This window comes from Leucoraja erinacea, chromosome 2 (assembly GCF_028641065.1).
Source record: "Leucoraja erinacea ecotype New England chromosome 2, Leri_hhj_1, whole genome shotgun sequence".
NCBI lineage: Eukaryota > Metazoa > Chordata > Chondrichthyes > Rajiformes > Rajidae > Leucoraja > Leucoraja erinaceus.
This window is the reverse complement of record NC_073378.1, coordinates 104,850,016-104,913,869: the sequence shown is the minus strand read 5'-3', so window position 1 is coordinate 104,913,869 and position 63,854 is coordinate 104,850,016. Positions and strand designations below refer to the sequence as shown.

General features: G+C 41.4%; 1 protein-coding gene across 3 annotated transcripts; it reads left to right on the top strand.

The window, feature by feature from the left end:
* Positions 1 to 10,012: 10,012 nt before the first annotated feature.
* On the top strand, positions 10,013 to 32,930 carry asb4 (ankyrin repeat and SOCS box containing 4). 3 transcript variants are annotated; one of them, XM_055662491.1, is made up of 6 exons: positions 10,014 to 10,572; positions 18,725 to 19,024; positions 20,435 to 20,925; positions 23,242 to 23,355; positions 24,697 to 24,912; positions 32,736 to 32,930. In XM_055662491.1, exons 1-5 carry the CDS (start codon positions 10,395 to 10,397, stop codon positions 24,883 to 24,885), a joined length of 1,272 nt encoding a protein of 423 aa, XP_055518466.1. In that variant the 5' UTR covers positions 10,014 to 10,394; the 3' UTR covers positions 24,886 to 24,912; positions 32,736 to 32,930. The 3 variants fall into 3 exon arrangements, with proteins under 3 accessions (XP_055518474.1, XP_055518466.1, XP_055518475.1); XM_055662500.1 differs by having other exon boundaries at positions 10,021 to 10,175; positions 32,736 to 32,927; XM_055662499.1 differs by lacking the exon at positions 32,736 to 32,930 and having other exon boundaries at positions 10,013 to 10,572; positions 24,697 to 26,115.
* The last annotated feature ends 30,924 nt before the right edge of the window (positions 32,931 to 63,854 follow it).

Sequence of the window (63,854 nt, the reverse complement as noted above, 5' to 3'; positions counted from 1 at the left end):
ACATTAAATTTTGTCACAAATCATTAATACCCACGCAATAATATTCCTGAAAACAATCCCATAATAATTATTGTGTCTCTTACACCATGAAATAATGTGTAAACCTAGTCTCAGAATCCATTTTCAAGGTGGTAAGTTGTAACTCAGGTTGTCACTGAAATATTTTTCACTAGAATCATTTAAAATGCATTGTTTCCCTCATCTGGTGCTTGAAAGCTGGAAGTGGTTTGTTCACAGGACAACATTGGGTTATAATAATTTGAGTATTTATGACAGTTTATTATTATTATTGTCTCATGTACTGAAGTACAATGAAAAGCTTTTTGTTGCATGCTATCCAGTCGGTAAAAAGACTATACATGATTACAATCGTGCCGTCCACAGTTCACACGATAAAGGATATAACATTTAGTGCATGATGAAGTCCAGTAAAGTCAGATTAAAGATCAGAATCAGAATCAGAATCAGAATCAGAATCACACTTTATTCGCAAGTATGTTTTGCAACATACGAGGAATTTCATTGGCCAGGTCAGTCATACAATTAAAAGCACCAGATCAGTCAAAAACACATTTTAACAAGAACATCCACCACAGTGACTCCTATACATTCATCACTGTGATGGAAGGCAAAATAAAGTTCAAGTCCTTCCCTTAGTTCTCCCTCGGTCGTGGGCCTCGAGCCCCCGTTGACGGGACGATCTTGACTCCCTTAGCCGGCGGCGTTTGAGCCCTCCGCAACGGTGGGGGATGTCAGCTCCCCTGCGCCGGGCGATTGAACCTCGTGTCTGGGCTGGTCGAACCTTCCGCGACGTTGGAGCTTCCCGACTAGCCTCTCCCGAGACTGTGACCTCTTGATGGTAAGTCCGCGGTGGCTGCGGTGGGAGCGATCCCAGGCAAGGGGTCAGCTCCGATGTTAAGTCCACGCCCTGTGATAGGGCTCAAAGTCAGTCCGAGGTGGCTTCCAGCTCCATCGATGGAAGGCCGCAGAACGCCCGGAGAATGTGATCTGAAAATTAATCACATCTCCGGCAAGGTAAGAACTTGAAAAAAAGTTTCCCCCGATCCCCTCCCCCACATAAGACAAATCGGAGAATGTTAAAACAAAACTTTTAACAAACTAAAAAATAACAAAAAGAGTGATAAGACGAACAGGCTGCCGGCAGGGCAGCCATCACCCCTGGTGGTCTGATAGTTCGAAAGTCTCCAATGAGGTAGATGGGATGTCAGGATCGCTCTCTGGTTGGTGAGAGAACAGTTCAGTTGCCTGATAACAGCTGGGAAGAAACTGAATCTGGAGGTTTGATTGACAGTATCTTTGTATCGCAGTCTATTTAAGTGTCCCTGAATTTTTCTCATTTTAGTAGAAAATTCCTGATGTCACAGAATGAAATGAGAGTTAGTGAACATATGTTAACAATGCCAAAGAGACACAAAATGCTGGAGTAATTCAGCGGGACAGGAAGTATCTCTGAAAAGAAGGAATGGGCGACGTTTCGGGTCAAAACCCTTTTCTGACGAAGAGTCAGTGGAGAGGGAGTCGAGAAATATGGAAGTGTAAAGTGTGAAGATGACAGATCAAAGCAGATAATGAAAGGAAATGTATAATTGTTCATTGTTAGCTGAAGGGAATATGACAACAAGACATACAATCAGTCATATTTAATGAGAAGGACAGTAGAACTAGTTGGAGAACTAGGATGGGGATGGTCAGAGAAAGAGGGAAAGCAAGGGTTACTGGACGTTAGAGAAATCAATATTTGTACTATTGGGTTGTAAGCCGCCTAAGTGAAATATGAGGTGTTATTCCTATGATTGTGTTGGGCCTCACTCGGACAGTGGAGGAGGCCCAGGGCAAAAAGTATTAGAATGGGAGAGGGATTTAAAGTGTTTAGCAAATGGGAACTGCTTTGAGCTGCTTTGGTCTAAGAATTGGCCCGGAAATTGTATGAAACATGTCCAACAGGTTGTACTTCTCTAAGGATTAATTTCATAGCTGAAAAACAAAATCCAACATGACATCATTTTTTCAAGTTCGTTTTGGTGAATTTATTGTCATGTGTTCCTGTATAGGACAATGAAATTCTTGCTTTGCTTAAGCACACAGAAAATAGTAGGCCTTTACTACAAAACAGATAAATGTGTCCATATACCATGATATAAATATATACACACACATGAATAAATAAACTGGTAAAGTGCAAATAACATAAAGTGGTTATTAATAATCAGAGATTATTATTTATAGATATGTTCCAGTTTTTATGCATAGACCATTTAGGTCAATTGATTTAATTTGAGCAGCAACAGCCTGCATTTTCCATCACTGTTTGAATAAATTTAGCATAGTTTGCTCCTGTTTACACAGCCATTTTTCAAATGAGTTGTTGAAGATTAATTCAGGCTAACAAAGAACTTCATATATTGCCAATCACTACCAGCAGATGAGGAAAACATACTAATGTTGATGACAAATATAGAAACTAGTAACATTTGTTCTTGCACGTGTGGGAAATAGACTGGATTTAGCTTGAAAAAATGCATCCAATTATATGTTGAGCTAAGGACTACAAGGGAGATATGATGGACAATGGTGATACCTTTAACATTTTAAAAAACCCATCAAAGAAGCAGGAGCATGAAGGGTGAAGTTATGTAATTGACTTCCCCGGTGGATCTGAAGTTAAGTGTTGTTCCAGATGAGGCCAATGACATCCACTCCCAAGACATCATGATCTCAGCTCCCCTTCAATGTCCCAAAGGTAGTGTTGCAGATAATAACATCATCCTGTGTAAGATGGAACTGCAGATGCTGGTTTAAACTGAAGATAGGCACAAAAAGCTGGAGTAAAGGGGCTGTCCCACTGCGGCGACCTAATTGGTGAGTTTAGAAAAGTTTAGGAGAGTTTGAAAAAGTGTCATGTTGAAGACATGCTTCGACTATGTAGGAGACCTCCTTCGACTATGTTGAAGACTAGCTTCGACTAGCTTCGGGAAAATTGGACACCGAATAGTGGAGAGTGAAGACGACCTCCTTCAATCTCCTTCGATCTCCCTTCGACTATGTTGAAGACTATCTACAACTACCTTCGACTACCTTTGATAACCTTTGACTACCCTCAATTACCTATGAATAACATGCCGACCTACTACGACCTACTTCGACTAAACCTACAAGTAAAAAAAATATCGATTTTTTTCCATGGCGACCTTTTTTTACTTGCAGGCATTTTTCAACAGGCATTATATGTTGAGCTAAGGACTACAAGGGAGATATGATGGACAATGGTGATACCTTTAACATTTTAAAAAACCCATCAAAGAAGCAGGAGCATGAAGGGTGGAGTTATGTAATTGACTTCCCCGGTGGATCTGAAGTTAAGTGTTGTTCCAGATGAGGCCAATGACATCCACTCCCAAGATCATGATCCCAGCTCCCCTTCAATGTCCCAAAGGTAGTGTTGCAGAGAATAACATCATCCTGTGTAAGATGGAACTGCAGATGCTGGTTTAAACTGAAGATAGGCACAAAAAACATGTTGAAAAATATGCCGCGACTTAGCTGAGGCCTTGAGTGCACGGGGGCTACTCTCGAGCATGAAGGAGAGTTATAAAGACCTCCTAGGACCTTGTGTCGACCATGCTGCGAATATGAGCCGAAGGCAAACTCTTCTAAACTTGCCAATTAGGTTGCAGCAGCGGGACAGCCCCTTAACTCAGGAGGACAGGCAGCAGCTCTGGAGAGAAGGAATGGATGACGTTTCGGGTGGAGATCCTTCTTCAAACATCATCCTGGATGCTTTCGCCTCTGAAATAATTTCAAGGGGGGAAGGGTTATTTGTACCCAGGGAAATTGTTCAGCAGTGACCACTAGGGGGCGGCACTGCATTGAAGGTGCCTCTTCCTACAGGATGTCTGTTTTTTCTATATTTTTTTACATTTTAGTTTGTCTAAATAGTTTGTTTGGGAGATTTCTTTAGATTTTTATGTGGGGGAGGGGGAAGGGGTAAGGGGGAAACCGCTTCCTAGTCGCTTCCTGGCGACTGAATTATCAAGGCCTCTTAAGGAGGTTTAACCCTGAATTAAGTATTCACATTTCTACATCCTGATTTAGACTCCATGAACTGGATATTAACAGGGACAGCTTATGTAGGCCAAGAGAGAGAGCAGAGTTTTGAATGGGAAGCACACAAATTGAAGAACTGTAAAACAAGATGCATCTACTGGTCCCATAAGTTTGCAGACTGATCACAATCCCAAGAGTATTTGTTTAGTTTCAGTTAGAGACACAGCACAGAAACAGTCCCTTCAGCCCCCTGAGTCTTGTGCCGATCAGCAATCACCACACAATAATACTATCCTACACACTTGGGACAATTTACAGAAGCCAATTAACCTACAAACCTGTACGTCTTTGGAGTGTGGGAGGAAACCGGAGCACCCAGAGAAAACCCACATGGTCACGGGGAGAACGTACAAACTCTACAGACAGCACCCGTAGTCAGGATGAAACCCGGATCTCTGCCACTTTATTGCTGCTTTAGGGTTTCGATCTAGGGAACATGGTGGAGGGAGCAGGTTACACAGAAAAGCTGGAGAAACTCAGCGGGTGCAGCAGCATCTATGGAGCGAAGGAAATAGGCAACGTTTTGGGCCGAAACCCTTCTTCAGACTGATCGGGGGTGGGGACAAGAAAGGGAAAAGGAGGAGTAGCCAGAAGGCTGGAGGGTGGGAGGAGACAGCAGGGGAGCTGAGGAAGGGGAGGAGACAGCAAGGACTAACAGAATTGGGAGAATTCGATGTTCATGCCCCCGGGGTGCAGACTCCCCAAACGGAATATGAGGTGCTGTTCCTCCAATTTCCGGTGCTGCTCGCTGTGGCCATGGAGGAGACCCAGGACAGAGAGGTCGGAGGCGGAGTGGGAGGGGGAGTTGAAGTGCTGAGCCACCGGGAGGTCAGCTTGGTTATTGCGGACCGAGCGGAGGTGTTCGGCGAAACGATCGCCCAACCTCCGCTTGGTCTCACCGATATAGATCTGCTGACATCTAGAGCAGCGGACGCAATAGATGAGGTTGGAAGAGATGCAGGTAAACCTCTGTTGCACCTGGAACGATTGCTTGGGTCCTTGAACGGAGTCGAGGGGGGAGGTAAAGGGACAAGCGTTGCATCTCTTGCGGTTGCAAGGGAAAGTGCCCGGGGAGGGGGTGGACCGAGAGGGAAGGGAAGAATTGACAAGGGAGTTATGGAGGGAGCTGTCTTTGCGGAAGGCAGATATGGGGGGAGATGGGAAGATGTGGCGAGTAGTGGGGTCACGTTGGAGGTGGCGAAACTGACGGAGGATTATTTTTTGTATGTGACGGCTGGTGGGGTGAAAGGTGAGGACTAGGGGGACTCGGCCCTTGTTGCGAGTGCGGGGATGGGGAGAGAGAGCAGTGTTGCGGGGTATGGAAGAGACCCTGGTGCGAGCCTCATTTATGGTGGAGGAGGGGAACCCCCGTTCCCTGAATAGTGAGGGCATTTCAGATGTCCTGGTGTGGAACGCCTCATCCGTGGAGCAGATGCGGCGTAGACGGAGGAATTGGGAGTAGGGGATGGAGTCCTTACAGGAAGCAGGGTGGGAAGAAGTGTAGTCCAGATAGCCATGGGAGTCAGTGGGTTTATAGTGTATGTCGGTTAGAAGTCTATCACCTGCAATGGAGATAGTGAGGTCAAGGAATGGTAGGGAAGTGTCGGAAATGGTCCAGGTGTATTTCAGTGCCGGGTGGAAATTAGTGGTGAAGTGGATGAAGTCAGTCAGTTGTGTGCGGGTGCAGGAGGTGGCACCAAAGCAGTCGTCGATGTAGCGGAGGTAGAGGTTGGGGATGGGGCCCTGGTATGTATTGAACAAGGATTGCTCGACGTAACCTACAAATAGGCAGGCATAGCTGGGGCCCATGCGTGTGCCCATAGCTACGCCTTGTATTTCGATTCTCCAGCATCTGCAGTTCCCTCTTAAACATGGTGGAGGGAGCAGGTTGGAGTACCTGTATATCCATGTTCCTTCTGCCAATTCTGTAAAGGTGCGTATCTTCTCTTTTAAGCAGTCCTCCCTTCTCTCTGCTCCATATTTCTCAAGGCATCGTAACCTCGCCATGTCCCACAAATCATTGGAACATCAGTTGAGCATTTTCAATGTGTCTAATTACCAATTGGCTCCCAGAATTAGATGGCTGCCTACTATCTGTCCCAGTGAAGCCTAGAAGAGGGCTGGTTGGACTCAAATTTCCAAAAATTTACCCTCAGATATGTTCAACCTATACATTTTGGCATGCTGAAATTTCTTGAATATAGTGTAGTTGAGGATTAGTTATGAACAAATAAATGAAGTTTACCAAAAAAGGTAGATCATGGCTAAATTTAAAACTTCCATATATTCTTGCTAACCCGCAGTATCCTTTCATCCCTCGTTTATCAAGAAGCAATCTTTCATCTGATTGATTGAAGAATACTGCTTAGCCTCTTCACATCTTCCCGGAACTCCCACCCAAAAAAAACAGTGCCATTCCTTTGCTGACAAGCATAGAACTAAACCAATCTGCTTAAACTTGCATTTGTGTTCAAGATACGAGACATTTCTGTTTCTGAAAATAAACAATTTTCCATTTTGAATAATGTATTTCAATCATCAAAAAAAAGAAACACATAACCTGCCGAGATAACAATACAATACAATGTTCACAGGATCTGATAATAGGAAACAAGATTTGGTGATTAAAATGTGTAATGCATGAAATATTTTTACTACTATAACCATATAACCATATAACAATTACAGCACGGAAACAGGCCATCTCGGCCCTACAAGTCCGTGCCGAACAAATTTTTTTCCCCTTAGTCCCACCTGCCTGCACTCATACCATAACCCTCCATTCCCTTCTCATCCATATGCCTATCCAATTTATTTTTAAATGATACCAATGAACCTGCCTCCACCACTTCCACTGGAAGCTCATTCCACACCGCTACCACTCTCTGTGTAAAGAAGTTCCCCCTCATGTTACCCCTAAACTTCTGTCCCTTAATTCTGAAGTCATGTCCTCTTGTTCTTCCCTATTCTCAAAGGGAAAAGCTTGTCCACATCAACTCGGTCTATCCCTCTCATCATTTTAAAGACCTCTATCAAGTCCACCCTTAACCTTCTGCGCTCCAGAGAATAAAGACCTAACTTATTCAACCTATCTCTGTAACTTAGTTGTTGAAACCCAGGCAACATTCTAGTAAATCTCCTCTGTACTCTCTCTATTTTGTTGACATCCTTCCTATAATTGGGCGACCAAAATTGTACACCATATTCCAGATTTGGTCTCACCAATGCCTTGTACAATTTTAACATTACATCCCAGCTTCTATACTAAATGCTCTGATTTATAATACCATACCAAAAGCTTTCTTTACCACCCTATCTATATGAGATTCCACCTTCAAGGAACTATGCACGATTATACCCAGATCCCTCTGTTCAACTGTATTCTTCAATTCCCTACCATTTACCATGTACGTCCTATTTTGATTTGTCCTGCCAAGGTGTAGCACCTCACATTTATCAGCATTGAACTCCATCTGCCATCTTTCAGCCCATTTTTCCAAATGGCCTAAATCACTCTGTAGACTTTGGAAATCCTCTTCATTATCCACAACACCCCCTATCTTGGTATCACCTGCATACTTACTAATCCAATTTACCACACCTTCATCCAGATCATTGATGTACATGACAAACAACAAAGGTCCCAACACAGATCCCTGAGGCACCCCACTAGTCACCTGCCTCCAACCCGATAAACAGCCATCCACCATTACCCTCTGGCTTCTCCCATTCAGCCACTGTTGAATCCATCTTGCTATTCCTGCATTTATACCCAACAGTTGAACCTTCTTAACCAACCTTCCATGAGGAACCTTGTCAAAGGCCTTACTAAAGTCCATATAGACAACATCCACTGCTTTATCCTCGTCAATTTCCCTAGTAACCTCTTAAAAATTTCAAGAAGATTAGTCAAACATGACCTTCCAGGCACAAATCCATGTTGACTGTTCCTAATCAGACCCTGTTTATCTAGATGCTTATATATATTATCTCTAAGTATATTTTCCATTAATTTGCCCACCACTGAAGTCAAACTAACAGGTCTATAATTGCTAGGTTTACTCTTAGAACCCTTTTTAAACAATGGAACAACATGCGCAGTACGCCAATCCTCGGGGACTATTCCCGTTACTAATGACATTTGAAATATTTCTGTCATAGCCCCGGCTATTTCTACACTAACTTCCCTCAATGTCCTAGGGAATATCCTGTCAGAACCTGGAGACTTATCCACTTTTATATTTTTCAAAAGTGTCAGTACTTCTTTTACTTTGAACTTCATAGTATCCATAGCTACTCTACTAGTTTCCCTTACCTCACATAATTCAATATCCTCCTCCTTGGTGAATACCGAACAAAAAAAATTGTTCAATATCTCCCCCATCTCTTTTGGCTCTGCAGATAACTGTCCACTCTGTCTCTCCAATGGACCAATTTTATCCCTCGTTATCCTTTTGCTATTAATATAGCTGTAGAAACCCTTTGGATTTACTTTCACTTTACTTGCCAAAGCAACCTCATATCTTCTTTTAGCTTTTCTAATTTCTTTCTTAAGATTCTTTTTACATTCCTTATACTCCTCAAGCACCTCATTTACTTCATGCTGCCTATAGTTATTGTAGATCCTCTTTTTCCGAACAAGATGTATAATTTCCCTTGAAAACCAGGGCTCTTTCCAATTTTTACTGTTTCCTTTCAACCGAACAGGAACATAAAGATTCTGTACTCTTAAAATTTCCCCTTTAAATGTCCTCCATTTCTCTTCTACATCTTTCCCATAAAACAAAATGTCCCAGTTCACTCCTTTTAAATCATCTCGCATCTCATCAAAGTTAGCCTTTCTCCAATCAAAAATCTCAACCCTAGGTCCAGTTCTGACCCTCTCCATAATTATATTGAAACTAATGGTATTGTGATCACTGGACCCGAAGTGCTCCCCAACTCATACCTCCGCCACCTGTCCCGTCTCATTTCCTAACAGGAGGTCCAACACTGCCCCCCCTCTAGTAGGTACCTCTATGTATTGCTGCAAAAAACTATCCTGCACACATTTTACAAACTCCAACCCATCCAGCCCATTTACAGAATGTGTTTCCAAGTCTATGTGTGGAAAGTTGAAATCTCCCACAATCACTACCTTGTGCTTACTACTAATATCTGCTATCTCCTTACATATTTGCTCTTCCAATTCTCGTTCCCCGTTTGGCGGTCTATAATACACCCCTATAAGTGTTGCTACACCTTTCCCACTTCTCAATTCCACCCAAATAGCCTCCTTAGATGAGCCCTCCAATCTATCCTGCCAAAGCACTGCTGCAATATCTTCCCTGACTAGCAATGCAACACCTCCACCTCTTGCCCCTCCAATTCTATCACACCTGAAGCAACAAAATCCTGGACTATGTTACAAAGAATGCAAAAAAATTATCATTGGAGCTCAATTTAAAAAAATACATATCATACTGATTACCTAGAAAATTACTTGACAAGCGTAGATTATATAACCTCTTATCCCGCAGGCTATAAGACTGATAAACGGACTTAGCCCCCTGCCAATGTATCGCGCACCAACCACCAACCTGGACACACTGCAGCAGCTGTCGATCGGAACGCCTGTTGCTGTTTAGTAGAGAGTAGAGTGTTTAATTTAATTTGTTCATGATATATGTATTTTTATTTCTATTTACTTGTTGTTATTTGTACTGCACACTGAACGGACACTGGTTGAGCAACGTTTTTTTGTTTCTTCTGGGTATGTGAGTACTCAGGAAATAACAATAAAGATATACTGATACTGATACTGATCTTGTCTGTCTGTGACGTAGTTGATTGCAGCCAAGTTCACAGGATGCAGACGCAAGGGTTGAATTCTGTTGATGCTGTAAAAATGGCATGAAGGAAGTAAACACTGCAAATAGACAGCAGCTGTTTCAACCTGGTGGCCTGTCATCGAGGGTCCTAAAGTCGTCCTCAAGAGCCCCTTGTTTTAGGAGATGGAAACCCTGATGGCTACAAATTATCCTCGTTGTGTGTGTGTCTCTGTTCGCATGGTAAGACCAGATGTGGACTAGGTCAGAAAGTTTGGCAAAGCATGTGAACTGTGATAACCTTTATGAAAGTTAGAACTATAAATAGGAAGGTCCACATGATTGACTTATAAGATTACACACATGGTGCAGACATGTCAAAGTGTTTGTGTTGCCAGTTTATCGCCAGCCCATTTATACATTAGGATTACGACGCTCAGCTAGCTCCGTGGTGTTTTGAACATGGAAAACGAGAGTTCTCAGGCCAAAGCTGCCAGAACACTCAAGGAAACATTTTTCCAGGTCTTACTGAGCAATGATTACAGTGCATTGAAGGAGATCCTGAGGCAAAAGAAGATAGATGTTGATACGGTTTTTGAAGTGGAAGATGAAGACATGATCCTGGCATCTTATAAACAAGGTACATATGTCTGAAGAACGGTCTCGACCCAAAACGTTGCGCATTCCTTCTCTCCCGAGATGCTGCCTGTCCCATTGAGTTACTCCAGCACTTTGTGTCTATCTTCGGTTTAAACCAGCATCTGCAGTTTCTTCCTTTACATAAATTCAAAGTTTGACTGGAAAGGCTAATAATCTGGGTGTATGCATTCAGGTTTTAAAATCCTACAAGAGTCTAGAATTTTTTTTCATAATTTTGTTTAAAATAGATGTTTGAGCAATTGGTATTATTAGTACTTAATTTAGTAAGGTTGTTAAACTAAATATTTTAAAAGAATGATTTATTTGTCTTATTACTTCTAACGAAATTATTGCATGGATAGCTGCTTTGTTGATTCCATATAATCTTTGCAAAGTCAATTCACATTCACAATCCTGTTCCCACAATTAGTGAAACGTAAAACATCAAAGTTAGTGATGTGAACACATGACAGCCTAAACAAGTATGTAATTTACCAAAAAAGGTCAAAGAATGCTGAATGTAACTCAACTGGTCAAGCAGCCTCTCTGGAGAACATGGATAAGTGACATTTTCTTCTTCAGACTGATTGTAAGGGTGGGGGGTAGGAGGGGAGAAAGCTGAAAGAGAAGAGACGCAGGCCATAAGGGGCGGGGGGGGGGGGAGGGGGGGCGTGGGGGGCTTCATAGGCAAATGGTTGGGACAAATGAGGGAGATTAGACCAGAAGGCGGGAGACAAACAAATTAAAGAGATGAAAAATGTGGTCATGGAAAGGAATGCAGGAGGAGGGGGAGGGGCCCAACTAATGCATTTCAGCCCAACTAATGTATTTCGTTGTCTCTGTACTGTACACTGACAATGACAATTAAAATTGAATCTGAGGGGAGGAGAGAAATAGGTGCAAGTCCAGATGGGGCACAGGGGAGGGGGGGGAGAGGAGAAGGGGGTGGGGGGAGAAATTGCAAAATGGTTAAAAACCAGGAAATCTAGTAGGCATTGGCGGATCGAGCACAAGTGTTGCCGAGTCTACACTTGGTCTTGTCGATGTAACTTGTAAGATGTATTTTTCCAAGACATCTAAGGTACTAAATGCATTCTTATAAAGTGTTTCAAACAGTTTAGTACCTCCACAGCTTCATATAACAGGGCAGAGACTTACAGTATGATGGAGTGGGGTTCAACTGAGAGCAGTGGGACATGCAGATGACAATGACTGTTTTCTATTTTGCTCCAAAACTTTGCTTAAATTACAACAGTCGTTTAACATTACAATGGCTTTAAATCACATTATGATATCCTGAAGATGTGACTGGCGTAATTTCAATACAAGTCCTTTCTTTATAATGCAATATTTACATGCAGGGCTTTTATAGAAAGCTCTCGGATTGCGGATGCATATACATGACCAGGTTTAAACTGAAACCAATATCTTCTCCATAAGAAGATGGGAAGTAACTGGCTGTGCAACATCTTAAAAATATGTGAATGGAGGTGTGAAGTTGTATCCGTTTTTTCAAGTGTGCTACTCCTGAAATCAATTTCCAATTTGACAGAATGGCCACCTGTCACCTCAGTCATACAGCATGGAACATGGCCCTTCAGCCCAACTAGTCCATGCTGACCAGGATGCCCATCTATGCTAGCTCCACTGCTGACATTCGGCCCATATCTCCCTCAAACTTTCTTATCCTTGGACATTTCCAAATTGTCTTTTAAATGTTGTTACACTACCTGCCCCAACCACCTCCACTGGCAGCTCGTTCCATGGACCTACTGCTCTGTGTGTGAAAAAGTTACTCCACAGGTTCCTATTAAATCTTTTTCCTCTCATCATAAACCTATATCCTATGGTTCTTGAACCCCCTCCATTGGGCAAAAGACCCTATGCATTCACCCTATATACTCCCCTCATTATTTTATTGACCTGTATAAGATCACCCCTCAACCTCCTGCGCTGCAAGGAATAAAGCCCTGCTCAACATTTCCCTATAGTTCAGCCCCACAGGTTCTGGAAACACCCTCATAAACACCCTTCCATTTTCCAGCATCTGCAGTTCCTTCTTAAACACTCATAAATCATCTTTGCACTCTCATTCTCACCCAAACTGTTGATATACACCACAAACAGCAATGGTCCCAGAACTGACCCCTGAGGTACACCTAGTCACAGGCCTCCAGTCTGAAAAACTGCCCTCCAACATCACCCTCTGCTTTTTTCCATGAAGCCAATTCTCTATCCAGTCGGCTAACTCTCTCTGGATCCCTTGTAATCTAACCTTCCAGAACAGCCTAGCACGCAGAACCTTGTCAAATGACTTGCTGAAGTCCATATACACAATGTCTACAGATTTGTCAACGTTATTGATTACTTCTTCAAAAAATTCAGATTCATAATCCATTATCTCCCATTTATAAAACCATGCTAAATATAAGTTGTTAACATCCTTAAATAACTGTTTTAATGTAATTTATTTCAAGGTGTTAACAACATTTAGGAAGTAAACAGGATATTCAACAATATTTTTCCAGTTGAAGGTTTTAAAGAACAAAGTTTTAACGTTATCTTAGATTTTACCAATATTTTTGTCCTATGAAATCTTTGCTTAACAATCACATGCTTCAGTGGGTGTGTTAATCTGAGTGTAGGCAATGGTCCCAGAACCGATCCCTGAGGTACACCTAGTCACAGGCCTCCAGTCTGAAAAACAGTCCTCCACTATCATGGTTAGGAAGGGAATGAGCACAAGGGTCATACATACAATCCATACAATATACAGTTCATGTAACCCACCTCCTTGCGCCATTCCAGCAAGGGTTCCAGGACCTGATCACAATGTCTTCCTTTCCCAGAAAACTAATTTCATCTAAATAGCTTTACTGCAACATCATTATTGCAGTTAACCAGTTCTTATCAGATGTTTTGATTCTTTCAGTGACCATCTATTTATGAACACTATTCCATCCTTATGGAACAATAAATAAATAGGCATGTTTTGCATCATTTAATTAGCGCTTAATTCTTCTTAAAGGCATTCCCGTGAGGCTGAGGATGACTCACTTCCGCAGCATGGAAGAGGCCTGCATGTGAATCCTTTTAATGTGGGTTGATCACTGAACAGTAGCTGCAATGTGGTGATGACCACATTGTGGTGTTCATAGCAAAAGGATTTGAGTATAGGAGCAGGGAGGTTCTACTGCAGTTGTACATTGCCTTGGTGAGACCACATGTGGAGTATTGTGTACAGTTTTGGTCTCCTAATCTGAGGAAAGACATTCTTGACATAGAGGGAGTACAGAGAAGATTCACCAGACTGATTCCTGGGATGGCAGGACTTTCATATGAAGAAAGACTGGATAGACTCGACTTGTACTCGCTAGAATTTAGAAGATTGAGGGGGGATCTTATAGAAACGTACAAAATTCTTAAGGGGTTGGACAGGCTAGATGCAGGAAGATTGTTCCCGATGTTGGGGAAGTCCAGAACACGGGGTCACAGTTTAAGGATAAGGGGGAAATCTTTTAGGACCGTGATGAGAAAAACATTTTTCACACACAAAGTGGTGAATCTGTGGAATTCTCTGCCACAGAAGGTAATTGAGGCCAGTTCATTGACTAGATTTAAGAGGGAGTTTAGATGTGACACTTGTGGCTAAAGGGATCAGGGGGTATGGAGAGAAGGCAGGTACAGGATACTGAGTTGGATGATCAGCCATGATCTTATTGGATGGCGGTGCAGGCTCGAAGGGCCGAATGGCCTACTCCTGCACCTATTTTCTATGTTTCTATGTTGACAGAGCAAAATCTTGATCCAGCAGCAAAAAGATCAAATACAATTGGAAACAAACCCTGCCTCACAACCGTAACAAAGTTTCAAAGGTTCAAAGGGTTCAAAGGTCTGTTTATTGTCACGTGTACCAATTAAGGTACAGTGAAACTCAAATTACATCTAATCATACAGAATCAGTCTATGCACACAATGGCACAAATTGTTTTCCACAATTCAGTCCCTCATCAATTGTCATTATGTCCCTGATATCACCCCACCCCTTCACTGAAGCCACAGTTGTTCAGAATCCATGCCACAAACTCCTCTACCCATTACTTAGTCACCCTCCCACTCTATCACTTGGCCCTGTTCTCTCCCCACCACCCCTTTCCTTTCACCATACTTCTATCATGCACTCTCTCTCCAGGACTAAACTGGACTGAATTGCAAGCAAGCACACACCACTTTAGTCCTAGGCTTGAGGTTCATTCATGGGTACCAGGCCAGCAAAAGTTATTCTCCCATTGCCACCAAGCATAATCCTGGAGTTTATTTGGTGCAGGAAGGGAATTCGGATGCAAGTCTCTGCGTGGCCCCTTGGGCAAGAGTGACCATAATATGGTTGAGTTCTTCATTAGGATGGAGAGTGACGTAATTAATTCAGAAACAAGGGTTCTGAACTTAAAGAAAGGTAACTTTGAGGGTAAGAGACGTGAATTGGCCAAGACAGACTGGCAATTGATTCTTAAAGGCATGACGGTGGATATGCAATGGAAGGCATTTAAAGGCTGCATGGATGAACTACAACAATTGTTCACCCCAGTTTGGCAAAATAATAAATCAGGGAAGGTAGTGAATCCATGGATAACAAGGGAAATCAGGGATAGTATCAAAACAAAAGATGAAGCATACAAATTAGCCAGAAAAAGTAGCCTACTAGAGGACTGGGAGAAATTCAGTCCAGCAGAGGAGAACAAAGGGCTTAATTAGGAAAGGGAAAATAGATTATGAAAGAAAACTAGCAGGGAACATAAAAACTGAATGCAAAAGTTTTTATAGATATGTGAAGAGAAAAAGATTAGTTAAAACAAATTCAGGTCCCTTGCAGTTAGAAACAGGTGAATTGATCATAGGGACCAAGGACATGGCAGACCAATTGAATAACTACTTTGGTTTTGTCTTCACTAAGGAAGACTTAATTAATCTGCCGGAAATAGCAGGGGACCGGGGGTCAAATGAGATGGAGGAACTGAGTGAAATCCAGGTTAGCCGGGAAGTGGTGTTAGGTAAATTGAATGGATTAAAGGCCGATAACTCCCCAGGGCCAGATAGGCTGCATCCCAGAATACTTAAGGAAGTAGCCCCAGAAATAGTGGATGCATTAGTGATAATTTCTCAAAACTCTTTAGATTCTGGAGTAGTTCCTGAGGATTGGAGGGTAGCTAATGTAACCCCACTTTTTATAAAGGGAGAGAGAAAGAAAACGGGGAATTACAGACCAGTTAGTCTAACATCGGTAGTGGGGAAACTGCTAGAGTCAATTATTAAGGATGGGATAGCAGCACATTTGGAAAGTGGTGAAATCATTGGACAAAGTCAGCATGGATTTATGAAAGGTCAATCATGTCTGACGAATCTTATAGAATTTTTTGACGATATAATTAGTAGAGTGGATAAGGGAGAACCAGTGGATGTGTTATATCTGGACTTTCAGAAGGCTTTCGACAAGGTCTAACATAAGAGATTAGTATACAAACTTAAAGCACATGGTATTGGGGGTTCAGTATTGATGTGGATAGAGAACTGGCTGGCAGACGGGAAGCAAAGAGTAGGAGTAAACGGGTCCTTTTCAGAATGGCAGGCAGTGACTAGTGGGGTACCGCAAGGCTCAGTGCTGGGACCCCAGCTATTTACAATATATATTAATGATCTGGATGAGGGAATTGAATGCAATATCTCCAAGTTTGCGGATGACACTAAGCTGGGAGCCAGTGTTAGCTGTGAGGAGGATGCTAGGAGGCTACAAGATGACTTGGATAGGCTGGGTGAGTGGGCAAATGCATGGCAGATGCAGTATAATGTGGATAAATGTGAGGTTATCCACTTTGGTGGCAAAAACAGGAAAGTAGACTATTACCTGAATGGTGGCTGATTAGGAAAAGGGGAGATGCAACGAGACCTGGGTGTCATGGTACACCAGTCATTGAAAGTAGGCATGCAGGTGCAGCAGGCAGTGAATAAAGCGAATGGTATGTTAGCATTCATAGCAAAAGGATTTGAGTATAGGAGCAGGGAGGTTCTACTGCAGTTGTACAGGGTCTTGGTGAGACCACACCTGAAGTATTGCGTACAGTTTTGGTCTCCTAATCTGAGGAAACACATTCTTGCCATAGAGGGAGTGCAGAGAAGGTTCACCAGACTGATTCCTAGGATGTCAGGTGTTTCATATGAAGAAAGACTGAATAGACTCGGCTTGTACTCGCTAGAATTTAGAAAATTGAGGGGGGATCTTATAGAAACTTACAACATTCTTAAGGGGTTGGACAGGCTAGATGCAGGAAGATTGTTCCCGATGTTGGGGAAGTCCAGAACAAGGGGTCACAGTTTAAGAATAAAGGGGAAATCTTTTAGGACTGGGATGAGAAAAAACATTTTTTACCCAGAAAGTGGTGAATCTCCAGAACTCTCAGCCACAGAATGTAGTTGAGATCAGTTCATTGGCTATATTTAAGAGAGAGTTAGATGTGGCCCTTGTGGCTAAAGGGATCAGGGGGTATGGAGAGAAGGCAGGTACAGGACACTGAGTTGGATGATCAGCCATGATCATATTGAATGGCGGTGCAGGCTCGAAGGGTCGAATGGCCTACTCCTGCACCTAATTTCTATGTTTCTATGTAGTCCGCATTCACACTACAACAGTAGAACTTGTGAATATTGATGAAACGTGCATTTAGAAGGAATTAAAACAGAAAATGCTTAAGAAACTCAAAAGGCCAGGAAGCATCTGCAGAGTAGGAAACAGAATTAACATTTCAAGTCAGTGACCTTTGATTAGAAAGAGGAACATTTGGAAAATGGGCATGTTCTCATTTGCAGAGAAGAGATGAAGTGAACAAAGAGATGCATGCAAGAATTAAAAGCTGAATGCCAAATAAGGAATTTGTGCCAGTGGAGAGAGGTTGAAGTCTTGTTGTGTGCAGAAAGTCTGAAGAAGGCTCCCTACCAGAAGATCACTTGTCTATTCCCTCTACAAATGCCATCTGATCCACTGAGTTCCTCCAGCATTGTGTTTCGCAGAAAATCTTTTGTTTCTCTTTGTCAAAATAAAGGGCAAGCCATTTTGGACAAAAATTAGGACAAATTTCTTTGCTCAAAGGGTGGTGAGCCTTTGCATTCTTCTACGTGGTTCACTCACTGATTATAATCAAGATTGGGATTTCCAGTTATTAAAGGAATCGGTCGGTATTGGAAGAGAAAGCAGGAAATGGTGTTTGATGTAGAAGGTCAGCCATGATTTTGTTGAATGTTGAAACAAGTTTGAGAGGCTGAGAGTTGAATTCCTGGAAAGCTTCTGTATATTCTTTGTATTTATTTCCATCATAAGTTTTTTTTTGCTTTAATATTAAAGCACTTCTAAAGAAAGTTTGGACAGGCAATTTCTAAAGCAAGCTGAGACAAAACTTAATAGGAAATATCTGCTTCCCCAGCAGAGATGTTAAAAAAAAGGCAACATAAATTTAAATTAACTGGTAAGAGCATTGGATGGAGAAATGGATTAACCTTTGCCATACATATATATATTTCAAAATTCATTGGTTTAAATTATTGATATTCCCTGCAAGAATGCTCTAAAATAATATCATAATCTAACCAGTTACAGAAGTGAAGATACAATTTGGCTGCACAGAAATATAGTTGTATAAGTTTGCTTTTGTTTCTCTGCTCTAATACAACCTGTTACCTGTATTCATTTTTATTTAAAAAAAAGAGAGAAAGAAAAGGAAACTTTAAGAACACTTTTCAAACTTACTTAAGGGTGGCACAGTGGTACAGCTGGTTGTGGAGCTGGCTCATAGCACCAGAGACCTGGGTTCGATCATGACCTCGGGTGCTGTCTATGTGGAGTTTGCATGTTCTCACTGTGACCAAGCAAATGTCATCTGTGTGCTCCAGTTTTCTCCCACATCCTAAAGATGTGTGAGTTTGTTGGGTTAGGTTTATTTGCCCCTAGTGTGTAAGGAGTAGATGTGAAAGTGGGATAACATTGAACTAGTGTAACCGGGGTGACTGATGGTTGATGTGGATTCGATGGGCAGAAAGGCCTGTTTCTATGCTGTATCTCTAAACTAAATGACTATGAAATTAATGTTTTTGTTTCCCTTTTCCAGGTTACTGGCTACCAAGTTACAAATTAGGGAACTCCTGGGCAGCCGGCCTGCACTTAGCCGTGATGCTTGGTGACCTGGAGACCATTACAATGCTACTGAATCATAGCGCCAGTATAAACTACCAACCGAATGGGAAAACGCCTTTACATGTTGCATGTGAGGTGAAAAACAGGGACTGTGTTAGCATTCTGTTGCACCATGGAGCCAAAGTAAACGCATTCTCACTGAGTGGACATACGCCATTACATTTATGTAAAACCAAGGAGTCCATTGCATGTGCAAAACTCCTGATCTGGAATGGTGAGCTGCACAGAATGGATTTTCTTCATGACCTAAAAAAAGCAATACAAATATATTTAAAATTACAACAAAATAAAATGTGTTTTATCAAAAAACGTTAGGATTACTATGAAGTTCCCCTTGTCCATGCAATCTTCCATCTAGGCTTCAACTAGTGAATGAGTGATATACAGTTCATCAGTGATTTACAGCAACCTACAGTATATTTCTATTGAGTAGATAGACTCAAAATGCTGGAGTAACTCAGCGGGACAGGCAGCATCTCTGGAGAGAAGGAATGGGTGAGGTTCCAGGTCAAGACCCTTCTCGACCCGAAACGTCACCCATTCCATCTCTCCAGAGATGCTGCCTGTCTCGATGAGTTGCTCCAGCATTTTGTGTCTATCTTTGGTTAAAACCAGCATCTGCAGTTCTTTTCTACACATTTCTATTGAGTAGCCTCAACAGCCTGTTTTCTAGTGTCATAATTAGGAACAGGTCATTCCAAGGAAAAATGTAGATAATTGTGCCAGAAATCAGATAATTCCATGCAATTTATGGCTTACCTTAGACCATATTAGACACACAAAAAATGATAGCTTATACACCGACATATGTAAAAAGATTACTTTTTCTAGTTTATAAATTTGCCTGTATAAAATTAAACTCAATCTAATTATTTAAACATTTTCCATTCTAGAATTAACAGTGAGTTTACTGTAATTGAAACTTAGCAACAGGCCCTAGCCCATACTGATCATGATGCAATTACTTGTCTATGCTTATTCTATTTACCAGTACTTGGTCCATATCCTGTGTTGCCAATCCAAGTGCTCATCCAGATACTTACTAAATGTTGTGAGTCTTTGTTTCTACCACCACATTCTCAGGCATTGCATTCCAAATTACAATCACTCTCTGAGTGAACAGTTTATTCCTTATATCCCCGTTAAACCTCCTATCCCTTTGATCTGAAAGTAAAATAGATATATCTAAAGCAACAGGCTTATGCCAAATGTAACTAAGGTCTTTGGGGAAAGAGTAGCATTGATATTTTGGAATTTGCCGATGGCTGCAACTTATGAGATGTGTAAAACAGGAACACAACACAATAAATAAATTAAAAAGAACTGCAAATGTTATGAATCTGAAACAACAGCTAACTTTATATTATGAATAGAACTCAGGTTTGTCAGCAAACAAAAGTAAAACAGGCAGGTTCGTATTTGAAGTCCGGACTTAGTGGCTATTGGAGGGTTTTATCTACCATTTCATATTTCATTTGTTAATGTTTTGTTGAGTCCTTCCAGAGTTTCTATTTCCAGTCAAGGAATTAAATCAATTTGTGATGCTTTGATTTTATCAGTTGCTTTGGCAAGACACAAATGCTTTGAAGATGAAAGGCAATCTCTCACACTTGATTTTTAACAGGTGCAAAGTTGAATCTTCAGACTGAGAATGACTATAAAGAGACACCGCTGCACATAGCCGCCCGTTTCGGTGTATCTGAACTAGTGGCTCTTTATGTTGACCATGGAGCCAATGTTGACAGTGTCAATATCTATATGGAAACGCCGCTCATTGCCGCTATTTACTGGGCACTAGACATGAAAGAACAGCAATACAGCACAAACCATCATCTGATTTGTAGAATGCTAATAGACTATGGAGCTTCTGTAAATGTTCGAGAACGGGATTTTAAGTCTCCACTTCACAAAGCTGCATGGAATTGTGACCATCTGCTTCTACAGATGTTGTTAGAATCAGGTGCTTTTGTTGGTTCAATGGATGTTAATGGTTGTGCCCCACTTCAATACCTACTGAAGGTGACATCAGTACGACCTGCAGCAAAGCCAGAGATTTGTTATCAACTGTTGCTCAACCATGGGGCTGCAAGGATCTACCCTCCCCAATTTCACAAGGTAGGAATGCAAATTACATTCCAACATGTCAATAGGATTGTTATTCTAAATTCCTGTTGAATTATTATTGAACAAAGTTAACAGAAATTAGTGTTTATATACATACTTAATACATTTGTAAGGTAATAGTTTAACTCAAAAGTCAAGTGCCATGTGAGAAAAGATGAAATAGTCCATTTTGGCAGAAAAATATTATATTTTATTATATCAATAGCACCTATATGGTGAGATCATGCAGGCTTTTGAAATGCAGTGTATCCTGGGGCATGGTCCAAAAAACTGGTATTCAGGTTCAGCAAGTAATTAGGAAAACTAATAGACTTGATTATTACTTGGGGAATTGATACAAGAGTAGGAATGTTTTGCTTCAGCTTTATATGCATTGATGAGACCACATCTAGCGTGCTGTGTACAGCACAGCTTATGTAACGAAGATGCTAGCATACTACAGGTTGAACACCGATTTTCCGGCAACGATAATCCGGACAAAATTCCGAAAGCTCAGTTGAAATTCCCTGAGTGACCACAGATGGCTTTCTAAACTAAATGTGAATTAAATGACTTGTCGACCCATCCCCAACTCCCACCGTCTTCCTGGCCATTGGCTTACAACGCTACTCCCGACTCGCACAGTGCACCAGCGAGCCCGTCTCACCTGCTGCTGTTTCTGGCTTTTGGCAGTGGCTTTATCCTCACCCGGCTCGACCACCACTCCCACCCTCCCCTTCCCCCCCCCCCCCCCCCCCCCCCCCCCCCCCCCCCCCCCCCCCCCCCCCCCCCCCCCCCCCCCCCCCCCCCCCCCCCCCCCCCCCCCCCCCCCCCCCCCCCCCCCCCCCCCCCCCCCCCTCCCCCCCCCCCCCCCCTTCCCCTTCTCCCAAACAACCCCCTTTCCCCCTCCCCCCCCCCCCCCTTCTCCCCCCCCCCCATCCCCTTCTCCCGTCTGGAGGAACCAAGGGGGTGCTGGAAAATCAGTGTTCAACCTGAAACAAAATCAAAATATGTTAACTAGACTAACACCTGGATTGGGGAGAATGTGTTATGAAGGAATGTGTTATGATATGTGTTATCTCCGACCTGCACGAGATAACCACTGATGAGGTGTTTGCGCAGTAATCAACGAGAACCAGAACCAGAACCAGAACCAGAACCAGGGTTTGGCAAGCTAGGTTTGTGGGATAATGAGAGGTGTCTTTACCAAAGCATATAGGATTTATAAGATTTATAAGTGGACGTGGACAGGAATTTTCTTCTTCTCGGAGAATGTACGTAGATCTAGAGGCCACTTTTAAAAGTAAAGGCGTTGGAGAGTTTCAGTTTTTGAACACATTTGATTTTTCTAACACTTGCTTGCATGTCTTGAGAGTAGTAGCGGATATTGTTCAGTGCAAACTGTTTTATTTAATGCGACTGATATCTGTGTTGTTTTGTCTGCATTAGGTCCAATTACTGTTGGCATGGGCTACTTTTTTGTTAGCCGATGTTTGATTATTTGGAACATTAGATATTGGATTGAGCTTACATTAAACTGGCTTTGCATCTGGTCTGCTGTGAATGCTGGCAATCTATTCTACTGTACTTGCGAAGGTTTCTCCAAAGATGAGGTGTTGCATTTTGGTAGGTTGAATGTAAGGGGAAAGTATACAGCGAATAGAAAGACCCTGAACAGCATTGATGTGCAAAGGGATAGTGGGATCCCTTAAAATGGCAACACAAGCAGATATAGTGGTAAAGATGGTATACGGTATGCTTGCTTTCATTAGTCGGGCATTAAGTATAAGAGGCAGATGCCGCTCTATAAGACTTTGGTTATGCCACATTTTAAGTCATGCATGCATTCTTGGTCGCCTCATGAAGGATGTGGAGGCTTTGGGAGAGGGTGCACGAGAGTTTTACCAGAATGCTGCCTGGATTAGCTACAAGGAGAGGGTGGGACATTTTGAGAATATGAGGAGAGACCTGAAAGAGTTATATAAAGTTTTGAGAGACTTTGATAGGGTAGCCAGCCAGAACTATTTCCCAGAGTGGAAATGTCAAAGATGAGAGGGCACAACTTTGGAGGCAAATACAATGTTTAAGAGGCTTTTAGTTAGGCACATGGATGCGTAGAGAATTGGGGGATATTTATCACAACAGGCTGATGAGATTAGTTCATCTTGGCATCATGTTCGCCACAGACACATGGGCCTGTTCCTGTTCTATAATTCCATGTTATATCATTATACCTTTCCAATCATGAACCAAGGAGCAACTTTGAAGCATTCTCCATTAAATTAAATCGAAAGGCTAACTGAGAGTACTTCTTGTGTGAATATTTAGGTTCTACAATCATGCTGTGCCAGTCCAAAGGCGGTTGAAGTCCTGGTCAATTCTTACGAATCAATTACTTCTACGCGAAAATGGAGAAGTGTTATACCTGATGATATTTTAGAGGTAATTCTGTTTGACTTCTGATTCCTGTAAATAATCCCAAATTTACCAAGAATGATCAGATTGAAGACAATGGTGACTGCAAGGTAGACACCAGCAAGCCCAACACAATTAAATGCATATTTACCTCTTGCTCAGTATTAGACAGATACCGAATATTTAGCTATATTTGCGTTATTTTGTAATAAAAGTGAAGCTTTATTGATGTTAGTGACCACTTCGACCCCACATTGCAGTCAATGGCAAAGTTATGACTGAGGAATCGCTACCAGTCTTGTCAGGTGGTGGGAATAAAAATAGGTGAAAGTCTTTGGAAAATAGTTTACTTTCTGCTATGTAATTATGATGCTTCCCATTGTGTGTTGTGCTTGGGTCAAATTTGGGTAACTATGCTTCATTACTTGAGCTCACTCATTTAAATACGAATGGTCAATAGCTCTGTCAGTGTTTTGTAAATCTCTGTTCGACGTCTGTGGAAGGTCACCCCGCTCTCTGATGCATTGCCAAAATGAAAGTTCACATTGACATTTTAACCGTTTTATTGATTTATCCTGCTACCTTTAATGATTTAAGATCCAATGTCTCCACATCAATATTATTCTTGTCAGCCTGACCTGTTCACAGTTTGTTTTTTGCTAACAATTCCAGCATTTGCAATCTGCAGCCATCTACAGTGTTCTTTTTCTATTTATGGCTATTGATGTAGAATAAATGAAGGATAACTATTTAGGAAACTGTCCTCCGACTAGTAGATTTGCAGTTATGAAATAATTTGCTAGAAATGAAATAACACATGCAAATTATAAACATGTTACTGCCAAACATACTTGTAGTGAAATAAGATGTCTGCATTGTATTCTGTCCATTTCAATTTAGTTAGAACAGACGCATTATATATATCACCTGTGTCATACTCTGGCAACACGTAATTAACAGGTAATCAAAGTGATCAAAATTATTATGCTTAAAGTAGTGACGAAGCAAGATTTAAATCAAAAGCGTGATTATTTGCAGGAAATATAAGGTAACAATCACATCAATAAACAGGTCATCCTCTTAAATCAGGAAAATATTTCCCCTAGCTAAAAACCACAAACCATAGAACATTTAGAAACTAAACATGGGGCAACTGCAACAGCACCATCAAGTCTGACCAGGCATCGAATATAATGAAACAAATGCAGGAAACATGAAGCTGAAAGTGCACTTTGCACAGAGAACTATAGCTTGTTCTCCACCCACTCTCCCTCTCCCATAACTGTATCACATCAATCACCTCTCCATTTGGTAACTCTTGATCTAGAAAACCAGTCTGAGACCCACAATGTTCCTTTGATTTTTCAGCAACATTCAGCGTTTTATAAATCTCTGTTCGACGTCTGTGGAAGATCACCCCGCTCTCTGATGCACTTGGCTCGATGTACTATTCGGAGAGTGTTACGAGCAAGGTGTTACAGTGCCGTGCCAAAACTTCTCATCCCACATCGACTTAAACAATATATTTTATTAGAGCCAGAAGGTGTGATGTACTGAACATCAGAATTCCATTTTAACTTTAATGTGAGTATGTTTACACTTACAAAAGTGTTAATGAACGTTTTAATCTTCACTTATTAACATTAAAATCCTCCTCAATTAAATCAACACATTGAACACATCTAAGGGCACTTGTTTTGCGGTTAGCTGTAAAGGAAGCTTGTTTTTCCTGCTGTTATGCTTTTACAAACTTTCTGTGAGCTTTTGACCAGGAACATAATCTAGAAGGCCTTTGAGGTGATCTTCTGTAACTGTACTGATACTCTACCCTGCCTAGCGCAGCTGGTCCTTACCCGTAACAACTTTTCATTTCACTCCTCCCATTTCCTCCAAATACAAGGCGTAGCTATGGGCACACGCAAGGGCCCAAGCTATAACCGCCTCTTTGTAGGGTACGTCGAACAATCCTTGTTTGAGGCGTACCGTGGCCCTATCCTAGAACTCTACCTCCTCAACATCGACGACTGCATTGGTGCTACCTCCTGCACCCATACACAACTCACTGACTTCATCCATTTCACCACTAACTTCCATCCGGCACTCAAATACACCTGGAACATTTCCGACATCTCCCTACCGTTTCTAGGCCTCACAATGTCCATCGCAGGTGACAGACCTACTGACCAACATCTAATAAAAAACAACTGACTCCCATGGCTATCTCGACTACACTTCTTCCCACCCTGCATCCTGTAAGGACTAATACAAAACAGAACAGAACAGATCAGTGTGACCATATATCAATGAATATATATATACACGACCCTTCATCAGACTCGACCCGAAATGTCACCCATACCTTATCTCCAGAGACGCTGCCTGTCCCATTGTTACTCCAGGTTTTTGTGTCTATCTTCAGTTTAAACCAGCAGTTCCTTCCTACACCTTTAATCCATTTAAATTTCCTCAATCGTTCTTCACTGTTTGTGACAGAGCTTTCATCAAGATCTTGTGCAATGAAATCCCTTGTGGGTCTTCACTGTATTCTTTTTCTCAGAGGCCTTTCTTAAACCACAGCTCCCTCTAAGCATTTTGAACATCCTTTTCAATATCTCTCTCCTTATCTCAGTGTCAAGCCTTATCACAGAAGCAGTTTGGCCTATTTTATTACAATGATATTATGCAAATGCAATTTGTTGAGGCGGCGGTTGTCTTGTGATTACAATGTAATTATGTAATTGTGATAACTATAGAAAGGTCTATCCTCTGGGTACTATGCATTTATTTGCATAGTTCATACATTTTACAAAGATAAGTATTTGCAAAAATCTACACCTATAAAGCTATTCAGAGGCATGTTTTTCATTATTATTGTAACATTTTAAATTTAATGATATACTGTGTTGTCGTCTAGTTTCTATTCTTTCTTCCTCTATTTATTTCCAGATTTTATTTTCTGACAAACCAGTTAATGTTTTACTTATGTCAACTTTCATTAATTATTTGAAATGTACACTCTTTTGTCGTTCTGTTCTGCTATTTACAGGCTAAGATTCTAACACTATCGGACAGAAAATGTTCTGTAGCCTCACTCCACAGATAAAGTGCTGAGAGGTACTGGAGAACAGGGGATATGTTCTTTGGATGCTACTGCCAAAAAAAACGGGAACTAAAATAAATTGGTGCTTAGACTTCAGATTCCTTCGTGGCAGTTGAGGAAATTAAGTTTAATTGATTAAATCTGAAATCATAAGATGGCATGAGCATACAGGCGCTTATGTGTAGGGAGGAAAATGTGCTGCCTTTACTTGATGGCCTATATGTAATTCCAAGTCCACAGCATAAAATAGCATTTGCACACCAATCCCATTCAATTCTGCAGAGATCTCCTCACATATCTTGGCACAATTCAACTTTTGGGGAGCTATCTCATAGACTAATGCATTGGGCAAAGAGCAGTGGAACTATACCCTTTTAGTTCAGTGGTCAGTCAATCATTGACAAGCGGGCAAGTGTAAGATTACCAGAGATAGAGAGTGATGTGGGATTGAAATACATCGGACATGCAACAGCAGAGCACAAGGACCTGGTGAATTAACCAAACATGGAACAGCAGAGCACAAGAACAGGTCTTTTGACCCACAATGTCAGTGCTGAACACATTAGCCTCTGTACAAACATTTCCCCTAATTAACCTGCACATCTTTGGGATGTGGAAGGAAACCAGAGCACCAGGGAGAAACCCATGCGATCACAAGGAGAATGTACAAACGCCACACAGACAGCACCCAAGGTCAGGATTGAAACCTAGTGCTGTGGGGCTGCACCACTGCCTCCCTGTTGGAGATACATCTACTTTTTTTAGGAATGACTTTAACAAAAAAAAAAAATCAGTTTGAAAGTCCAATGAACCTCACAAAGATGACTCTTATCAGACACCATTTCGCAGTCATCCTCTCGATCCTGAAAAAAATGGAGCCACTGCATCCAGAGTGTGTAAAGGGCCTGTCCCACTGAGGAAATATTATACAAATAGAACCGCTTGGATAGTGACTTTTATATAAGCTAGGTAATTTGCAAAAGAAAAGCTTAAAGTTTTCCTGAACCGAAATAAAGTGCAAACAGACACATACACACAGGCAAAGATGAATCAAAACATGGAGGCCTGAACCAGAACCTGCTTAGCTTACGTTATTGTTTGGGGCAATTATAACACTGGAGGAAATTGTATTTGATATGGCTTTGTGTTGAAGAATGAGAAGCTGAATAAGGGGCCTCTTCTTAGGCCATCTGCTCTGTCTCTGTGGCATATTTTTGAGCTCTGAATGTGACATAGAGGTGAAGAGTTATGGCTTGTTTTGCTAGGTTTGAGAGAATTCAAGGCTGAGAGATGATAGACTGCAGTTGGCTTTGGCTGTGTACAATTATAATGTGTGATAAGGAATAAGATGTAAGTGAAAGAATAGTTGCTTTGAGAAATAATTAGATTGAGGGAGTAGTTTATAGAAGGTTGAAGCAGATGGAATTCTGACGTAATGGTCTGAGATGTAGTCTCTTGTGTTCTGCCTGGTACATGAGATTGGAAATCCTACTTCCCGATAACAGGAAAGGCACCAAACTCATATTAAGTAAATTGACAGATTTACGACCCATGTATCTTTGGATGGAAGATGGAAATGTGCGTTTTGAACTTAGAAACTGTAATTCAGCAAACTTATATAATTAATGTTTTAAAGACATAGGTAATGGTATTTCAAAATGTGTAAAATTATAGTAACACCAATTATGAAATGTATTGGCTTAATAGAAAGGTACACTTTAGACTTATAGAAATTGTTTAGATTTATAGAAATATATTTTCTCTTGGTATAGACAGTGTGTATGACTTGTGTGATCATTGTGTTATATATGTATCTTGTATTTTGAGGAATGGTCTTTCATAAGAGCCTACTGGGGTTTTGCTGTGTTGAAATAAAATAATTCTAAAACAGTTATAAAGCACAGGCAAATAAAGGGTGTAATGAGGCCAGGGAAGGGGGATCATGTGACTGATGTTGTAAATCACCAGAAGGACTCAGATGATTGGTTACTAGCTTGTCATACCCTCTGTATCTAAAATGTCTAATACCTATATAAATGCCATGAGTTTGTATCAAAGTTACTCCTCTCTGGACCTGCCCCAGAGCATCAGCTCTGTGTTGGAAGGTTCAAGAGACTAGTCTCAGCTGAATAAAGAATTGATTTTAACAGCAACAAGTGTTTGAGTCAAGTTGACTTTAGATTGAAAGAACTCAGTTTAACATTTGGTGTCAGAAGTGGGATTCAGATGGATAACCGACAACTCAAGGAACGAAAATAAGAGTCAAACTGCGCACTGATCAGACCAGAGGAATTGGCCAAGCAGAAGTGAGTAGTTAAACACCACTCTGTTTTCCTCTTCTCCGTATTCTCTGCGTAGTCGACCCTTCGTTCTTGTGTTGAACGGGATCCTGACAGAATCAAGTCAATCTAACAAACCTTGTTGATTGGTAAGATTGGTCATTAGGAATGATCAAAGGTGAACAGACTCGTCCATTAGGAATGGGGAGACTGGTAAGAGAGAATTTTGAACAGACTCGTCCATTAGGAATGGGGAGTCTTTGTCATTGGGAATGCTCCAGTAGGAATGGAGAAACTTGGTCATTAGGAATGATCAAAGGTAAATGACGGCTGAACTGGATAAATTTATCCAGACCATTTGGAATGGCAGGAGATAGTTAGAAAGATTTGTAAACAGGGTCGGCTAATCACTGACAGTGCTAAATAATCTCGACCATTTGGAATGGTGCGAAGTAATTAAAAACAATTGAATTCGGATCCAGTGAAAAGCCATGGATGCTAAATAAGAAATAGTAAAACGTTAACGTCATTATTATATTGTTATAAGAATATTAATACTGTGTATAGATTAAATTGGTTGTGAATATAGTACTGATCAGTGTGATAAATATATTAATTGTGATAAGTGAATTAAGATGGGTAATCACTTAGATAACACCAAGAGTTCTAGCAGCCCATTGCAGATTTTATGTGGCAAATATCCTGAAAGTTCTCACAATTCCGAGAATTATCAGGGGCATTAAATCAGAAATTAGGTAACAAACAATGGCCTCTGGGGGGGTCCTAGAAATCCAGATCTGGTAAAAAACAAGCCCAAGAATTAATATGGAAAAGAAATGCGAATAAAAAGAGTAAAAATTGATTGAATTATGGCGAAATTGGCGTGAGGAGGAATTAGATATAAATTTAATGTTGAGGTATTGAGACGAGAGTGCGCACATGAAAGGACTAGAGGAGAGAGAAGGAAAAAGTTTTTTTAAAAAAAAGGGACTGCGCAGTTTAAATGGTTGGCCTTCAATTAGCAGAGGGAGACGAAAGGGAGGTATGGGAAAATCAGAAAAGTCTGAGCCCCAGTCAGTGGCGGCAGGAATTTAACCAAATTTACCTAGGACAGGATCAGAAATCGATAGTGCACCAAGCCCAGGCACCAAAAGAAAAATGGAGAAGCCCCAGTTTAGACTCTGTAGCATGGCATACATGGTCACAGTCTAGAGACCAGGAGCAAGAAGGACGAGAGGAAAGGAGGTCACACAGTTGGGACTATAAAAGGGAGCACTTGGCTGAGAAAGCCACACCCCAGAAGCAACAAGGGAAGGTGCTGAAATTGACGGAATAAGAAAGCATCTTCCAGGCGCCAATATTCTGTCAGAACGGTCCCTAACCCCAGAGCCCTTATACCTCCTCCACCCAACCAACAAGATTATGGCGAAACAGGCATGAATAATGTATGGCTGCCGTGGAAGCCAAATGAGATGATGCCAATTTTGTTGGGAGTGCCTAAGAAACGGAATCCACAAGCTTTCATTGAATTTTGAAGAACAACGATATCTGTTTATTACGCTGATTCCTGAGAATTATGGGTATTAGTTCAGCAAGTCTTAACAGCGGTTGAGTATACCAGATTCTTGGTTCATTTAACCTATAACAACCATGCAGCCCTAGAGGCGGCACACCCAGGGGCAGGTAACAATGAGGATCGATTACAGCTTATGTTGGCAGCCGTGGGCTCACTCTCCAGCAGCGATTCGATATATATCAAAGGTTTGGGATAATAAAACCAGAGGAAGGAGAAGCTGCAGAAGATTTTCTGGAAAGGTTTAAAACCATCTACTGTAACCAATCGGGTGACACTCAGTATGAGCAAGGAAATGACTCGCCACAGTTTTGTGCTATGGTTATGAACTGTTTGCCTTCCAGCATCGCAATGACTATTAAAACCAATAATATGGATTGGTCAGAGTCTTCACCGGCCCGCATGTCAAGAGCTGTGGAAGCCTTTTGGAAAAACTGTCCTATTTGAGACAGAGAAGCCCAGGAAAACCATATAACCACATAACCATATAACAATTACAGCACGGAAACAGGCCATCTCGACCCTTCTAGTCCGTGCCGAACACATAATCTCCCCTAGTCCCATATACCTGCGCTCAGACCATAACCCTCCATTCCCTTCCCATCCATATAACTATCCAATTTATTTTTTAAATGATAAAAACGAACCTGCCTCCACCACCTTCACTGGAAGCTCATTCCACACAGCTACCACTCTCTGAGTAAAGAAGTTTCCCCTCATGTTACCCCTAAACTTCAGTCCCTTAATTCTCATGTCATGTCCCCTTGTTTGAATCTTCCCTACTCTCAGTGGGAAAAGCTTTTCCATGTCAACTCTGTCTATCCCTCTCATCATTTTAAAAACCTCTATCAAGTCCCCCCTTAACCTTCTGCGCTCCAAAGAATAAAGCCCTAACTTGTTCAACCTTTCTCTGTAACTTAGTTGCTGAAACCCAGGCAACATTCTAGTAAATCTCCTCTGTACTCTCTCTATTTTTGTTGAAAAGGTTAGAAAAAACAAATATGTGAGCAAGCAGAACAATTTGTGCTGACTAGAGCCTGCACCCTGGCCAAAGGACTTACTGCAAATATTTACACGGACTGCCAATATGCTTTTGGAGTGGTTCCTGATATGGACAATTATGGAAGAATCGGGGGTTTCTAACCTCTTCAGGGACAGTGATATCTCACAAAAATTGGTTTCTAATTTGCTACAGGCCATTCAGTTACCCAGTCAGCATGCTGTTATCAAAGTTAGAGCCCATAGTATAGGCCAAGCCCCATAGACATAGGAAATTGCCTTGCCAACGAGTTAGCTAAGAAAGCTTCTAGGAGTTACCAAATTGTGGGTCCCACACGATGAGGCAGTTTAAAAATTCTACTAGGAATAAGTCTCCCTCGAAAAAAGGAGTGCCAACCATCCAAGAAGTACTTCAAATACAGGAGGACGCTCCTGCATGGGTAGAACAGCTGTGGCAGGACCAGGGTTGTCTGTACGATCCTGTCACTAGCTTATGGGTTACGCCTGCCGGACAGACTTGCAGGTCTGACGAGCTTGCGTTGTGGGTTATTGAATTTGTACATTTTGCAACTCATTGTGGGGCCAATGCTGTAAGTGATATGCTTTTAGAGACCTGGTGGCACCCGAAACTTTTGACTTGTCCCAACGCATCAGCCAGCAATGTCTGATTTGCTAGCAGCATAATCCAGGTAAAGGCTTGCCCTGTGAACCAGTTAAGACTCCTTTACCATTTGAGACCTTTCAAATGGACTACATTGAGTTGGAATGATTTCAGTTATAAGTTTTTGTAATTATTGATGTTTTTAGTAAATGAATAATTAGTGTAAAGACCTCTCATGTGTGTGGTAGCATTATGGTTTTTGAATGAATGCTGAAGTTAAGTCTTTTATTTGTTGTAAATCACATGTTATAAGTGTAAGTGTGTGTCCCTTTAAAAAACACAGTAAGCAGGGGGGGTGAAGTTTTTTTTACAGCTACCCTCCGCTGTGAGGTTAACCTCTCAATTTAAAAGGGGAAATAAGTTAATTGCTGAAACACGACCAGCTTTAATGGTTTGTTTAGATAAACATTCTTGTTGATGAAGGGAACTGACTGATAATGGGTTAGTCATGAGTTAACGTGATATTTTGCTAAATCACTGGAATATAACATCTTTGATCACTCCTGTTTGACAGAAAAATTGAAAGTATGTTGGGTTTATTTTAATTTGTTGTATTTTACCTGTTTTTAAGATGAAAACAGTATTATGTGACAATCCACCTGAGATTTCGAAGTGGATTGATTTGATTGTTTGCTGAAATTTTCAGAAACAGACAGTGTATCGGATAGTATGGAGAACTATAGAAGAGGGGCAGAATGAGAATACAGACCACTCCATCTGTTACAGCAATAATAACGCCTGTGGAAATCCTATGTATTAACTTTAACCTGTGCTTTGCGAACTACTTATTTACAGGTCAGGGTTGCATATGTTGTGACGCCAGCACTCAAAGTTCCATCTAATACTGAGCCAGGTTGCTACGTGCTGATCATGAACTGGATGCGTAAGCACTTGGACCCACATTGGGATGGTCCCTTCCAGATCATCCTCACCACTCCGACCGCTGCCAAGGTCGAGGGTCGTGCTGCATGGGTTCATCTGCACCACTGTTTTAAGTAAAAATAATTGATTTTAACAGCAACAAGTGTTTGAGTCAAGTTGACTTTAGATTGAAAGAACTCAGTTTAACACCACCAGCATGCTATTGCATGCGTTTAGCGCGACCAAACGTGGTCGCTTGAGGCATACAGCCTCGCAGGGCCGGTCCCACTTCCAACCGCAGAGCCATCTGGAGTTGTGAGGGGCTGGTCCCGATATCATACTTACCAATTAGCTGGGAAGGAGGCGGGCCGACTGAATTTGGACGTCGCATGGCGTCGGGCGGTTTACGTCATCGCTCAACGGTACACCGGGCGGTGATGTCATCGCGCAATGCCACGCGCTAGTCGTATGCCGTCAAGACGCTGCGTACGGCGTCAAGACGCTGCGTACGGCGTCAATGCGGCTGCGGGCCGACAGGCCGTTGTCGCGCGGAATTTTTGGACAGTCAGTTTTTCGGAGCCCCGCGCGATGTCGGGACCAGCCCCGCACAACTCCATACGGCTCCGGCGACTGAAGTGGGAACGGCCCCGCGAGGCCGTACGGCCTAGGCGACCACGTTAGCTCGCGCTCGCCGCATGCTGTCGCATGCTTGTGGGACAGGCCCTTAACTACCCTGAATCAATCACAATTAGCATCTGTGAAGACAATACAACTAGTGGTAACAGGAATAGTCTGATTCAATCTTAGTCTCGGCACCACTTTCCTGTTCCCTCCCCATAGCCATCCCCTCCCCTATAGATCAAACATCTTTCAGTCTCTTTCTTAAATATATTCAATGAGTCTACCTCCATAACTCTTTGAGACAGATAATTCCACATATTCAGGATCCTCAGAGAAAAAAATATATGCCTGATTGCCACCCATAATTGTTTGACCGTCTATTCTAAAACAATATTCCATAATTTTGAAAACGCCTTTAAATCCACCTTGTAAATCTCCCTCAGTATCGTATGTTTCATTAAGATCACCTCTTATTCTTCCAAAGCAGCTCAGGAGAGGGCCATCGTGCTTAATCTCTGTTCATGTGCCAATACCTTCATTCCAGGAATCGACCATTATTCTGTTTTAGAAGGAACTGCAGATACTGGAATATAGAAACATAGAAACATAGAAATTAGGTGCAGGAGTAGGCCATTCGGCCCTTCGAGCCTGCACCTCCATTCAATATGATCATGGCTGATCATCCAACTCAGTATCCCGTACCTGCCTTCTCTCCATACCCTTGATCCCTTTAGCCACAAGGGCCACATCTAACTCCCTCTTAAATATAACCAATGAACTGGCCTCAACTACCCTCTGTGGCAGAGAGTTCCAGAGATTCACCACTCTCTGTGTGAAAAAAGTCATATCGAAGGTAGACAAAAATGCTGGAGATACTCAGCGGGTGAGGCAGCATCTATGGAGCGAAGGAAATAGGCAACGTTTTGGAAAAAGTTTTAACCATAAACGTTGCCTATTTCCTTCGCTCCATAGATGCTGCGTCACCCGCTGAGTTTCTCCAGCATTTTTGTCCACTATCATCCATTATTCAATTGGATACCTAACCACTTACAGTACCCATGCTAGCCTATTGTGATTCAAGAACGTAGCACCCACATCCCTTTTGTACTCCCTTTTTGTGAGACATGAGCAGGCTCTTTGAGTTCTCCTTGCAACTTGCTAATTCACCCATTTCTGTATTATTGTCTACAGCGCTATTACATGACTACTTGTTCCATTAATACAGATTGTAAATATTTGAGGCTGATCACTGCAACATACCATTAGTTATCGAGTCATAGAGTGATATGGTGTCGAAACAGGCCCTTTGGCCCAACTTGCCCACACTGACCACCATGTCCCAGCTACACTAGTCCCACTTGCCCTTCATTGGGCCATATCCCTCCAAATTTGTCCATTCCATGTACCAATCTAACCGTTTCTTAAACGTTAGGATAGTCCCTGCCTCAACTACCTCCTCTGGCAGTTTGTTCCGTACACCCACCTGTGTGAAAAAGTTACCCCTCAGATTCCTATTAAATATTTTCCCCTTCTCCTTAAACTTATGTCCTCTGGTCCTCGATTCACCTACTCTGGACAAGAGACTGCGCTTCTACCCAATCTATTCCTCTCATGATTTTAAACATCTCTGTAAAAACATCCCTCATCCTCCTGCGCTCCAAGGAATAGAGTCCCAGGCTGCTCAACCTCTCCCTACAAGCTCAGACTCTCTAGTCCTGGCAACATCCTCACATATCTTCTCAGTACCCTTTCCAGCTTGACAATGTCTTTCCTATAACATGGTGCCCAAAACTGAACATAATACTCTAAATGCGGCCTCACCAACATCTTATACAATTGCAACATGACCTCCCAATTTCTATACTCAATACTCATGAAGGCCAATATTCCAAAAGCCTTTTTGACCACCCTATCTCCTTTTGCACTCCTAGATCCCTCTGCTCTACAAACATTCCCCAGAGCCCTGCCATTCACTGTGTAGGTCCTGCCCATGTTAGACCTCAAAAATTGCAACACCTCACACTTCCCTGTTTTAAATTCCATCAACCATTCCTCAGCCCACCTAACCAATCAATCAAGAACCTGCTGCACTTTTTCACAACCATCCTCACTATCTGCAAAACCACCCACTTTTGTATCATCTGCACACTTGCTACCCTTGCCATGCACGTTCTCATTGATATAGATGACAAACAGTAACGGGACCAGCACCAAAACCTGAGGCATATGACTAGTCACAGGCCTCCAGTCTGAGAAGCAATGTTCCACCATCACCCTCTGCTTCCTTCTTTGAAGCCAGTTTTCTATCCATTCAGCTATCTCTCCTTGGATCGCATATGATCTAACCTTACAGAGCGTCTACCATGCGGAACTTGTCGAATGCTTTGCTGAAGCCCATGTATACAACATCTACATCTGCCCTCATCAACCTTTTTGCTCATGTCTTCAAAAAACTCAGATTTGTGAGACACGATATCCCACGTACAGAGAGAAGGAATAGGTGACATTTCGGGTTGAGACCCTTCTTCGGACTAAGAGTCAGGGAAGAGGGAGATGCTGCCTGTCCTGCTGAGTTGCTCCAGCATTTTGTATCTACCTTTCCTGGGTGAGTTCGACCCCTACAATACCAATCAATGCAATATCATCCCCTTTAAAGAAGCCTTCATAATTGGCATCCATTCACCATCCTGAATATTCACCCTCCCCTCCACAAGAACAGTGTGACTGCAGTAAAATGCACTGCAACGTCTCACTAGGCTGAATTTGATAAACCTTCCAAGTCCTGCGTTCATAAGGGCAGAAGGTTTAATGGAGCACCATGCATTAGGGAAGAGCAATATCTGTATTACCATTCATTAATAGTCTGTCTATTATAGAAACATAGAAAATAGGTGTAGGAGGAGGCCATTCGGCCCTTCGAGCCAGTAACGCCATTCATTGTGATCATGGCTGATCATTATAAACAGCATGGTCTTACAGTCCAGCCAAATCCAAAGAAATGTTTGAGAAGTCTACAAAATGCAGCATTGCCTATGTTTGGCTGAAGTAGTGATTATATATCCAACTATGCTTGTTGCTCAACTCTGGCATTTGACCTTGCCGTGTAAGAAAGAACTGCAGATGCTGTCTTAAATCGCAAGTAGACACAAAATGCTGGAGTAACTCAGCGGGATAGGCAGCATCTCTGGAGAGAAGGAATGGGCGACGTTTCGGGTCGAGACCCTTCTTCAGCCTGAAGAATGGGCGATGTTTTGGGTCGAGACCCTTCTCCAGACTTTGCTGGATGTGTTTGACTAAGCTGCTGAGGGCAGTGAAGAGCATCAGAACTCTCCCGTCTTCTCCACAATCTATAAATGCAACACGTTGAGAAAATAAATTAAGAAACTGGACTAATATACACTTAGCAGACGCTTCAATAGTCATTACCGTCAATCTAACTAATAATGAAATTTAAAAGCTAAATAAATTGGCTAATAAATCACAAAGTTGTTCAAATTATTTTTAAATTCCATACATTTGAATGCACTCTCTATTTAAAAAAAAACAATTTTAACCAATCTAATGAATTGCCTCTACATCCTCTCAGTTCATTATCTTGTGTACGGTACTATGGAATCACGCCAGGCAAGAATGTCTTGATATAATTAACTCATCCATACAGGTCATAATACAGTTAATGGCATGAAGTAGAGGTGGTTAAAAGCTTCAAGTTCCTACGAGTAAATATCACCAGCAATGTGTTCTGGACTAACTATATTGAAGCAATGACCAAGAAAGGAGATCAACTCCTCTACTACCTGAGGTTGCATAGAAAGTTTGGCAGGTCCCAAACAACTCTCAACAACTTCTACACATGCGCCATAGAAAGCATTTTATTGGGATGCATGAGAGCATGGTTTGGGACCAGCTCCATCCAAGAATGCAAGAAATTGCGTAAAATCGTGGACGTAGCCCAGATCATTACACCAACCAACCTCCCTTCCATTGACTCCATTTATATTTCACGCAGCCTCAGCAAGGCCATCAGCATAATCAATCTCACCTCAGACACTCTCTCTTCTCCCCTCTCCCATCAGACCAGGTGGAAACACACATGTCCTGATTCCGGGACAATTTTTACCGAGCTGTCTTTGCGCAACTGAACCACCGTATCACCAACCTGAATGCGGTCCAGACCTACCATCTACCTCATTGGAGACCCTCGGCTATACTGGACTTTGTCTTGCACGAAAAACATTATTCAGTTTTTCATGCACGTGTACACTGGACAGATCAATTGTAATCATATATAGTCTTTGTGCTGACCGGTTAGCACACAACAAAAGGCTTTCTCTGTACCCCGGTACACATGACTTAGACTTAGACAATAAACTACACTAAGCAGTAAAACACTGAAATCATGTTGACTTTGGTGTTGGCAGACTTTCAAGATTATTGGCTGCTATTCCTAATAATTCCTCCAACAACCGTTTAAGTTCATTTTGTTTAAGATGTTACACAGTACTATAATAAGTTTTTGAGCCGTTGCGTTTAAAAACGTCAAGTAACAAGATTATCTTATTCGATTATATTTACACTGAATTACAATGACAAATTTAGGCAAATGACAATTAACATTGATCTTAAGTTATGCTTGTGGACAGAAGGATTATATTTACACCATACAGGCTAATGCTGTCTATATTGCATGCAAAGGGGACCTAGATGTTACGAGTTTAATTCATGACTGGTGCCACGAGGATTTAGCAAACACATTAGGATGTATTATGATCACAATACATATAATATGAAAAGCTTTTGTATCCTTGTAAAAAATCCTCTGGAAATTTGTGTCCTATTTTGGATCTCTGTCATGATGGCTTATGTAGAACCTTTTGTAAAAGATTCAGAGAAAAGATATATACTTAATGTAAAAACTCTCAGTGATCACAATAAGCTTGGAGATCTGGAGATCAGATACGAGATATTTGAAAACGAGGAAGGGACTGGATGTTGTCTGTATGAATAGAAATTGCTTCAGCATGGGGGGAAACCAGAGGCTTTAGTTATATGTTACAGCTGCAAAGAACAGTTATGTAAGTGAGCTTTTGATCTTTGTAACGAGTTGTTGGGCTGTGTGGATGCCTGGTGTTCTTCTGAATGTGTCTGATGTTATTAAGTCCAAAAGGACATTTGATAACAGCATAGATTTTCCAGTCCTGATTTTAAAGAAAGCATTTGATAAGGTCCCACTTAGGAGATTAGTGGGCAAAATTAGGGTGCATGGTATTGAGGGTAGAGTGCTGACATGGATAGAAAATTGGTTAGCAGACAGCAAACAAAGAGTAGGGATTAACGGGTCCCTTTCAGAATGGCACACAGTGACTAGTGGGGTACTGCAAGGCTCGGTGCTGGGACCGCAGCTATTTACAATATATATTAATGATTTAGATGAAGGGATTACAAGTAACATTAGCAAATTTGCAGATGACACAAAGCTGGGTGGTAGTGTGAACTGTGAGGAGGATGCTATGAGAATGCAGGGTAACTTGGACAGGTTGGGTGAGTGGGCAGATGCATGGCAGATGCAGTTTAATAGTGGATAAATGTGAAGTTATCCATTTTGGTAGCAAAAACAGGAAGGAAGATTATTATCTAAATGGTGTCAAGTTGGGAAAAGGGGAAGTACAATGGGATCTGAGGGTTCTTGTTCATCAGTCAATGAAAGTAAGCATGCAGGTACAGCAGGCAGTGAAGGAAGCGTATGGCATGTTGGGCTTCATTACAAGAGGAGTTGGGTGTAGGAGCAAAAAGGTCCTTCTGCAGCTGTATAGGACCCTAGTGATACCACACCTGGAGTATTGTGTGCAGTTTTGGTCTCCAAATTTGAGGAAGGACATTCTTGCTATTGAGGGGGTGTAGCGTAGGTTGACAAGGTTAATTCCCGGGATGGCGGGACTGTCATATGCTGAGAGAATGGAGCAGCTGGGCTTGTATACTCTAGAATTTAGAAGGATGGAAGGGGATCTTATTTTAACATAAGATTATTAAGGGTTTGGACACAATAGAGGCAGAAAACATGTTCCCGTTGTTGGGGGAGTCCAGAACCAAGATAAGGGGTAAGCCATTTAGAACGGCGATGAGAAAACACATTTTCACACAGAGAGTTGTGAATCTGTGGAAATCTCTGCCTCAGAGGCAGTGGGGGCCAGTTCTTTGGAAACCTTCAAGAGATTGCTAGATAGGGCTCTTGAAGATGACCTAGTCAGGGGATATGGGGAGAAGGCAGGAACGGGATACTGATTGTGGATGATCACATTGAATGGCGATGTTGGCTTGAAGGGCCGTATGGCCTACTCCTGCACCTATTGTCTATTGTTTATAGTCTATTGAATTCCACTGTTTTCATCTGCATGTTGGGGGAAAACAGGCAAACAGGTACCAACTGGGGTACCAAATGATGCAGGTTACCTTTCTAGTTCCTAGCTTTTTTTGACAAAGTTCAGCCAAAATATTCTGCTGCAACTGCTGTGAATTTTTTATCACTATATTTTTGAAGAAATATGCAAAGTGCAAAATTTAGGTAATGTAAGCCACAAATTGTTCATAACTGTTCCTCAGTTGGACCATCACAGTGTCCTGCATTTCTGAATCATCTCCACACTGAATAATGCAAATGCAATCACATTTCTGAGGTTTTCCTCAGGCATTAGCACATCCTGTAAGTAAGAAGACAATGAAACTAACTACTTAAGAAGGAACCGCAGATGCTGGAAAATCGAAGGTAGATAAAAATGCTGGAGAAACTCGGTGGGTGAGGCAGCATCTATGGAGCGAAGGAAATAGGCGACAATTCGGGTCGAGACCCTTCTTCAACTAACTGCTGTAGTTTTTATAAATTGATCCCATTTTAACCTCTGAAGGCTAAAGCTATTTTATACACAGTCATTCCCTTACATCTCATTATTTAATGCTAGACCTATCCTCTAACATCTGTAAAACATTCTCAAAAATTGGTCCTATGTTTCTCTTCAAACGGTTTTGATAAATAAAGTAGTCACATTAACTTTCGGATGAATTCTAATTTATCCCGCTGTGTAGAGAAATCAACTTTGAAGTGCAATGATTTTTATCTTTTTAATAATACAAACCTTGTTTGGTAGGGGTGGGTGCCAGCGAGAGAAATTGGACATTACAAAGCTGTAGAGGGTAGATTTGAATTAACATTATATTTTTAAAAGGTAAGGTGGATTTTTCCTAATTTGTCAGGGCTTTCGACAAGTGGAATAGGAGCAATGACAGTGGTCAGAAAAGAGCACTGTATTTTTATTGAGCGCTTCAGTTCAATTTGCATTGTGTAAAGCCAAGCTAATCCATTAGGCATCTTGTTGGCTGTGATTCAAGTTCAGGTAGCAGAAAAATAAAAGCAGGTGCTAGGAAGGTCAGTGAAATGGCCTCAACTGTAAGCAGCTACTGATTATCTCCAGTAACAGCTCCACTTTCCATTCCTTTTCTAAACATCCAACATTAAAGTATTTTGTTCACACCTGTAGTTTCTTGTCATTTACTTTATATTCTTCTGGATTAAATTGAACTGTGAAAATTTTACTTCATTCACTCCCAAGACGTAATTAATAAAACACAATGGGTATAAATTATCATTAAAAACTACATATTTCATTAGAAGAAATAAATAAAATAAGTCTTTAATAATTAGTGACAATTCATTGAAATTATACTCAAAGTCTTTAAGAATAAATTCATGAAAACATCCTAAAGAGCCTGTCCCACTTTCACGACCTAATTCACGCCCTTTTTTACTCGTGGACATTTTTCATCATGCTAGAAAAAACGCCCCAACCTACTTGATGCCACGAGTACCTACGACTAGCATCACGGCCTGCTACGACCTACCTACGACCTCCTAGGACCTCGTGACGACCATGCTGCGAGTTTGTCAAGGGCAAACTCGGCAGAGGTCGTGAATTAGGTTGTGAAAGTGGGACAGGCCCTTAAAATGAACTGGATAACATGGTATTGACAGGCTGAATGCATATGCACATGTTTTAAAAAGCAGGACCATTCAGTATTTGGATTGAATCATGCAGGACAGGCCAAACTCACCAACTGTGGTGCCCCACTGCCCACAGCAACATCTTCTCAGATTAAGATGGTTGAATAATCCTTGCATCCCAGAAGCATCACTAAAGCTGCAATGAGTTAATTGCTGTTGAGAGCTTTTGACCTCCTTTTAAATGCCACTGACGGTCAGAACTGCCCATCACATTATACTAGGATATAAAAGTTTAGAAATATTTATTTCAATATTAAAAAAACAAATTCAGTACCAATAACTTGCTTTCTGCCAGTTATGTTAATTACATATGTTTTAATAATTTAATAACAAAATGTTGGAAATGTGAAACAGAAATGCTAAATCAACAGGTCAGGCAGGACCTGTAGCTAGAGAAACAGTATTAACGTTTCAGGCTGAAGATTCTTTTCAATACTGGGAAGGAATGCTCCACTTTTCCATTTTCACCAGCCGCTCTCCTTATTTTGGTTGTTTCCCATGCAGATGTAGGAAGGACAACTCCTGCCTTTTAGTTTGCCTTCAAATTCTTATTTCTGAAATACAAAAGCCTTTCCATAAATACTTACCAATGGGAGAGTATTGGTCTGTAGTCTAATCATATTCTGATAATGTTGGAATCTCATGCTTTTCAATTTCCTTTCTACACCCTAGTGAGCAAAGCCTGTTATGTGAAATGCTAATAATGTCAAATATGCTAATTAATGCTAAAAGACCTCCCATGGTGCAACTTTTAAAAGTAACATTTATTCCTAAAAAAGTCTGTAGTATTTCACAGGCTTGTCAAACCAGTCACATTATGATGCTTTGATTTTGAAATACCAGGAAAATCAACTCCCAGTTTTTGTTTCAATTTGCCCTGGCCAGCAAAACCAGTCTTGATTACTTACCCTTTATTACCCATGAATTGATAATAATGAACCAACATCTTCAACCACTGTTTCTCCCTACTGGTAAAGATAATCCCGCAATGCTTTTGGTTGCAATGTCTAGGATTACAACAAAGTGACAATGAAGAGTGATGGGCATGATTTTGCTGGCAACATGCAGGTGATGCTCTTATACATACCCAATGCCCTTGTCTGTCACAGTGGTAAAGACGTGGGCTTGGCAAATTATGTTCGGGCAGCCCGGGCAAGTAATGGTAGTGTGTCTTATAGATGGTACACACTGAAGCCTGGTGGTGTAGAAATGAATGTTTAAGGTGGTGGATATATTCTGTGTTGAAGCTGAGTTCATCCAAGAAAGTGGGAGATCATTCCATCACACTCTGATTTGTGCCCTGTAGATTGTAGAAACACTGATGTGTTGGGAGATGAGTCACTTGCCACAGGATTCCCAGTCTCTGACTTGCTTTTGCTGCCACAGTATTTATGTCCCAGTTGGCGGTGAGTGATTCTAATACCATTGAATATGAATAGTATGTGGTTAGTCTGAAGCTAGGTGGAAATTGAGTACTTTATTTCAAAGCAACCGTTGATTTTTTAAACTATGCAATGCATGAAATACTTTTGGCTGCCGGTAGTTCATTTAGAAATGAAACGTGTTGCTTTTCTGCTTGTGGACTTCATCACAGCTCTAAGCAATATTGAAATCAATTGCAATCTTATGCAGAGACATCAAAGAAAATGGGATTCTAGTTTTGGCAACTTGACACAATTGAAAAATAATATAAAGTGAACCTGGCAAGAAAAAGACACAAGAAACTGCAAATGCTGGAATCGCGACCTACTGAGTTACTCCAACACTTTGTGTTTTACTTTGGAAAATACACTACTGGAATAATTTTAGGATTACTACCAATGAGTTGTGTACATCATCATGTGTAGATGATATCTCAAACAATTTATGATTATATAGTACAAGGCTGAGCACTAGCACATACATGTTGCTCTACACGATTAGAATAGAAATCATCCTATGACTGAAATAATAAAAATTGCAATCCCCAGGAAAGGATGTGTCACTAACGGTCACTGATCAGCTGTTCAAATGCACTATTTCCTGAAAATCTGGACCATAAACTGATCGCAATTTACTCAGGTTGAATGGTGCTGCAACTCCAACCTATTGCTCAATATCAACAAAACCAAGGAATTAATCTTTAAATTCAGAAAGGGGAAGTCAGGAAGCCACGTGCCAATTTTCATTGGTGGGTCAGCAGTGGAGAGATATAGCAACTTCAACATTTTGGGCATTAACGTTTCGAATGACTAGTCCTGGCCCATCGTGAGGATGTAATCATGAAAAAGGCACGCCAACACCTCCAATTTCTTAGAAGTTTAAAAAGATATGCTATGCCACAGAATACTCTAACAAATGTCTACAGATACACTGTAGAAAGTATCCCGACAACTTGTATCTTGGCCTGGTATGGCAATTCTAATGCACAAGAATCTGAGAGACTGCAGAGTGGTGGACTCAGCCTCGTCCATCATCGGCACAGTCATCCTCCCCCCCATTTAAAGCATCTGCATATGGGCACTGCCTTAAGGCAGCATTTATCAACAAAGATCCCCACCATCTGGTCAATGCCCGACCCGAAACGTCACCTATTCCTTCGCTCCATAGATGCTGCCTCACCTGTTGAGTTTCTCCAGCGTTTTGGTCTGCCTTTTCTTGCTGCTACCTTTGGGCAGGAGATACAGGAGCTTGAAGTCCCACTGCCACTAGGTTCAGGAACAATTATATTCATTCAGATTCTCAAATAAGCCTGCACACCCTTAATTCTAAGTAAGCACATGAATACTATGGACTCTCTCTTACATTTGCATGGACTTATTTTGTAATTGTATTTTGCACAAGACTTGTTTCTTGCAGAGCTTTTTTCACTGTGTTGAATTCATGTGTACTTTATGTACTATTTGTTTTTGTGAGTTGTGTGGTCTGTGATGCTGCTGCAAGCAAGATTTTTTATTGTACCTCACTGTACATGCATATCGCAATAAATTTGACGACTTTGTAGAAGACCTTTGTTTTGAAGATAGACAAAAATGCTGGAGAAACTCTGCGGGTGAGGCAGCATGTATGGAACGAAGGAAATAGGCAAAGTTTCGGGTCAAGACCCTTCTTCAGAGTAGGAAGAAGAAAGGAAGATGCGGAGACAGTGGGCTGAGGGAGAGCTGGGAAGGGGAGGAGAAAGCCGGGACTACCTGAAATTAGAGAAGTCAATGTTCATACCTCTGGTGTCTAAACTACCCAAACAAAATATGAGGTGCTGCTCCTCCAATTTACGGTGGGGCTCACTCTGGCCATGGAGGACGCCCAGGACAGAAAGGTCGGAATTGGAATGGGAGGGGGAGTTGAAGTGCTGCGCCACGGGAGATCAGGTTGATTATTGCGGACCGAGCGGAGGGGTTGGGCGAAGCGATCGCCAAGCTTACGCTTGGTCTCACTGATATAGATCAGCTGACACCTAGACTGCGGATAGTGCTGAAGATGGTGAGTATAAAGCCCATTTACCCCATCAGCTTCAGTGAATTAGTGAATAATGACATGAACATCAACCAACACACGTATGCATTCATCGCCTGCATGCAGAGGCTCAATGACTAAGATGGACTGGACCTCTAATATCTTCCCAATGGAGTGGAACTAATCTTGAGGGGCTAATGGGAAACCTCTATATTCGAATACATGGTCATGCGTGAGCTTTCTCCTGCAGTCGATGAGATTATGACTGATCTGGTTGTATCCTTAATCTACAATGCTTCCTCTCCCGAACCAAGATCATCCCATCTTCAGTAAATCATTGCGATGTTTTAAATTAAACAGAATCTTTGAGCCTTCTTGTTCCCAGTGGTGAATAAAGTCCTTGCAGTGAATGTCAGTGAAGTTTTCCCTCTACTGGTGGGGTAAGTTAGCACAGGAAATGTCATAGTTTGTAGAAATATTTAATTGATTGTCAGTCGGTGATTATGTTGCTTCAGAGTAATTAGTGTTAAAACACGGGCAAGTCAATAGGATGTGACCAAAAACTTCCAAACCATTTTTGGGTCACTTGTTTTCAGATTTTGTACAAAATACTTCTCTAAGAACTACTTTCTGTAAAATTCAGCAAATAAATAATGAAAAGGAGTTTATTCAAATCTCAAATGAGATCTCTCATTTTTGACCAATGAAGGAATTACCTCATTCTTGCTGTCATGTTTAGTCATTCATTTTTCCTCAGTCGTTTCAATAACAATGGATGCCCAGCTTCTATTTATATTTAAAATGCACAGTAGCCATTCCCATCCGTGAACAATCAGCACACTCACAATGCATCCAGACAACCTTGAAGACTTAGGGGTGCCTATTTTACACAACAGCCAATATCTGCCTCTAATTAAAGAAATTACCAGATGCAATCTACTTTCTTCTCAACTCAACTTTCTTCAACACATATAGCGGTGCAGATTATTTGATATGCTTCTTTTTGATGCTTATCTTAAGGCAAACTTCAATGGGCTTCCTGAATGGAAAGAGGAAGTTTTATCAATTGCTGTTGAAAATCTGATTTTAGGTTTGCCTGGTGATGTCCTGTGTGATCTACTGTGTTGGACACTCCTGTGGTGCCTAGTCCATCATAGGCACAGTCCCCCCCCCATAATATCATGCCCCCCATAATATCATGCCCCATGGCGAAGGGAATCTGAGCTTGCACGGAGATATCTATATTAATTACGGAGATGATCTGTTCTCTATGATAGAATCAGAGAATCATTCTATTTTCTGATAAAATAAGAATCTGACCACTACAGATGGGATGAGTTGGTTATCATTTACAGACCGACCAGAAGCAAACTGTGTCTCAGATCTATGCCACTTCTTTCATATTATCTCCCTGAAATCTTGCTCTCTCCACCTGACCCTCAGCTCATTGTACTCCTTTGACTAATGGATCCTCAAATTTCGCAGGTGCATTATGAATGGCAGAAGACCACTGGAATCAAGTCAGATATTCAACTAAAAAGCTGCTCCTTTGTTCCAACATTCCCTCGCTAGTTTTCCTCTGCAAAAGATATTCATATTGTTGCAAGAATCTCAATGCCAGCGATAATGGCTGTCTTCTGATACTTAATGTTGGCAGAATTAATGCTTGGTAACATCTTGCAATTTAATAAAATACCAGATAGTTTGTCAAATGTAAGTAAATATAGATTCATACATTCAGAGATATACAACATGGAAACAGGCCTTTAGGCTCAACTCAGCCAGGTCGACCAAGATGTTTATCTACACTAATAACATTTGCCTGCATTGGGGCCCATATCCCTCAAAGCCTTTCCTACACAAGTACCTATCCAAATGAATTTTAATTAATGCACTCATTCTTGCCTCCATAACCTCAACTGGCAGGTCAATCCATGCACCCACCAACCTCTATGTGAAAAAGTTTCTCCTCTGGTCCCCTTTAAATAATAATGCTCTCAGCTTCAACCTAGGCACTCTAGTTTTAGACACCCTTATCCTGGGAAAGAAAAAGAGTGTGACCATCTACCCTATCTATGCTCCTCATAATATTATGCCTCAATAAGTGCACCTTCAGCCTCCTTTGCTCCAACTAACACAATCCCAGCCTGTACAATCTTTCTTTATAACTCAAAACTTCAAGTCCAGGCAACATCCCTATAATTATATTCTGCACCTCCTATGAGGGAGGATTGGGAAATCCTAATCACCTTTCAATCCTAGAATTCATTTTATTAATGATAATTACATGGGTTTGATTTTTATGGTAAATTAACATTTTAAAGATCATATTTTGATATTTTTGACAGCTTCATGTTTGTAATATGATTTTTTTGTGTAGTGACTCAGGAAGGCATATCAAGCCTCCATGGGGTTAGGAGTTTGAGTGTCAGAAAGAAATAAAAAAACAAACGCTCCTTCGCCCTGAAATATTGACTGTTTTTCTTTCCACAGATTTCCGCGGGTTTGAAGATTGATGGTATGAATGTAAATTGTCCCTGGTGTGTGTAGGATAATGTTAGTGTGCAAGGATCACTGGTCGGAGCAGATATGGTGGGCCGAAGGGTCTGTTTCCGCGCAGTATCTCTAAACTAAAGATGCTGCCTGACTTGCTGAGTATTTCCAGCATTTTATATTTTTATTTCCAGCTTCTGCAGTTTTTTGACTTCCAAAATACAAAACCTTTTAATAAAGATTAACGCTAATGCCAACTTTAAAATGCTGTGACTCATTCTTATGGGTTGCAAAAATAATATATTACTCACATGTGATTTTTCCACATGTTTCCCCTGAGCTCCTGGGCAAATTTTAGCAGAATTGCAGAGGAAAGCTGGAGAAAATTGTTGTTTTATATAATTTAGTCTTGAATTCCAGAAGTGAAGAAAGAGAGACTGGCCTCAATATCAAGGCAGCACTCGACTGGCCATTGCATCAAGGTGCTTTACTCAGTTAAGAAGTGGGGAAACCCTTTCATTGGCTGATGTTTTCACCAGCACAAAAGATCCAATGCAGGATCGAGGCAGGTGAGCAGCTGGAAGTCGGCATGGCAGATGATGAAAGAAATTCAATATACAGGATAGGCAGAAATATTATAAGAAGCATGGAAGGAATGTTCAATTAAACTCCATTTATTTTAACGCAAGAGGCCCGTCGGATGAACTGAGGTTGTGGATAATGCGAATGTATGTGCGATTGGGCCCTGTTACTAGACCGGGACTATCATAAGGTCATAAGGAATAGGAGTAGAATTAGGCCATTCGGCCCATCAAGTCTACTCTGCCATTCAATCATGGCTGATCTATCTCTCCCTCCTAACCCCATTCTTTTGCCTTCTCTCCATAACCTCTGACACCTGTACTAATCAAGAATCTATCTATCTCTGCCTTAAAAATATCCATTGATATCCACTCCTAGTGCTAAGGGCTTAGACAGGGTGGAATTTGTCAAATGTATTCAGGAAAGTTTCCTTGGGCAATATCTAGAAGGCCCTACAACAGGGAGGGCCAAGATTGATCTACTCTAAGGAAGAAAAAGTTACTGAAGTGTTCATAGGCGAGTCTTTTGGGACCAGCGACCTCTTTCTATTAGCTTTAGTTAGCTCTAATAGTTATGGATAAAGACAGGGCTGGAACACATGATAAAATTCTGAATTGGGCCAAGGCAAATTTTTATGACTTTAGACAAAAAACATGCTAAAGTTGATTGTAGTAGGTGACAAGAGTTCAGTACATGCATGTTCCTTTTACAGTGAAGGGCAAGGCAGGTCAGAGCAAGGATGCTTGGATGACGAGAGAAATTATGGCTCAGGTCAAGAAAATGAGGGAGGCATTGCGCATGTATAGGCAGCTGGGATCACGTGTATCCCTGGAGGAGTTTCAGGAACTGTGGGGTACACTTAAGAAGGAAATCAGAAGGGTCAAAAGGGGACAGGAGGTGGCTCTGGCAGATGATATTAAGGAAAATCAAAAGATATTTTAGTAGATTAAGGGAAAGGACTGATTGAGATATATGAATCAGCATTTGACATGGGTGAGGTGCTGCTGGACTGGAGAGTGGCTAATGCTGTGTCTCTATTTAAGAAGGGCTGCAAGGAAAAGCCTGAGAACTGTAGACTAGTGAGCCTAACATCTGTTTTAGGCAAGTTATTGGAGGGGGCTCTGAGAGATATGATATACATGCATTTGGATAGACAGGGGCTGATAAGGAATAGTCAGCATGGTTTTGTACATGGGAGATGGCGCCTTACAAATCTGTTTTTTTTGAAGAAGTAACCAAAAGGTTGATGAGGGCAAACATTTTGTCTATGTGGACTTCAACAAGGCATTTAACAAGGTTCCACATGGTAGGGTGCTCTGGAAGGTTAGATTACATACGATCCACGGAGGGCTAGCTGACTGGATAGAGAATTGGTTCATGGAAGTGAGCAGGGAGTGATGGATGAAAGCTTTTGTAGACTGGAGGTCTGCGACCAGTGGTGTGCATCAGGATTGGTGCTGGGCCCATTGCTGTTTGTGGATGAGAATATACCAGGCATGATTAGTGAGTTTGCAGATGACACTAAAGTAGGTTGTATTGTAGAATACAGCAAAAATGGTTAACAAAAGGACCTAGATCAGCTGGGCGTGGACAGAAGAATGGTTGATGCAGTTTAATGTAGAGAAATATGAGATGTTGCATTTTGGGAAGTCAAACCAGGGCAGCACCTTCATAGTGAATGGCAGAGTGTTGTAGAGCAGAAGGATCTAGGGGTGCAGGTACATGGTGTCCTGAAAATGGCATTGAAGGTAGTTAGGGTGCTCAAGAATGATTTGATACATTGGCCTTCATCACTCAGGGTATTGAGTATGGAAGTTGGGATGTGATGTCACAGTTGTACAAGGCTGTTATAAGGCCGCATTTGGAATATTTTGTTCAGTTTTGATCATACTGCTAGAGGAAGGACGTCATGAACCATAATTGGTACATGTGACAATGAACTGACCTTGAAACCTTGAAGCTGGAAAGAGTGTTGAGAACATTTAAGAGGATGTTTCCAGGAATGGAGGACCTGAGCTATAGGGAGAGGTTGGAATGCAGGAGGGGAGGGTGGTGATCTTGTAGAGGTGTATAGAATCATGAAGGGAGTAGTTGGGGTTAATGCACAGCATATTTTATACAGCAGCGGAATCAAGAACCAGAGGACATAGGTGTAAGGTGAGAGGGGAAAGATTTAGTAGGAACCTGAAGGGCAACTTTTTCACACACAGGGTGGTGCGTATATGGAATGAGCTGCCAAGGGAGGTGGTTGTGGCAGGTACTATAACATTGTAAAGACATTTGGACAGGCACGTGGAGAGGAAAGGTTTAGAGGGATATGGACCAAACGCAGACATGTGGGAGTAGCCTAGATGGGGCATTTTGGTTGGCATAGGCAAGTTAGGTGGAAGGGCCTGTTTCCCTGCTCTGTGACTTCAAGATTCTATCACGCCCATTATTTTTCAACTTGTGCATTTATTACTGGTTCAAATCTCTGTTGGAGTCAATGACCACAGATATATGCCCTTCAGTCCACTTTATCAAACCCCCATCTCCAAAAATCCATTTTTAACATGCATTTCCCCATCAAACCCCTCTCCAGTTCTGCTACCACATAACTACATTACGGCAATTTACAACACCCTATTAACTTGTCAAATACACATCTTTTAGCATGTGGGATAAAACTGGAGCACCAGCGGAACCCAGCAGAATCACAAAGTGAACTCCACACTCACAGCACCCTAGGTCAGAATCAAATCCTGGTCACCAGGGCTATAGTGCAGCAGTATTAGACACTACATCCATCCACCATCCTTTAATAACGAGTTGTATCTTCATACAACAGCTCTTATTGTTCTTGTCTATAATGGTGCTGATGAAAATAATTTTAATTCTGCCTGGTGCTCAGGGATAGAGACACAAAGATGGAGCCCAGTCTTGGTGCAGTTCCCTGACAAGATTCTCATGAATTGCCAAACAGATCTTGCACGTAATTGGAGAACACACTGATTTAGAAGGAGTTTATAAGGGAAACGAGGCAAATAAGAGGCAAAGTTCCTTTTATTTCATTTAGTGTAATGTTTTTTTTATATTATTGATGTGTTTAAAGGTACTTTGGTTAACTTTCCTTTTTTAGTTTAATGATTTTTAATTATTTATTTTTATTGGGTTTAAGTGTTCCTGAATGTCAGAAAGTTTTAAAAGCAGTTTCAAATCTATTGACAACTGACAACACCCCCACTGAACTGTGGGAGTTAGAAGTCCAGCAAGTTAAGGGACTGTCCCACTGTATGGGGTAATTCAAGAGTTCTCCCAAGTTTTCCCCTGATTCGAACTCGGAGAATGTCCGTAGCGGGTACGTAGGAGTTTGTGGATGTCTCGTAGCAGCTCGTACGAGTAACGGTAGGTACTCGGTAAAACTGGTAAACTCGTGACTTTTTTTTCAACACTGTGAAAAAAAATACTTGTGATGAAAAAAATTGTTACTTTTTACTCGTAAGAGCCGCTACGAGACATCCACAATCTCCTACGGACCCGCTACGGACATTCTCTGAGTTCGAATCAGGGGAAAACTCGGGAGAACTCTTGAATTGCCTCGTACAGTGGGGCAGGCCCTTTAAGTCCTTTGGATCAGACAAGGGAAGTGAGTGTGGGGACCACAGTCAATAAATCTGGTTGGGGGAAATGGACTAAAAATGACCTGACTTTTTTCTTCTTTCTGTACCTGATTTGCCTCAGATTAACACTATTTGTTTCTTCCTCAATTTCCTTTGAATGCTTTTAGGTTAAGAATAGTTGGCCTTATAAAGGATCCATTGCCATCACTGTTGTCAGCTCACACTTCCAGCAAATATTCTGTGCAAAAATATGCTGAGCTGATGAATTGGGGAAAACTGTAACGGGTTATGTGAATTATCACACAGCTGCAATTGACTTGTGAGGTAGTGCGCCCTCATGTGGGTCAACTAACTTTACCAGGCACTATCATTTTAATCCAAAACAAGAAATGCTGGAGTAACTCAGGGAGTCAAGTGGCATCAACGGAGGGAATGAATAGGCGATGTTTCGGGTCGGGACCCTTCTTCAGACAGATCAGTCAATCAGTCTGGAGAAGGATATCGACTTGAAACATCTCCTTTCCATACCCTAAACAGATGCTGCCTGACCTGCTGAGTTACTCTAGCACATTGTGTTCTCTTCAAGATTCCAGCATTTGCTGTTCCTTGTGCCTCAATAATTTTAATACAACTTACTGTGTCCAAGGAAGGGAAGCTTGCATTGATAAAATCAGATCATCCTGAATGTATTATGGACTAGAAGGTTGGGAGTTAATATTGTTAATTAAGCAAATCAAGCAGCTAATCAACAAGGCCTAGCTGCCTAATTTGCATAATTAACAATATTTGATCTATTATCCCATCATGGTCTTGTCAGTCCCTTGCATCCAATTTATATTCACAATGCATGTGTCAGGAAGGCTGGAATTATTGACAATAATGCCAATCACCCTGGTCATTTTCCACTTGTACCTTTAGTAAAAGACATGGAAACTTGAAAGCTCGGATATCTAGACGGAAGATTAGCTTCTTCCCCATTGCTATCAGCCACATGAATCTTACACACATTATCCATGGAGGTGCTGCCAGGAACTCTTAACTCTACCTTGCCTGGGTTTCAACAACTAAGTTACAGAGAAAGGTTGAATAAGTTAGGTCTTTATTCTTTGGAGCGCAGAAGGTTAAGGGGGGGACTTGATAGAGGTCTTTAAAATAATGAGAGGGATAGACATAGTTGACGTGGATAAGCTTTTCCCACTGAGAATAGGAAAGATTCAAACAAGGGGACATGACTTGAGAATTAAGGGACAGAAGTTTAGGGGTAACATGAGGGGAACTTCTTTACTCAGAGAATGGTGGCTGTGTGGAATGAGCTTCCAGTGAAGGTGGTGGAGGCAGGTTCGTTTTTATCATTTAAAAATAAATTGGATAGTTATATGGACGGGAAAGGTATGGAGGGTTATGGTCTGAACGCAGGTGTATGGGACTAGGGGAGAATACGTGTTCGGCACGGACTAGAAGGGTCGAGATGGCCTGTTTCTGTGCTGTAATTGTTATATGGTTATATGGTTATATGGTTACCTCATTTGGTTATTCTATTATTGTAATATAATATTCCTTTGTACTGAAACATAGAAACATAGAAAATGGGTGCAGGAGTAGGTCATTCGACCCTTCGAGCCAGCATTGCCAGTCAATATGATCATGGCTGATCATCCAAAATCAGTACCCTGTTCCTGCTTTCTCCCCATATCCCTTGATTTCGTTAGCCCTAAGTGGCTATATCTAACTCTCTCTTGAAAACATCCAGTAGATTGGCCTCCATGGATTCGCCTGCTTGGATTTGTATGACAATCTTAGACCATTCTGCTGCTTTGCACTCATCATTGTATTTATTGTTGTATTTTTCATCACTTTTTGTATACTGTTTATTCTGTGAGCATGTGAACAAGGAATTGCATTGCACCCTGGTATATATGACAATAAACTAAGAGAGGAAAGGAAATGGCATGGGTGACAGGCAACCTTGACAATACTTCAGGCCTTCCTGATGCATGCACCATGAAGATGTATTGAACTTCAGAAAGCATGCTGGAGTACTTGTTCCAATCAGCATCAATGGTGCTGAGTGGAAATGGTTGAGAGCTTCATGTTCCTTGGCATAAATATTGTCAATGATCTGTCATGGACTAACAGTGTTGGAACAACAACCTAGAAATCACACCAATGCCTCTACTTCCTCGAGAGACTGAGAACATTTGGCATGTCTCCAAAAGACTCTTAGAAACCTCCACAGATGCACCATAGAAAACATTCTGTCAACTTTGTTTGGAAACAGTCCTGCCCAAGCCCACATGAAGTTGCATGGAGTTGTGGATGTTGCCCAGTCCAAAGAACAGAACAGACTCCCTCCCATTGATTCCATCTACATTTTAGACTGCCTCGGAAAAGCAGCCAACATAATCAAAGAGCTTTCTCACCCTGGTTAATCCTTCTTCTCCTTACTCCCGTCGGGTAAAAGATACAGCAACTTGAAAGTGCACACCACCAGATTCAGGAACAACTTCTTCCCCTCTTTTATCAGGCATCTGAATGATCCTTCCATAAGCAATGGTACAGTTGATTCTCCTCTACCTGATAGCGAACATTATACTTTGGCCCTGAAACTGTTACACTTTTTTGTGCCTTCCACCATAGTGATGAATGCTGTGGTGGATGTTTATGTTACATGTTGTGTCCTGTTTATGCATTTTATTATTTGTTAACCCATCTTTATGCTTTGTATGGAACTGATTTTTAAATTATGTAAAGCACTTTGGGGTCAATGAAAATTGACTATAAATGTGCTATATAAATAAACTTATTATTATTATTATTATTATATTCTGCACTCCATATCTTTCCCTTTGTCTTCCTATTGTACGAGTGTGACGATTGTATTTATGTATAATATTATCAGATTTGATTGGAGACCATGCAAAACAAGGCTTTTCATTGTTCCTTGGAACGCGTGATAATAATAAATCTAAACCTATGTGACAGTGGTCTCACCCTTAGATGCTACTCTGATCCCTATCATTAGCTGAAAGGCCAGGAGAGGCCAATCCCCCAGCATCATTTTTGAATAGCTGGGTCCAATTAGTTGATAGGGGTTGACCATCTGAATCTCAACAGCCTACTCCCTATAAACCCAGGCATTCTGGCCAGGGAGAGGGACTGATTCCATGTTAGCTGTTTTCCTCTGTTACAGGTTCGAGAGCCACGGAGCCACTCCCAAGACCACAAGTGCCACTGGTGGTCATGACTGGGCTGCTGGGAAGAAGCCTTAAACAGCCATTGTCCCTACCTGAGACTAAGACTGAGTGGCTGGGGCAAGCCTGAGATGCCAGAACCCCTTCTTGTCCACACACACACACACAGGTAAAGATTGGCTGCCAGAGTAATCCAGAGACAGCTAGTGTTGCTTCTTCAAGCTTGAAGCTGAGCTGCTGGGAAGAAACCTGTACCATCAGCACTTCTTCTTGAGGCAATGGTGAACGGCAGGAAGATCGCCACCCCTTTGAAGACCAGAATTGAGCTGCTGGACAACCCTGAGATCATCAGCATCATTACACATACGCTCTGATGGCAAGGGGCAGCACCCCCATGCCGTCCTAGACTTTTTTACCACTGTAAATAAAATAAATCATTTGAGTTCACATACAAGTGTCAGTGTGGTCACTGCCAAAACTGATGTCATCCCCAAAGCCACACCTAATGTAATTGAATCAAATCATTAGAGCACCATCAGCCTCAAACTATAAATCATAACTTCAAAATCAATATGACATTAAAAAAGAAGTCGCTTCAGCCCATCAAATCTATGTCAACTCACAGAGCAATCCTATTCTTCCATTAATTTTCCTTGTAACCTATTCTTCCCACATTCCTTTTATCTTGGGCCTTTTTCTGCCACTCATACACTAGGGAAAATCTACAGTGGACAGATAACCAATCGGCCAATATGTCTTTTGGATGCGGGTAAAAACGAAAGCACCAGACAAAACCCTTGTGGTCACACGGAGAAGATGTAGACTCCACACAGACAGCACTGGAGATCAGGATTGAACCCAAGTCACTGGAGCTGTGAGTCAGTAGTTATTCTATCTATGCTACCACGTCATCCTTACTCATAAGGTAAATTGGATTAGTAAGTATGCAGACGATACCAAGATAGGGGGTGTTGTGGATAATGAAGAGGATTTCCAAAGTCTACAGAGTGATTTAGGCCATTTGGAAAAATGGGCTGAAAGATGGCAGATGGAGTTTAATGCTGATAAATGTGAGGTGCTACACCTTGGCAGGACAAATCAAAATAGGACGTACATGGTAAATGGTAGGGAATTGAAGAATACAGTTGAACAGAGGAATCTGGGTATAACCGTGCATAGTTCCTTGAAGGTGGAATCTCATATAGATAGGGTGGTAAAGAAAGCTTTTGGTATGCTAGCCTTTATAAATCAGAGCATTGAGTATAGAAGCTGGGATGTAATGTTAAAATTGTACAAGGCATTGGTGAGACCAAATCTGGAGTATGGTGTACAATTTTGGTCGCCCAATTATAGGAAGGATGTCAACAAAATAGAGAGAGTACAGAGGAGATTTACTAGAATGTTGCCTGGGTTTCAACAACTAAGTTACAGAGATAGGTTGAATAAGTTAGGTCTTTATTCTCTGGAGCGCAGAAGGTTAAGGGCGGACTTGATAGAGGTCTTTAAAATGATGAGAGGGATAGACAGAGTTGATGTGGACAAGCTTTTCCCTTTGAGAATAGGGAAGATTCAAACAAGAGGACATGACTTCAGAATTAAGGGACAGAAGTTTAGGGGTAATATGAGGGGGAACTTCTTTAGTGGTAGCGATGTGGAATGAGCTTCCAGTGGAAGTGGTGGAGGCAGGTTCATTGGTATCATTTAAAAATAAATTGGATAGGCATATGGATGAGAAGGGAATGGAGGGTTATGGTATGAGTGCAGGCAGGTGGGACTAAGGGGGAAAAAAGTTGTTCGGCACGGACTTGTAGGGCCGAGATGGCCTGTTTCCGTGCTGTAATTGTTATATGGTTATAAAACCAGGTATTGATATTGCACAGAGGAAGATCAATTAGCTCATTGAGGTAGCACCATCCTTTGGCTCACATTCTCCTCTTCTTTCACTTTTGACCTTTGCTTTCCCTTGAGGTTTTTTATAAATTCCCTTTAATAAGTCATTATTGAATTTGCTTCCATCAGACCTTTTCACAGTGCATTCCTAATTACACAAGTGACTGTGAAGAAATTATTCCTTTACGTTGGCTCTGGTACTTTAGACTATTACTTAAAATCTGGCATGTCTTCTAGTTATTGTTTTTTTTCTGCCTTTCTCCAACCTTCTCCTTAGTACTCTTCAAACAACTCTGGAATATGCGTTCTTTGGGATGTTAACTCCTTCCTAAAGAGTGGTGTCCAGAAATGAATACAACAGTCCAACTACAATGCAGATGTTGGTTTACCAAAAAAGGCACAGGACTGTAGCAACTCAATGGGTCACGCAGCATCTTTGGTGAACATGGATAGGTGACTTTTTGGGTCAAGCCAACCTAACCAGTGTTCATAATACAGAATGGAATGTAGGAAAGATTGATGTTATAGAGTTCCTCCAGAGTTGGTATAATTTTTTTTAAATATATTAATGACTTGCACTTAGATACATGGATCATAATTTCAAAGTATGCAGATGATATAAACTTGGAAATGCAGTCAATAATGAGGATGGTAATTGATTTTAGGATGAGATAGATTGGTAAGAATGAAACATGCATTTTGGATAAAATTGAATGCAAAGAAACATAACAAGATAATATATTTTGATAGCAAAAATGAGTCAACATAAATTAAATGAAACACTTTTATGGGGGATACGGGAACAGAGAAATTGGGTTACTGGTATCCTCTACTGCACGGTGGCGCAGCTATAGAGTTGCTGCCTTACAGGGCTTGCAGTGCCAGAGACACGGGTTGATCCCGACTACAGGTGCTGTCTGCACGGAGTTTGTACATTCTCCCAGTGACCCTGTGGGTTTTCTCTGAGATCTTCGGTTTCCTCCCACACTCCAATGATGTACAGGTTAATTGGATTGGTATAAGCGTAAAAATGGCCCTAATGTGTGTAGGACAGCGTTAATGTGTGGGGATCGCTGGTCGGTGTGGACTCAGCAAGCCGAAGGGCCTGTTTCTGCGCTGTATCTCTAAACTAAAAAACACTATCAATGATTGTGGCAAAGCATATTGCAAAGACTATGGCTTTAGTAACAGTGAAAATTACAAAAGTAAAGAAATTAGATTATCACTATCATGATAGAACTTCAACAAAAAAAAATTTAGATGAAGTAAGCACGTGTGAACAGAACAAAGAGATCCAGATGCATGTCAAACATCACTATCTCTACCATACAAAGATTATGGCCAATCTTATCACCAGCCTCATATTCACTTTCCTGCCTGATCTCCATAGCCCTTGATTTCACTCTTGCCTAAATACTAATATTTCTAATGACAGTGGATAATGAAACATAGAAACATAGAAAATAGGTGCAGGAGTAGGCCATTCGTCCCTTCGAGCCTGCACCGCCATTCAATATGATCATGGCTGATCATCCAACTCAGTATCCTGTACCTGCCTTCTCTCCATACCCCCTGATCCCTTTAGCCACAAGGGCCACATCTAACTCCCTCTTAAATATAGCCAATGAACTGGCCTCAACTACCCTCTGTGGCAGAGAATTCCAGAGATTCACCACTCTCTGTGTGAAAAATATTTTTCTCATCTCGGTCCTAAAAGATTTCCCCCTTATTCTTAAACTGTGACCCCTTGTTCTGGACTTCCCCAACATCGGGAACAATCTTCCTGCATCTAGCCTGTCCAACCCCTTAAGAATTTTGTAAGTTTCTATAAGATCCCCCCTCAATCTTCTAAATTCTAGCGGGTACAAGCCGAGTCTATCCAGTCTTTCTTCATATGAAAGTCCTGACATCCCTGGAATCAGTCTGGTGAACCTTCTCTGTACTCCCTCTATGGCAAGAATGTCTTTCCTCAGATTAGGTGACCAAAACTGTACGCAATACTCCAGGTGTGGTCTCACCAAGACCCTGTACAACTGCAGTAGAACCTCCCTGCTCCTATACACAAATCCTTTTGCTATTAAGGCTAACATACCATTCGCTTTCTTCACTGCCTGCTGCACCTGCATGCCTACTTTCAATGACTGGTGTACCATGACACCCAGGTCTCGTTGCATCTACCTTTTTCCTATTCGGCCACCATTCAGATAATATGCAACCTAAACACAAAATAACTGGCAACATTACTGAAAGTTATCAACAAATATTTTTTATGAATGTAATGACCTGGTACAAGATAACATTTTGAATCCTTCAGATGATACAACACGGAGTACTGATTTTGGATGATCAGCCATGATCATATTGAATGGCGGTGCTGGCCCGAAGTGGCGAATGACCTACTCCTGTATCTATTTTCTGTTTCTATGTTTCTATGATCGTAATTGATTTCAGGAGGAGATACACTAGTAGAGGTACTGTAGACAAAGATGACATGAACATAAACCTTCCTCTTACTGTACATGGCAAGTTAAATGGCACAAAATACTTCTCATTTTGCCTTATGGAGGAATAAGGGCAGTGAAGGAAGGAGAAATAAAGATAGTTACCAAGTAATTAATCAGAGATATGAACCTTGAAGAGGGTCCTAAATGAGGAGTAGGAAAATGCAAAGATATAGGAAGGGGATTCCAGAGCTAGGGACCTAGGTACATGAAAGCATGATCCCAAATTGAGTACTGAAGAGACGTTGCTAAATTAATGAAGTTGCTAGTTAAAAATATAGAAAAATATAGAAAAAGATCATTTAAGAGGTAGGTTAGAGAAAAATACCAAGTAAGCAAGGATGAGATTATGGTCCAATCGAATCAAAGGGTCAAAATGTGAACAGTAGAATTTTGTGTGAACTAGAGTTTCAGAGGATGAACCAGAATTAGAGGGTGGTGATCAAAGGATCAGAAAGAACTGCATCTTTTTTTTTGTTCGTTTTCAAGACCTTTGACATCAACGATAACATAATGTATTGCCTATAAGACCAAGGAGTCAGAGAATGCACTGTGTGAGGGGGAAAATATTTATTTCCAGTAAGAATTAAGATTCTGGGGAGAGTTTCAGACTGGGCAAAACAAAGACCAGAAGCTGAGGCAAAGCCTAGGGTGGAGGGTAAGAAAGGGTGAAAGAGGATGTCAAAGTGGCAGGAGTGATATTTGTGGGAGGCAGGGTGGAGAAGATGAAATGGGAGTTATAAGGAGATGTGAGAAGGGTCTAACGAGAAGGTAGGGTGAGGCAGGGCAGTAGCCATTAAGTTAGAAAGAAGACTAAGAGTTTGGGAAGAAAATCTTAAGGAGACAGTGAGGAAATGAGCAAGAGAGAGGTGAGTTGAACCAGAATTGGCATTTGGTGATGAAAGGGTCAGAAAGAAGGTTGGACGAAGGTAGCTTTGGAAAAAAACCTGGATAAAATGTGGAGAGGTGGAAACTCAGTGATAGATTTGGGGAGCTGTGGAATCAACAGAAGGCAGCCGCAGGGAACATTAGGTAGTGTGGGATGTTGAAAGAGAGAGGGATGGGCAGGGAAAGTACCTGTGGTTTGGGATGCGAACTGCTGTACCGGCTTGTCGACAGTGGAGCTCGGAAAACAGGAACTCACCTTAATGAGGAACAACACACCCAGCTGAAGTCTTCTCTGCCAGACTTTCTGGCACCAACTCGAGTCAGCTCAGGCCCTGTAAGTACCTGTGGATAAAGCTCTCGCCTACTTTCAGAGCCCATAACATTTGCTGAGAGCATATTAGCAGTATAAGAATGTGAAAGTGGCATCAATCATGATCCCACATTAATTATTGCCACTTTGTATGCTGAACCACCTCTGCAAAAATGTGCTTCATGCATTCAAAGAAGCAAATTTGAATTTTCTGAAGAATGTGGTGCATATAGAAAAAGCTAACTACATTTAGAATTCTGGTTTAAAGTAGAATTAAACTGCATAGCACATAAAAATGTGGAATTGTACACACAATACTTTTAGTACAGGCACATATTTTATTAGCTTTATATGTGCTCCATTCAATGTCATGATTATCCGAATATTCAATTTTTAAGCTCCATAGTTATATATTTTTCATAATCACGCAAGGCATTGCAGACAAGGCCAGTATTCATTATTCATGTCTAAAAATAGGATTTTGCCCAGTGACGGCGAAAACACTGCAATAAATGTACAAGACAGGATGATATCCGCGTTGAAGGGGAATTTGGCATCTGTTAACTGCACTTGTCCTTCTAAGCTGTAATTTTCTTGGTTTGGGCATTGTTGTCAAGGAGGCTTTGGAAGGTTTTGGCACTGCGTCATGTTAATGCTAGATATCAGGTGGCAAGGGTATGAATGCGTAAGATGATGTATGATGAATGTGTATAAGGCTTCTTGAATGTTGTTGAACTTAATCAGGGGTAGCTGGGCAGTATTCTATCCTACCCATGGTGGGTGGTGGATAGGCTGTGAGAAGAGGTGAATTGTTCACCCCAGAATATTTTCTCCTCTGTGTAGTTCCTGTACTTAAGAGATCAGTTGCTATTCAATGGTGATCCCTCACATTGTTGACGGTGTGGGGCATTTTCAACGATAATGCTATTGAGTGTTAATCAAAGTTGGTAAGATCTGCTTTTGTTGAAGATAGTCATTGCCTGGTACTCTTGTAGCTTGTGGTGTTTCAGATTTCTTGTTCACGATATTAGACAATTGTAAATGTTTTTAATGAAATATAAAATAAAAAAGTGAAAGTGTAAGAGTGCGGATAATTGTGAATTCCCTTATATTTAGGCAACATAGAGACTCAGAATGCATACGAAAAGGAGATTGTGGGAGAATAAGATTGCGAAGGAAGAGAGATCAGTGGAAAAGAGAATCAAAGATGGGGATGGGTAAGGGGAAGGTTGTGGGGAAGAGATCATGGGTATTTGAGATACGGTGGTGTGCTCAGAAGGAGTTGTATGGATAGCTGTTAAATATGAGACAATTGATTTTTCAGACCTAGCATTGGTGGTGGAAGATGAAGCTGGCAGCTCCTACTTCCCTATAACTGAGGGCAAGGATTACATTTAAATCATTGTCCAAACTTGAGCCATGTTGCCTCATTTTGAAAATCCTAACTATTGTGCCTCCTCTACACATTGGTTTAATTGTCTTACACATAACCTTCAAAGTTAATAGCGAAACCTCCACATAAGTGGGCTTTGACACTGGATTTCACATTTACTCAAACTATAATTCCACTTTCCAATTTAATGTTGTTAAATTATTTCCTAGATTTCTGGGCATTTGAAATCAATCCTTTGCACAAGTCATGGAATTGAGTGCTTGTGAATACTCTGCATCTTTTGTCCAATTAGTTATGGACAAATGCAGACAAACGGGACTAGCCTAGGTGGGGCATCTTGGTCGGCATGGACGAGTTCGACTGATTCCGTGCTGTATGACTATGGGCCTGTTTCCGTGCTGTATGACTATGACTGTGCAAATATAATAACTTGTTTGATGTGGCTAGGATTATGAACTGCCACTACAACCTGTTTTATCTTTGCAGTCATGTCTGAATCTAGCTGAAATGAGTGTCAGCCCTATCCCTATCTCTAAATCTAGCACATCTGAGAGTGGTGCCCATACCGTATACCATATAGGTTTTATTTTAAACAATTTAAGAAGGAACTGCAGATGCTGGAAAATCGAAGGTACACAAAAATGCTGGAGAAACTCAGCGGGTGCAGCAGCATCTATGGAGTTTGAAGAAGGGTTTCGGCCCGAAAAGCTGCCTATTTCCTTTGCTCCATAGATGCTGCTGAACCCGCTGAGTTTCTCCAGCATTTTTGTGTACCTTAGGTTTTATGTTAGTTGGAATAGAACTGCCATCTGGAGTAAATTGGTGACATGAACCTTTGGAACAAACAGTGCCTCGCCTTATTTTTATAAGCTTGGAATACCAACAATGTGATGTGGTTTCTTAGTTGATATAAAATAATATGAATTGGAACTCAGGATTTCTAAGTTGGTATCGGTATTGGTTTATTATTGTCATGTACACTGTGATACAGTGAACTGCTTTTTTTTGCATCCTACCCAATTCAATCAGATAATACTGTACATAATATAATTAAACCTGCCAGCAGGTAGAGCGAAGAAAAAATACCAGTGCAAAATATAGCTTTCAGCATTGTAACATTAAAGTTCCCGACAATAAGTCCAATGTCTGCAATGAGGTAGGTTGGAAGATTGGAACAGCACCCTAACTTATGGGAGAATCGTTGGCTGCTTTCCTGAGGTAGCGTGAAGTGGAGATGGAGTCAATGATGGGAGTCTAGTCTGTGTGATGGACTGGGCTACATCTCTGTAATTTCTATGTTGCATCTGTAGAAGTTGGTCAAAGTTATTGAAGTCTTGCCAAATTTCCTTAGTCTCCTAAGGAAGTAGAGGAGTCAGTGTGCTGCTTTGGCATAGCTGCAATGTGGTTGGTCCAAAATAGTTAATTGGTAATATTTACACCGAGGAACTTATAGCTCTCAACCATTTCAATTTCTGCACCATTTATGATGTTTGGGACATGTACTCCACTAAGCTTTCTGAAATCAACAACTGTCTCTTTTGTCTTGGTGACATTGAGGGAAAGGTTGTTGTCCGGACAGGATAGTCAGGTGATTCCAGGTATTTGAAAAGTAGAAATGGTACAGATTATCAAAATCTGAAATAAAGGAATAAAATGAGAAAGTACACAGTATCTGTAGCGAGAGGGGCAGAGTAAATATATCATGTCAAAAACTTGATGAGAACTGGAAGAGTGAGAATGCAAGTGCATTGTAATTAGTAAAGAGATTTGAGACAATGTCAGTGACACTTTGGAGACCAAACTAGAAAGAGTGCAGAGAGGATTTAAGAAGTTATTGCCACAACTCGAAGGCCCGAGCTAAAGGGAAAGGTTGGCAGGCTGGGACTTTATTCCTTGGAGTGAAGGATGCTGAGCAGGCATCTAAATAGAGGAGTATACAATCAAGGGGACAATATATGAGATAAATGCAGTCTTTTAACCAGAGTATGGGAAACTAGAACCAGAAGATTTAAGGTGAGAGGAAATGATTTAATGGGGACTTGAGGGACAACTTGATCACAAAGATGGTGATGGGTATATGGGACAAGCTGCCAGAGCAGG

Bases quoted from the DNA above. Each gene is read 5' to 3' on its own strand.
- asb4 (XM_055662491.1), top strand. From the start codon at position 10,395: ATGGAAAACGAGAGTTCTCAGGCCAAAGCTGCCAGAACACTCAAGGAA. The intron at 19,025-20,434 runs GTGAGCTGCACA...GATTTTTAACAG, and splicing joins AAAACTCCTGATCTGGAATG to GTGCAAAGTTGAATCTTCAG. The intron at 20,926-23,241 runs GTAGGAATGCAA...GTGAATATTTAG, and splicing joins ACCCTCCCCAATTTCACAAG to GTTCTACAATCATGCTGTGC.